Source organism: Adiantum capillus-veneris, chromosome 3 (genome assembly GCF_014529385.1).
Source record: "Adiantum capillus-veneris isolate H3 chromosome 3, ASM1452938v2, whole genome shotgun sequence".
Classification (NCBI taxonomy): domain Eukaryota; kingdom Viridiplantae; phylum Streptophyta; class Polypodiopsida; order Polypodiales; family Pteridaceae; genus Adiantum; species Adiantum capillus-veneris.
The window spans coordinates 13,029,000-13,101,088 of record NC_140933.1 but is presented as its reverse complement, the minus strand read 5'-3'; the positions used below and the strand labels follow the sequence as shown (position 1 = coordinate 13,101,088).

Below are 72,089 nucleotides of genomic sequence, written 5' to 3'. Positions count from 1 at the left end.
GGTGTCTAGAATCTTATGTAGGGCATTGATGCACATATGCCTTCTGTGGATACATGCTCTCTTGAGGATGTTGTAGGTTCTAGTAGGTATGTTGCTGTTAGAGTTTTTTTTCCTATAGATGAGCAATCTTGTTGGGGTGTTAGAGATGTGCAAGCTTATGCAATGATTGCATTATCTGTGAAGCACACTATTACTTCTCACGTTCGCTCATCAAAATCAACTAAACAGGCTTGGAATACTCTTGCTAGTCTTTATGCAAGTCACAATAAGGCAAAAAATTACATCGTTGCATAAAGAGCTCGATTAAGAGGAAGATGACATGGACACTTTTCTTAATGGTATCAAGGATATCAATGAGAAAATCATTTTTGAAGGCACTAAATGATCACTTTGCATCTACATCAACATTCCAATCTAGATTAACAGAAGATTCTACAATAGTTGCATTGGTGGTAGATCCACCTTGCCTTTAGCTTAGGGCATTGCTTTATCAAGTTATAATTAGTCTTGCAATAATGTCAACACATCTTCTTCTTGCCTTTTCACGAGAATTCTAAGACAAGTTGCTATCAATAGAAGCATTGAACACATGTGATTTTCTAAAAACCGAAGAACCATGAGAAGTGGTTGCATTGCTATTACCACCTTTTCTTTCAGCAACTACAGAATCCTATTCTATTGCATGTTATTTATCCCTGTTCTTTCTTGAAAGTGTTTCTTGTAATAACAATGTGCATAATGCATGTATGTTAGTCGGTGCAGAGTCACATGTTTGGTACTTTGATAGTGGTGCTACAAAGCACATTACTTTGTGTCACGGTTTGTTTGCCTCTCTCAAGGTTGTCCCTCATCGGAATACGATCACTTGTGCCAACAATGCCTCTTGGCTAAGGGATTTGGAAAGATTATGCTAAGTGCTATGATTGATAGTTATTTCACACTTATTGATGCACTCTATGTACTAGGAATCAAAAGGAAGCTTTTATCTATATGTGCACTTGTAAGACTTTCTATTTTTGTCAAATTTGTGGATGAAAGATGTCAACTTCATTATCTCAATTTTGTTGATGAAATTGTTGCATTTAGCAATTTGTTTTGTGGGCTATATAAGCTCAATTTGTATGACAAGTGTGGGGAAAATTTTGCAAATACAATTGTGGATTCAAAGGTTGTTTCAGATGCCAAACTTTGGCATGCACATTTTGGACATTTGATTTTTTGAGTTTGCTACGTTTGCAAAAAAATCTACTATGGTTGCTTCTTTTCCACCTCTTGAAGCACCTTCTAAGCTTATTTGTGAAGGTTGTATTTTGGGTAAGATCCAACGTTCAAAGTTTCTAAAGGATGGTTTAGTAAGGGCTACATACAGGTTTCAACTGGTGCATAGTGATGTTTAAGGGCCTATGCAAACTCCATCCTTGCGTAATTACCTGTACTTTGTGACTTTTATTGATGATTACTCTAAGTATACATGGGTGTATCCCCTTAAAGCTAAGTCCGAAGTGTTTCAAGCATTTTTTGCTTATGGATGAGAATGTCTCTATATGTACTATGGGCACCCTCCACTAAGATTGAGAGGGGGAGTATATGTCTCATGAATATAATGCATTTATGGCCAGTCGTGGGATAAAACACCAATATATAGTTCCGTATACACCACAACAAAATGGTGTTCCTATAAGAAAAAATAGTACGCTTATGAAAATGGAAGGATGTATGGTCAAGAGTCAAGATTTACCACATTTGTTTTGCTTGTGGTTGTCATGTGTGCTACTCATGTACTTAATAGGTGTCATACCAAAGCCTTGCAGTCCTATAACTTCTTATGAAGCATGGCATGATAAGAAGCCATCTATTGATCACATGCGCGTTTTTGGTTGTATAGCTTATGCTTTGGTTCCACAAACACAACACAAAAAATTGGATGATAAGGCTATCAAATGCATTTTTGTTGGTTACAGTCCTAAAAGCAAAGGTTATAGATTATACCATCCGCAAAAAAAAAAAAGTATCTTGGTTTCACAAGATGTTGTAGTTGTGGAAGATTCTATTCACCCTTTGTTGTCATGTAGTAGAGACAATAGTGTAAGCTCACAAAACATTTATGACAATTTGTTGCCTCTTCTCAATGGTCAAAACTTTAAAGAAAAATTCTTCACTACCTACATAGTGCAAAAACACTCTAAAGAGAAGAAAACATTGAAGGGAAAATAAAAGAGAGGAGAAACACATATATACCAATCACCTCTCTTTATATGGACACAAAAAGTCTCTTGACTTTCCACCTTCATGGGTCTTTTTATTTGCTAAACGCACCTTCACTTATGCCCTTAAGATGTTTTGAAAATATTTTTATTTGATTGATATTGGGAGCCGGCCCCTAACGGTGGAAACTTGAATGTAAGTTCCAATGACGCAAATGTATAGCCTATGGGGGCTTCTAAAAATGTTCTGGACCACCCTATTACTGATGCAGATGTACTTGATGTGGAAAGGGCTAACAATGAAGAGACTAGAGGTATGCCAAAATGGCTGGTGCATACTTTTTGTGATAGTAAATTGGATGCACCTATGTTTAGGTGTACTTGTTCAAATTATTGCCATGCATCAGATTGTTATGCCTTGGCTGTTTCTAGTTTATGTGATGTAGAGGAACCCCTTTCTTTTAATGAAAGCACACAATTCCAAAAATTGGATGGCTCCAATGCAATCAAACTATGATGCACTTATAGAGAATTAAACATGGACTTTATGTAATTTTCCTCTTGGAAAAAAGGCCATTGATACAAAGTGGGTTTACAAGTTGAAACGTAATCTGGATGATGGTGAGATAGATTGCTACAAGGCTAGACCTATTGCAAAAGTTATCCACAATAGATAGGCATTGACTATGGAGACATTTTTCTCCAACTTGTCGTATTACTACTATTCATTTTCTATATGCTTTGACAACTCATTTTTTATGGATTATACATCAACCAAACATTGTTATTGCTTTCTTGGATAATGATATATTTGAGCAAGTAAATGTAGCACATCCTCATGATCTTGTCAAGATAGAACAAGAAACAAACATGTGCAAATGCAAGAAATCTATGTATAGTTTGAAGCAGTCTCCTCGTGCTTGTTATGAGAAAGATGACACTTATTTGCTTGAACAAGCTTTTTGAAACAGTCCAGCTGAAATAACTTTGTATGTCAAATATGACTGATGTATATCTCATCATCATTTTGAGCTGCATACAATTTAAGCGGTGTGATGGAGGTATTGCTTTGTGTTAATCAAGATACATAGAGCCATTACTATGTAAATTTGGATTGAGGATTGCAAACCCAAGATCTAAGCATTGGTAATTCCTTGATCAACATGTATGCCAAATATGCTCGAGGAGCACTCTATGCGGGATGTCGTCACTTGGAATGCACTCATGAATCCTACTTTCAAGATGAAAGACTTGCAATTTTTGCATCTTTTCTTGGGGATACAATTTAAGGAGCGTGATGGAGGTATTTCTCTGTGTCAAGCAAGATACATAGAGACATTACCATGTAAGTTTGGATTTGAGGATTGCAAACCTAGGGTCTAAGCATTGGCAATGCCTTGGTCAACATGTATGCCAAAGATGGTTGAGGAGCACCCTGTGCAGGATGTCGACTCTTGGAGTGCACTGATGAATGCTACTTTCAAGATGAAAGACTTGCAATTTTTGCATCATGACTTGGGCATACAATGTAAGCAGTGTGATGGAGGTATTCCTTTGCGTCAAGCAAGATACATAGAGACAGTACTATGTAAGTTTAGATTTGAGGATTGCAAACCCAAGGTCTAAGCATTGACATGCTATTTAAAGGAACTTTTGCTACTTGAGTGCCACTTTACATCTTGGGTTTTTATCCCAAGGGGGTATCATTACGGCTAGATTTGCATGCTTTTTTGGACTCAAATTGGGCTGGTTGTTATGAGTGTCCACAAATTTTTTTTGCTTCATGCTTGGCAGTTTATACATATCATGGTTGAGAAAGAAGAAACCTATTCTGACCACTTCTATTTATGAAGCTGAGTACATCGTAGTCTTGAAAACTATGGTTGAGTGTGTATGGCTCAAATGCATTATGGCTGATTTGACAAGACATTGCCAGCATCATCTACACTAGCAGTCAGAACACATTGACATTATCACTATGTCATGATTGCACAAAGCACATTGAGATGAGTTATCACTTTGTCAAGGAGAGACTCTTAGTAGGAGAGCTCAGCTTGGCTTATGTACCAACACGGGATAACTTTGCATATCTATTCACAAAGGCTTCTCCTCGTGAGAAGTTCAAAGCTTTCCACAAAGCTTTGGGCTTGCTTCCCTTTGTGGAGTGATCATTTCCTTAGGGCGTGGCACTTCTTATATGGAAGGTCTTGTTCACCGCCTCACAGATTTGCTAGCCTATATTTGGTAGTGATGTGTGTGAACACACTTCGGACCCCCAAGGGATTTTTCCCTCACTAGGAGGTTTCAACCCCCGTGCATTGTATATTCACCCATCACACTAGGGGCTAACTTATATTTCTATTTGAGCACTAGGAAATATACTCTTTGTTTTGTGCCTTTAGTTTCTTCATCTACTTTGAGTTGTGTGTGCATCCTTGCAACCCTAATTCCAACGAAACATTTCTTTACACATCAATCAAAGATCCACTAGTTTCAGTGCTCAATTCCTTGGCAATGGTAGCAAAAAAATTATGCGATCGTAGTAAACCACACAAAATCAACAACAACCTCAAATTCTCAATCCAAGGAAGGAAATTTGGCTAGGGATTTGAGGCATCTCACTGTTAATTATGGAGCTTGATTTACCCTTGTGATTTTCTGTGGTAAAAGCGCACATTTGTAAGGCCCCCATTATGAGGAGAAGCCATCGTGCGTGAAGGAAAATCACTCACCAGAAACCAAAATTTTCACGGACAAGAATCAGAGGCAACTTTAAAGGCCTCGGGGGCCTCCGCCACCCAGACTTTTTTTTTTCGCCGAAATATTCTTTTTCGCCGGAATATTATGGTCGGACAGCGGCCTGAAAGTGGTCGGAAAACAACCGGTCGGTTGGCCTGTGGCCGGTAGTCAATGGCCGATGGCCGGTGGTCGGAAGTCAATGGCCGGTGGCCGGTGGCCGAATTCAAAAGCGGATTTGTCTTCTCAAGGGCAGCCACACATGGGCGGATTGGAGGGTCCGATTTGGACTTATTCGCACAAGGGCGGCTACACATGGCTGTCTCTCATAAGAGAGGGCAGCCCTTTTGGCCTAACCATTAAGGGTATAATCCCTTTGTAAACTACTTCTTGTTTTGAAGTACTAAAACCATTGAGTGGCTGCTTTCCCGTGGACGTAGCCCAAATTGGGTGAACCACGTATATCGTGTGTACTCTCTCTCTCTCTCTCTCTCTCTCTCTCTCTCTCTCTCTCTACTCTATAATCTCGTGTATATAAATCTGTCTCTCTCCATTAAGTAATCTACTCAATTATCTATTTAGCTACGTCTTATTTCCTAACACTCACAATAGTGAGAGAGAGCTCTCTAACCTTGGTGATAGAAGAAGAGACCCTAGTAAAATAGTAGAAGCTCACAAGGAGAAGCCATGGAAGGGCCATTGTCTTGCCTCTTTTCCTATGCCCCTCTCAAATACACACACGCTCATATATGAATATGCATTTCTCCTACCATTGCTACTACACACACCTCTCTAAACAAGCATACTATAATGTACTAGGTATTGGCATGCTAAAAAACCTCCCAACTATCCACTCTTATAGTGGTCTCTGTGCATGCATATTATACATGTGATAGAGCCTTGCCCTAGAGTCCTTACCCACACGGTCACCGTAAGACCCTAGTTGTGATACTACTCCCCCTTGGAGAAGTGTTTTTATCCTCGAAACAAAAGTGTAAACATCATAAAAGTAACCACGATGATTGAGGAGATGCAAAAGGGAAATAATAACTCTTGTAGCATAAACACCTCATACCTAGAATATTTTGATGCACGTCTAAAAGAGAACAGTAGTTCAAGATTGAGCTAAAGGGATCAATTTAGGAGATCAAATAGGAAATACAAGTGCCTACGTCTACATCCGTAGAAGGTGCATGCAAAGCATGCAGATATAGGATATCGTATATCTAAATCCACACAAGAAGGCTTGGTTACTCTTCCACTATGATGCACAACACTTTGGTAAGGACATATCTAGTTAGATTATTGTTAATTCTACTAAAGGTATGCAAGAGATATGCAAGGGTTCATCAAAACACAAGTTTTTTTGCTAAGACTTTCACGAGGGTGCTTATGAATTTATGAACAAGGGTGCATGTATTTTACAAGTTTATTTTTTTACTAATATTTATTATGCCTTAATCACATTTTATGCTTTATGAATATCTTTTTCTACACATTCATTTTATGGACGAACAATGACTCGTTCATAATCAAGCCTTCTCATTCAAACATACACACAATCGACGGCATGAACCATAGCAAATCCATCAAGTGGCATATATTTTGCCTATTCTTTATCATTTTACAATTAAACATTCCATTGATATGTTCCATGTTACATGCATGGCATGTACTTCATTAAATTATCCATGCAATGACATACCAAATGTTAAGATATACATGATGAGTTATGTTGGGAACAAGGATCTTGCATTGTCCAATCCTTCAATTACATGAAAAAATATTCCAAGTTGTTAAGAAAATAAAACATGTGGACAAAGGTCCTAGATTTTGGCTCCAAGTTTTTGCTTCAAGGGAGCTTTTTCATTTATGACAAAGATAGGCATAGCTACCAAGGTAGCGACCAAGGGAGCAATTATTTCTATACTAAATGTTCTCCAAAATCTTAAAAGCAAGATTGGATTATGAAGATCCCATGACTACAAGGATAGAGATTTACTCTATGCTACTTGTTATCAGTCACAAGGGTGGATGATATGGTCTAAGAGCTCAGGGAGTTCGGTTTAGCCGCATATATACAAACTACCACAAATGCTTGATGTATCAACATTAATATATTAGACATATTCCACATCTGGAGAGTATGAGTTTTCGTGGACTATGATACTAGTGTCATATTTTTACATGTGTCACGATGGGTCCTACAGTGCCAATGTAGCAACCATTTATGTCACTAGCATGAGACTTGCAGTTACCATTGATCTTGGGTTCACACTGAGTGGACTCTTGTCTGAGCAGTGATACGGGTGATGGTCTAGTGGACACCGTGGCCAATTGACCACCACCACAGTTTGGAGATAAAGGTAGTTGATTATCAGAGATATTTTGTTGGCCATCAGTTTCTCTTTATGATTGTATGTATGTGTAGTTGGTTCCAGTCATCGTATGCTTCATCTACTTTCTATGATCTAGTGTCTGGAGTCTTATGTCTTGTGTCCAAGACTATGTGGTGTGGATTCTTACTCCTAGATTCCCCATGAAACCATTCACCTTGAAGGAGGGATGGATCTAGTGGCGTATAATAGTCCTTTTTTTTGTGGAATCCAACCCCGAACTGGAACACCCTACTCCACATGACGAGCCAAAGGAAGACCTACTGGAGTGGTTGGAAGCTACCAAGTTTATGCCTTGCTATGGGGTCACTTCTATGCGTGTGCAACACAAGCATGTTATTAAACCACTATGCATCCATTCTCAAGACCTCGACATCCGCTTAAACAAAGATAATGCCATAAGTTGAGAATCTAGCAAAACATGGAGAATCCTTTGGGTTTATGCCATGCAAATGCACACATTGGATAATGAAAAAACAATACAATTGGAGTAGGTATTTATCTAAAAGCTCATTAAAAAAATTAATGAAAGTTCATTCTAAAAGAAAGGAAAAGAGTCCCCAAAGAGTTGGTCAAACGGTAAGGCTTCAAATCCCCATTGGGTCACCTCTAGAGGGACACCTTGTGCTCACCTGGTGTTCCTGTTGCTAGGGCTCTTACCCTTGGACACTCGAGTGCATCCTCCTCTTGGGGTGGGTCACCCAAGGAGGAGGTTTCTAGCTAGTTGCTATGAGTTCTTTCTGTTGCTCCAAGTATGTGGTGCATCAATTAGGTGGCCATGGTGATGCCTACGTGTGGCTCTTGCTCGATGGTACGCGGCCCTTGCCCGACCATGTTTCATGGCTAATATTTGGAAGGGATAAGCACCTCCCCCTGTGGGCCCTCTACAGAGGCCCTCTGGTGTGTCAAAAGAAAAGGAAGGAAAAGAAACGAAAGGAAGCGTTAGATTACACACACACACACACACACACACACACACACACACACATGTTTGTGAACACTAGACCATGTGGCCTTTTTTCTGAAGAAATCTTGGTTACATGAGTAGCTACCTTCTAAGTTATTTCAACATAAGTGAACTTTGCAATGTCAAAGTTTGTAATTGTAAACAATCTACTACATATGGGTAATTATTCTCCAACATAGTAATAAAAAATTCAATGATTTCTATCTTTTTCTATCAAACCGAAAAACACATAAGCGTAAGCTTGGGCCAACTCTCGTTCTTACAGGTCAACTATTCTTATGTCTTTGTGGTTTGCATTAACATATGCTTGAGCATGCCTACTCTTTCTACGCATTCCATGGTCACTTTTTTCAAGCGTGCACGTGTGTGTGTGTGTGTGTGTGTGTGTGTGTGTGTGTGTGTGTGTGTAGGCACGCACACTTAGGAGTGTCTGCATTGTGAGACCATGCCTGTGCATGCTTCTTAGTGAGCTCCATGTGTGTGTGTGTGTGTGTGTGTGTGTGTGTTAGGATTGGGGTCCTAGGGTGGCCGAGTGGCCCCCACAGGACTTTAATCCTGAAATGTGCATTACTACCATACTTTCCGTCATAAGGTTGTTGTATTTTCTTACTTTGCCACTTTTGCAACCAAAATCGTGATCATATCTAAAGAGAAAAATTTGGCATGTAATTGTCTAAAGAGAGAGTGCCATCATGATCCTCATAGAACATGAGTGATCAGTCGTAGGAAAAAAATTGTGTCATGCTCTGTACTGTGGGTGCGAGTACTCCTCAATGCAATATGCGTGAAACCTCATATCAACAAAAAGAACACAATAGAGAAACAGAAGAACAACTAAAAGGCACAACAACAAACTTAGAACTCAATGGAACTCGACAAACTCATGGACCAATATAGACTCTAAGTGGCAGCACACTCGGCTCCAAGCCTAGGACTCACAGGTACAATGGAGGTGTCAAGGCTTCAATGTGTAGGGAATGTTCATATGTGCGATGTTGGACACAGGACACAAGACTCAAGATGCTAGACCATAGAAAGTAGATAAAGCATATGGCGACTAGAACCAACTACACATATATACAATCATAAAGAGCAACCAAAAGCTAGCAAAATATCCTTGATAGTCTAGCTACGTCTATCTTCAAATTGTGGTGATGGTGAACTAGCCACGGTGTCCACTAGACCACCACCTGTGTCTCTGCCATGTGTCACTACCCAGGCAAGAGTCCACCCAATGTGAACCCAAGACCAACTGTAAATGCAAGTCCATTCCCATTGACATTGTAGTCCTACAGGTTACCCGCCACAAGATCACACACCAGTCTTGATGAAGAAAATACAGGAAAAACTATGAAAATATATTAACATCTAGAGTCCATAATTGGGAAGAAACTACTACATACACCAAGACAATTGAAAGGAGCTACATATATACAACACAATGTTGAGCCTGAGCCAAACTTTCATGGTCGGTGGGTGGTGATTTTGGTAATGTTTGTTTGTGGGAAGGAGACCATGGTCTGTCCTTTCTTTTTTTCCATTCAGCTGCTACACTCGTGCAATTGTGCGTTTGTAAAGCTCACTATCTGAGACCGCAGAGTCCCCCGCGTAATTTCTACTAGACTGACCTGGAAGGTCTACATAGCTTTGACTATCAATTGCACTTGCGATGACAGGTGAAGTCACATACTCTGTATCTTATCAAAGTACTCATTGGTCTACACAAGCCTTATCCTTGTACAAACACCCTCTGTCTCACCTTTCTTGGACATGGCATCAGAATATGCTCCACCTTCTGGTAGATATTGGGGCCGACCTCCACGTGCCTTCCATGATATATCAACATAGAGTAGAGTGGGTAGGTAGAGGAGCCAGATGGGACTGGGGATAGAGGGGCCATCTGAGGACACTGACTAGGGAGGTGAGTAGGAGTAAGAGAGAGAGAGAGAGAGAGAGAGAGAGAGAGAGAGGGTAGGGGTGAGGGGAGAGAGGGTAGAGACTAGGGGATAGAGGTCTAGCATCGTTTGGTTGAGAGATAATAGAAGAATCTTCACAACTATACACAAACATCATCAAGTGGATGAAGCTTAAACTGACCTACTCCGCAATTTGAAAGAAACATGCCCTTTGTGGCACTTACAAGCAATCTCTAATAAGATTCCAGATAATAGGATATGTGAGCCGTACAATCACTAGTTTTGCTAGAAGTTTTACAAGCCAATCTTTTGCAAAATTAAGAGTGCTCGACTCTTCTATCATTTTGAAAGATTGAAATCTTCTCTTCTGGAACATAGGACACAAAAAATATGACTATCTGCTCAACATCTTTTAGGAAGTGGTAGGAAGGTAGTCTAGTAGCACTGGATGATCCCACCTCCATAGAGTGGAAAGAACGGGCTTGACCTTGTCAGAGTTGCCCCATTTGACTTCTCTAGAGAGGGAAATGCTGAAGATTTCTCTAGAGGTGGAGAGGTTATCTCTTTTTGGAGCATAGAGATATGATGAGCTAGTGTTTGATCAATACTGAAATCAGCATATTCTTCTTGTAACCGTCCTTGTGGAAACTCACCTAAGGATAGCTCATCGAACACAAAGGAGAGCTTTGGATTGGTCGAAGAGTCAGATACAGAGGAGGCAGAGGGGGATGTTGAGGATTGGGTGGAATCCTATAAAGGACATTTCTTTCCCCTTCTATCTTCCTATATAGGCTCATCAAGTCTCAAGCCTTTCTCTAAAGGAGCAACTGAGGCATCAGCCTCTCTGACCACACCGACCCACCCATCTTGGCTAGGCGACACACTGAAGTCAGCTATGGTAAGGACTCTAGAAGATGGGGTATCAGACGTTTGAGAGGGCGTTGTGCATGTGGAATCATGACTTCCTTGACATCTAAACTCAAATGGATGATGCAATAAAAAATGAACAGCAAATGAGAATTATTTTATATTAAAAAAAGACCGTCTTCTCAAACGCCTAGCGAAGAGAGCTTAAAATTGTTAGTTCCTGCTATTTCAGGGAACTTTAAGCAAGCTTGGCAAGACCTAGAGAGAGCTTGCTGCTCAAGTCATGATGTATGATTGTAGCTCCTTACAAAGACCCTTGAATTAGGTGCTTGTTAAAGGGGGCAAGTGTGAGGAGAGTGGACATGATGTTCCATGACTACTAATTAGCATATATCTAACCCTACACCGAGAAAAGAAAGATGTTAATGTCATGATAGGGTTGTGGAATTGTAATGTTTCAGCTAGTTTATATTGCATCATCTGTAAGCTTGACATGACAGCGTAACATATCGCAACCCATATGGTCATTCAACCCACAGCTTCAGGTCCATGACATCATTAACAAGTGATTTTGGCTGCTATTGAGTCAGTGTTCTAAGACTTGAAGAGCACGTATACAGATTTGACTAGGTTATATTACAAGAGAACATAAGCCTGTACAAGGTCTTGTTTGTGATCCCAAGGTGTAGGCTCAGAAAGCACTTCTCCTCCACCCTTCAACCATTCTAGCTCTACTTGAACCACTTTCGTATGCACATTGATGTAAGAGACAACTCTTCGATGGGGCTAGCTTACCACTATAAAACCACCCCGGCATGAAAGCCACGTTTCCCAATAAAATTTGGCTCAATGATCTCCCAGCCATTATCCACACGGTACTGTTCGACCTGCATTTTGCCAAGGAGCAGAAAATTTATGTGACCTACTTGATAAGATAAAGTCAGACATGTCAAACTAACTCTTGACTTACTGTTTGTAAGTACTGTTTTCCAGTATAGCCTCCCAATACATATATGTTGTGCCCAACGGTCACAGCTGATGCATAAGATCTCTTGCAATTCATTCCAGCTTCCTGAAGCATATTCAAGAGTTCAGTAAAATGGATTTTCCAGAAATCAAATTATTTGATAGTGTTTCATAAGGCAAGGACTACCATCTCAATCCAACATTCTTTGCGGGACTCGTAGACCTCAACAGAACTTAGAATATTAGCACCATCATAACCACCAATCGCATAGCTGCAAGTGCATGTTTCCATTGGTATTGTTTGCAGAGCGTTGCAATGTAAGAGAGATGACAGTTCTATTGCTCACATTTTATCATCCAGCACTGTTGCAGAAAGACTCCCTCTTTTCTGATGTAAAGAAGCAACTGAACTCCACAATGCTTCTCGAGGATCGTACCTCTCTACAGACCTGATTATAGAGAAGAAGCCCCAATACAAATCCATATGTTATTCTTGAGACAACATGCTATAACACTTGAATGATTCTGCAAAAGCATCAGGTGACTAACAGCAATGCAATACCAAAATAGCCCCTCTAGACTGTAAGAGACGCTCAGCTCTTTAAATCACCAGGCTTTCAAACCATTTACTTGAAAATGGGCATTTGCTTAAACCACCAAATGTCAATTGTTGATTTGTTTGGAAAACATGTACAGTCACATCATATACTCACACCACATGCTCACGACATTCCTATCTATGTGTAACAATCATTCCCTTTCCAATCAACCTCTTTATATTCACCACATGCTCACGACAGTTCTTAGATATGTGTACCACTCACTTCCTTTCTCACATATTAATCTCTAAGGAAACATGTCACCTCAATTTTTTTTGTAAAGTCAAGCTGCTGGAAGAAGTCAATTTTTTTTATTAAGTCAAGCTGCTGGAAGAAGCTTTACCTCAAATATCGCCTGTCATTGTAGCCTCCCATAGCATAAATAGCCCCTTCCAATTCTACAGCCGCAACGCCAAAGCGCTGTGAATGAAATCAATATCCAATTTCAAAATAATAATCTAAGACTTAATCTGGCCACACCACCCACACCCTACCCCCCCTCCCCCCCCCAAAAAAAAACCTAACGAACAATGGACAACAATCTTATTGCAGATAAGTGTGTGCTTTTATCCTCTGTACAACATAACAGAATGTGGCATTCACATACATATCGTCCCAAGTGTGAAACGTGACAAGGGGTGAAACTGTGAGGAACCATGTTGCATAAGACTAATAACTTTAAGGGACAGCCCTTGCTCCACGTTCGTAAACGTTTGTTTAAGCACAGAAGGGATTTGATCCCAATGGTTTCCTTTATCAATGCCATACCACACAACAATTTAGGGTAAATTGACCTCCAAGTCTTCGTCACAAGAACTTATACTAAGTTGATTTCTGCTATAATTCGGACAAGCCCATGCAAGTGTCACCTATGCACTTGCACATGCACGTGCGCGAACATAGCACACACGATGGCAACCCCATGATGGTCTGGTAGCAGAGCACTTTATCCATGCCAGAGATATGCTTGCAGAACCTCTTGCTATGATATTTAATAGAGCCATGTATGAGGGTTTCCCTGAGACTTGGAGTATGTCCACTATTGTGCCTATCTTCAAGTCGGGAAATCCTATGCTTCCTGGGAATTACCGAACCATCATGGTTGGTCACACTCTGGCTAGGCTATATGCATCAATTCTTGAGCATGAGTTGAGTGGATGGGCAGAGAGAGAGGGCATACGGGCAGCAGGACAGGCACAGTTCAAAAGAGGTTTCTCCACTCTTGACTAGATATGATGTGCTATTGGTCAGATACGCACATCCTCACATCAACTAGAGATCAAGACAGGCAGATTTAGAGTACCCGCTGAGTCAAGGATTTGTCAGGTGTGCCAAATAGAGCCAGAGACAGGGCTATATTACATATGTCACTGCCCAGTATACTATGAGATACGAGGCCGCTTTCACTATCTGTTAAGATACTGGCGCGACATAGGAGCTGTCCGGACAGAGTGCCTACCTTGGAGGACATTGAATCTCTATAGCCTTTTGGATACTATATATGATGCCTCGATTGTCATAGAGCTCCATTGTATCAGCTCACCCTTTGTATCAGCTTTCACCCCACCCCTACCCACTATTTTCTTTTCAGTTCTTTGTACTTTTTGTACCCAGACCTCGTATTAGAATTCACCACATGTAACCTTTTGGTCTCATAGGTCAATTTGGCCTTTTGAAGACATTAATATTACATTTCATTTCATTTCATCTCTCTCTCTCTCTCTCTCTCTCTCTCTCTCTCTCTCTCTCTCCTTCCTGCACCTGTTGTTGCTGCCGCACCGCCCTACTCTGTAGTGCTACGCTGCTACTGTTACACCTGCATGCCACCACCCCCCTGCTGCCCTACTGCATCAGCAAACACCCCCCCCAAAAACACACACACACACACACACATATTCACAGACAAAATTGCAGGAAGCATTTCAGATTGCAGAAACATTTGAGAATTGCAAGAAGCATTTGAGAGAGAGTGCAAAGAATATCCAAAAAAATTCAGAATTGCAGGAACTATATCTAGGTGTGGAATTACCATGTGTGCTTGATGTGGGATGCGCAGAAACATGTATGCATAATGTGGAAACACCTATATACATAGTGTTCTCTCGCAAGGACCAACGGGCTGCCCTCAGAGGCCTACGTGTCCATGGTCTTGCTGGATATTGCTTCACCCTCACATAAAAAACATCTCCCCTGCTCCTCCTTCACAGGACACAAAAGCCATGAATGTTTCACCTACTTGCTCACGAACAAGCGGATGACGCAAATGGAAAGGGAAATGAAGGAATGGAAAACAGAGATGCAAGGATGGTGGAAGGAGAAGGCCAACCTCCTTCAGATGGTCTTCAACGAAGGCACACAATGGAAGAAGGAGAAAGAGAACCTAAAGGCAATTATACAAGCACTTAAGGCACTCACAAACACTCAAAGAAGAAGTCTCAGCCCTCAAACGGGAGCTTATTGACAGAGCAAGCGGTGGACTAGAGGAAGGTGAATTTCAGCCCTCTGTGATAGAGGAAATCAAGGTAATCAAGGAACAGGTAAGGATGATCAAAGAGGAAGAGAAATTGAATGTGGCAAAGACGTCTTCATGGGCGGATATGATAACGAAGACACAGAAGAAGGCAAACGAGGCTGAACAATGGATTGAGGTCGCCAAGAAAGGGAAAAGTAAGGAAGCTCCTTGTACACCGACGCTTATCAACATGACCCTCGAAGAGAAGAAGGTGGATGCGGGCTCTACATGTGAGAGTGACCGGCCTCAAGGACATAAACATTGTGGAGAAAGAGGTCACAAGCCTCACATCCATGATGGGGGTGGAGAAGCCTTTGCACACAAAGGCATGGAGAGTAGGCAAGAAAAGTGATGGTCCGGGAGAGTCTTCAAGGGAGAGAGTTCTCACACTACGCTTCCCCTCCTTGGAAGAGAAGAAGGAATTCTTGAGGAAAAGGCCTACTCTCAAGAAGACAGGTATTTTCCTCGGCGATGACCTTACTCTTTCACAACTGGCACATATGAGAGAGGTAATGCCAGAGATTACAACGGCAAGGGAGAAGGGAAAGATAGCCTTCTACAGTGATGGTCGGGTGGTGATTGTAGAGCGGCGCGTTCCATGACGGTGCGAAACCCATGGGACCACACTGAAGATTGCTACTTGGAATTGTAATGGGTCTATGAGGTTGGAAGTTGGTGCATTTGAGGACAGGCCCTCGACAAGTGATGCCACATGTGGTGGGATATAGATGGGAGACAGCCCACATGACAGCTACGAGATCTGAGCATGGGAGTAGAGGTTTAGAAGGAGTAGCAGTGCTATTTAGAGAGGAGCTACAACCTCTACTACATATTGTACGGAGAGATGAGCATGCTAGATACATGAGGAAAGGTTTCTCACTCTTGATCATATTCTGACACTCAGAGCCATCATTGAGGAGGGCAGGTCGCATGGGAGACAGATTTATTGTAGCTTTGTGGATTTCCGCAAAGCATTTGACATGGTACCAAGAGCTCGATTGATTCGCAAATTACAGGAGATGAGGGTGCCCATAGAGTTGCTTTGAGGGATTATGGCTTTGTACAAATCAGTGATGGGACATGTACGCACTCCGAAGGAAGTATCTGATTTAATTCACTCTACTATTACGGTGAAACATGGCTGCCCATTGTATCCTTTCCTATTTGGTATGTATGTTGATGAGGTGTCTGATTACATTGACAGAGAGGGTGACAGAGGTGCCCAGTTGGCAAGGAGGTGGATCTCATTGTTGTTATATGCTGATGATATTGTGTTGATATCTCACTCACCAGAGGGTATGCAACGACGTTTGGATGCGCTACACAGTTTTGCAGAGGATAGTGGATTGTATGTGAACCTTGGTAAAACTAAGTTTCACACCACACCCCAGTGGATCACGAGATCAGCACCTACTTTCACACATGGTCAAGAGATTGTGGAGTATACAGATCCATACACTTACCTAGGGGTAGTCTTTACTGGGCCGAGTTTTTCTTTAAGAAGAGCAATAGAGACTAGACTGACTAGAGCTTATGCGGCTTTGGGAGCAGAAGATCATGATGGTATGGTAGCAGAGCACTTTATCCATGCCAGAGATATGCTTGCAGAGCCTCTTGCTATAATTTTTAATAGAGCCACGTATGAGGGTTTCCGTGAGACTTGGAGTATGAACACTATTGTGCCTATCTTTAAGTCCGGAGATCCTATGCTTCCCGGGAATTATCAAACCATCATGGTTGGTCACACTCTGGCTAGGCTATATGCATCAATGCTTGAGCATGACTTGAGTGGATGGGCAGAGAGAGAGAGGGCATACGGGCAGCAAGATAGGCAGGGTTCAGGAGAGGTTTCTCCACTATTGACCAGATTTTGACACTCAAGAGCCATTATTGAGGAGGGTAGACACCATGGCAGGAGGATATATTGTAGCTTTGTGGATTTCTGCAAAGCCTTTGATACAATGCCACGAGCCAAACTCATACGTAGATTGCAAGACATGGGCGTGCCCACAGAGCTGATATGGGGGATCTTAGCTTTCTACACGTGAATGGTAGGACAGGTACGCACTACTCAAGGCATGTCCGACATGGTTCACTCCACCATTGGGGTGAAGCAAGGTTGTCCCCTATCTGCGACTCTCTTCGGGGTATATCTAGATGAGTTTTCAGATTATGTAGAGGCAGAGGGTGATAGAGGTGCTCAACTTGCAGGGACATGGATTCCGTTGCTATTATATGCTGATGATATTGTGTTGATCTCAGATTCTCCTGAGCGGATGCTGCGTCATTTGTTTAAAACCACGGCGCAGTGGGTAAGCAGGTCCGCCCCCACTTTTACATATGGTCGAGAGACTATGGAGTATGCACATACATACACTTATCTTGGGGCGGTTTTTAGTGGTCAAGTGTTTTCCTTGAGGCATGCAACAGATACACGCTTGACCAGAGCCTACGCCGCATTGGGGAGACTTGAGAGGATATGTTCGCAGGTTCAATTCCAGGAACCTTGGACAAAGCTTTGGCTCTTTGACACTTTGGTCACTTCGGCCATGTTGTACGGAGTGGAGATATAGGGCCCCTCAGTTGATCATCATAGCAGAGCGGACAATACTGATGGATAGAGATGTATGGAGAAGCCCTTGGCGTCTATGATTTCTCGCATGATTAGGGCCAAGGCCTCAGTACCACATGACATTATTAAGGCGAAGCTCCCTGCTCCTCCATTGGTAGTGGAGGCACTCACTCGATCAGTTTCATTTATGCATAGCACTTGGGCTCTCCCTAGAGACAGATATGCTCGATTAGCACTAGACTCTTCGCGAGAGCTGGCATTCCAGGGAGATAGATCATGCTGGTATGCAGAGATGGCATCTTGGTTTTAGTTACATGGCTTTAGTATGGACCAGCTACCCCCATTTCAATACTCTCTGGATGCACCCTCCATCTCCCTCGCTAGGGCAGAGATTACCAAGCTCATCAAAAAGGACTTGATTCAGTTGGATACGAAGAGGACATGGATACAACCTACACATGAGCTAGGTACGAAGATGACTTTCTATAGAGAGCATCTTCTCCAACTCACAGAGGATGGGTTTGATCAGAACAAGATACATGGATACTCATCTATCCCACGGAAACGATGTGCTACTGGTCAGATACGCACATCCTCACATCAGCTAGAGATTGAGACAGGCAAATTTAGAGGAGTACCCGTTGACTCCAGGATTTGTCAGGTGTGTCAAATAGAGCCAGAGACAGAGCTACATTACAGATGTCATTGCCCAATATACTATTGACATACGAGGCCGCTTTCACTGTCTATTTGGAGAGGGTTTTGGGCCACTTTCTAGAGTCATGAGATACCAAGATCAGAGATGCCTAGGATTATACTTACTAGAGATTCGCAAACACGGAGAGGAGCTCTTGAAGAGGGGCACAATGAGAGAGATCCAGTGACAACAGAAGATTACAGATTTCTTTCAGTCACAGACAAAGGAGTTCGAGCAGCCTCCACAACATACCAACACCAGAGCCACCAGAGGCATACTGCTTGATCGTGCGATAGAGTTGGGACGGTCTCGTCGCCCACAGATGAGGGGGCCCTCTCGATATCGATGCATAAGGCGACACAGGATCCATACCATATTGGCGCAACATAGGAGCCGTCCCGGATACTGATGTATATGTATATGATGCCTCGATTGTCAGAGAGCTCCATTGTATTAGCTCACCCTTTGTATTTACTATTCCGTTTGTATCAGCTTTCACCCCATCCCTACCCACTATATTCTTTTCAGTTCTTTGTACTTTTTGTACCCAAACCTGGTATTAGATTCACCATATGGTAGGTCACACTTTGACCCGACTGTACGCATCCATTCTTGAACAAAAATTGAGTAGATGGGCAGAGAATGAGGGCCTAAGGGCAACAGGACAAGCTGGATTCAGAAGGGGTTATTCCACTTTAGATCATATTCTTACACTCAGAGCCATTATTGAGGAAGGAAGAGCAAACGGGAGAAGGATGTATTGTTGCTTTGTGGATTTTCGGAAAGCTTTTGATATAGTACCAAGGGCCAGACTGATGCGTAGGATGCAAGAGTTAGGGGTCCCCAAAGAGATTATTTGGGGGATCATGGCCTTATACGGATCAGTAACTGGTTATGTACGTACTCCAGAAGGGGATTCCGACGTTGTTCATTCCACCGTTGGAGTAAAGCAAGGATGCCCACTGTCCCCTACTTTATTTGGTATGTACATAGATGAGGTATCAGACTACATTGAGAGAGAAGGTGACAGAGGTGCTCAACTTGCAGGGTCATGGATCCCTTTGCTGTTGTATGCAGATGATATTGTATTGATAGCAGAATCACCAGATGGAATGCAAAGGCAGCAAGATGCTTTAGATAAATTCGCGGAGGACAATGGACTGTCGGTAAACTTGGGTAAAACCAAAGTTATGGTGTTTAACACCACACCGCAATGGATTAGAAGATCGGCACCTACATTTGCATATGGCCCGGATACAGTAGAGTACACAGATGCATACACATACCTTGGGGTGGTATTTGCAGGACCGAAGTTTACTCTTAAGAAAGCAGCGGATGCTAGATTATCTAGAGCCTCTGCGGCCTTGGGAGGGTTGGAGAGGATGTGTTCACAAGTGCAGTTTCAAGAACCATGAACAAAACTGTGGCTCTTTGATACTGTGGTGGCTTCGGCTATGCTTTATGGGGTCAAAATTTGGGGACCATCTGTGGATCAGGATAATTGGAAGTCAATGGAGAGACCTTTGGTATCTATGATTTCCCGATTGATTAGATCCAAGGCCTCCGTACCACACGCGATTACCCGAGCGGAACTAGCGGCCCCTCCGATAGAAATTGAAGCTCTTACCAGATCAGTGTCCTTTATGCAAGGTTTGTGGGATACAAATAACTGCCGCTATACTAGATTGGACCTCGAATCCTCTCGACAATTGGCAATGAAAGGGGATACATCATGCTGGTATGAGCAACTGTCATCGTGGTTTCAGAGACATGGGTTCAGTATGGAAAGATTACCCCCCTTCCAATACTCACTTGAGGCTCCATCACTGGCAATTACACGAACGGAGATTAATAAAATCATCCGACAGGATCTTATACAGTTGGATACTAAGAGGACATGGGTAGACCCTACACAAGAACTGGGCACGAAGACGGCCGACTACAAAGAAAACTTCCTACAACTATCTGAAGATGGATTTGTGATTCACCCGAGTTACATGGATACCCACCTGTCTCATGGTTTGAGATGTGCTATTGGTCAGATTCGTACATCCTCACACCAGTTGGAAATTGAATTTGGCAGATTTAGGGGAATCCCACCTGAAAGCAGAATTTGCAAGTTATGCGGAATGGAGCCGGAGACAGAATTACACTACATATGCCACTGCACAGTATACTACGAGATACGTGGGCATTTTCACTGCCTCTTTAAAGAAGGCTTTGGACCTCTAGATAGAATCATGCAATACCAAGATCAAAGATGCTTAGGCTTGTACCTACTGGAACTACATCGGCACAGGGATAATCTAATGAGAAGACAAAGAGCACTACAGCCTCAGAGGCAGATCACAGATTTCTTCGGATCGAGTGAAGCAGGAGTGGAAGGGCAAGCAAGAGGCCAACAGCCAACACAAAGGAGTACCCACATTCATACCAAAGGCACCCTAATTGACAGAGCGATTGAGCTTAGGAAATCGAGACGACCAAGACCAAGAGGCAGAAGCACACTTCACCGGAGGCGATTACAACAAAGGATTAAAAGCATTCTAGCCAGACACCCAGAATGCTCCTAAGAAGTTTATTTAATACTTTGTATTTAGTTTTCACATTCACTTTCACACTTTTCACACCTAGTACTTTAGTACTAAGGTACCCAGACATTGTAACAGATTCACCACTTTGTATCAATTTGGTCTCATAGGTCATTCTGGCCTTTTGAAGACGTTAATATAACATTTCATTTCTCTCTCTCTCTCTCTCTCTCTCTCTCTCTCTCTCTCTCTCTCTCTCTCTCTCTCTCTCTCTCTCAGGTCAGAGCATGGTTTGAGGGACACGGTCTTGACATGGAGAGCCTACCACCATTCCAGTACGACCCCCACTCACCATATGTTCACCTCTCTCGCAGTGAGAGGAACTTGGTATTGAGACAGGATCTGTGGCAGCTATACACTAGGAGAGTGTGGGAGGCACCTAGCTTGGGGACGAGGATGTCAGATTACAGAGACCAGTTTCTCACCATATTGTCTGGGGGTTCATACAGAGACCACGCTACATGGACACATATATGCCACATAGCTCACGGGTGGCGATTGGTCAGCTGAGAGTGGCTTCACACAGGTTAGAGATTGAGATCGGGAGACATACTGGTGTTCCCAGGGGGGAGCGAATCTGCAGAGCCTGCACAGAGGAGGTGGAGAGTGAGGAGCACTTTGTATGTAGATGCAGAGCATACACTGAGATCAGAGGCAGGTATGAGGCCCTATTTAGAGGACAGCCCACTCTCCGAGAGATCATGGAATCTCGAGATCAGAGACAGCTCGGACGTTTCTTACTAGAGATACAAAGCCATCGGGACACACTACTACAGCCACACACAGCTACACAGACAGAGGGGAGACAGTCGCAGCTCACAGACTTCTTTCAGAGGATTTCCGCCCCCCCCTCACCAGACACTCAGAGGGGAGTGACACTCCCACAGGCGGAGGTGAACCGAGCTAGACGACGACCACGAGTCACAGGCTACAGGGGCGCGAGCTCCCACCACCGACAGATCGAGGAGATCCGAGCCCGGGAGCGCTGTGCCACTGAGGAGCGAGTGGCTCAGATGAGGGCTGACCCGACAGCTTTCATCCGGGTAGCCTTGGCACCAGACCCACCCATGTACCACATCTTACATCCCCCCATTAGTACAGGATGGAGCTAGATAGCTTGATGCATTCTCATGATTGTACTACCTTGAGCATACAGACATGCATATACCCCTAGAGATAGAGCTCCATCCCTCCTCAGATACTCCACTACCTACATTCACTTCAGTTTTGTATCAATTTTGTTTCATTTGTCTTTCCGATAGACGGATGACATACACACAATGTACATTTGATTTGTCTCATAGGCCGATTTCGGCTTGACATAGACGTTAAAAATCTTTCTCTCTCTCTCTCTCTCTCTCTCTCTCTCTCTCTCTCTCTCTCTCTCTCTCTCTCTCTCTCTCTCTCTCTCTCTCTCTCTCTCTCTCTCTCTCTCTCTCTCTCTCTCTCTCTCTCTCTCTCTCTCTCTCTCTCTCTCCGCATACGATCATGATGGTTTAGTGGCTGAGCATTTCACGCATGCCAGAGATCTACTAGCAGAGCTTCTAGCAGTGATGTTTAATTGTGCCATGTGTGGGGGCTTGCCTGATACTTGGAGCCTATCTACTATTGTACCTATCTTCAAGTCGGGAGACCCTATGGAGCCTGGGAATTATAGCACTATGATGATTGGACACACACTGGCACGGTTGTACGCATCTATTCATGAGCAGCAACTGAGTAGATGGGCAAAGAGGGAGGGCATACGCACAGCCGGGCAGGCAGGGTTCAGGAGGGGTTTTTCTACTCTTGACCATATCTTGACACTTAGAAGCATCATTGAGGAGGGTAGATCGCGTGGGAGACGGATCTATTGTAGCTTTGTGGATTTCCGCAAAGCATTTGACACAGTGCCTAGAGCTAGATTGATGCGCAGATTACAGCAGATGGGAGTACCCACAAAGCTCATTTGGTGGGTCATGGCATTATACAGGTCAATAGTGGGGCAGGTACGCACCTCAGAGGGTCTATCCACACCGATTCACTCCACTATTGGGGTAAAGCAGGGCTGCCCGCTCTCTCCTACTCTATTTGGTATGTATGTAGATGAGGTTTCTGACTACATTGAGAGAGATGGTGATAGAGGTGCACAACTGGCAGGGACATGGATTCCATTATTGTTATATGCTGATGATATTGTATTGATCTCCGACTCTCCGGAGGGGATGCAACGCCACTTGGATGCTTTGAATAGGTTTGCTCAGGAAAGTGGTCTGTCCGTCAACCTTGGTAGAACCAAGGTCATGGTTTTTAATACCACCCCACAATGGATCAGGAGGTCAACGCCAACATTCACATACGGCCAGGAGACAGTGGAGTATACAGATGCTTACACTTACCTCGGAGTGGTTTTTAGTGGGCCAACATTTTCATTGAGGAGGGCAGCAGAGACTAGACTGACCAGAGCCCATGCAGCATTGGGTAGATTGGAAAGGATGTGTTCACAGGTTTAGTTTCAGGAGCCTCGGACAAAGCTCTGGCTCTTTGATACTCTGGTGGCTTCTGCATTGCTTTATGGACATGGAGAAGCATCTGGTCTCTATGATCTCGCGGCTCATTAGAGCCAAGGCTTCAGTACCACGTGCTATTGTCCGAGCAGAGCTAGCTGCCCCCCCCACTAGTGGTTGAGGCGCTCACCAGATCTGTCTCCTTCATACACCGCATATGGGAACTTCCGGGAGACAGATATGCTCGCCTTGCACTTGAGTCCTCTCGACAGTTAGCCACGCAGGGAGATACAGCATGCTGGTATGGGGAAATGACATCATGGTTTCAGGCGCATGGGTTCAGCATAGACAGATTGCCTCCCTTCCAGTACTCACTGGATGCACGCTCTCTGACTCTTACACAGTCTGAGATCACCAAGCTCATCCGCCAAGACTTGACTCAGCTAGACACCAGGAGGACATGGATACAACCAGCACAGGAGCTGGACACGAAGATGGCTTTCTACAGAGAGCATCTCCTCCAGCTTACGGTTGATGGTTTTGTGACGAGGCCTAGATACATGGACACCCACTTGTCTCATGGGATACGATGTGCTATCGGCCAGATCCGAACATCTTCACACCAACTGCGGATCGAGACTAGGAGATACAACGGAGTACCAGCAAAGGCCAAGATATGCCCCCTGTGTGACATCGAGCCAGAGACAAAGTTGCACTACACATGCCACTGCCCCGTCTACTACGAGATACGAGGCCGCTTCCATTGCTTGTTCAGAGAGGGCTTTGGACCATTCTCCAGAGTCATGGAGTACGAGGATCAGATATGCTTGGGTTTGTTTTTACTCGAGCTACGCAGACACAGAGAGAGCCTGATGAGAGGAGAGGCTAGCCAGCCTCAGAGACAGATCACAAATTTCTTTAGAGCTGCCACTGGACACCCGGAGGAGTTACTACCACAGAGCTCGTCGCCTCACACCAGAGGCACACTGATCGACCGAGCCACTGAGCTGGGGAGATCCAAACGCCCACGACTGCGGAGGACTACACAGCATCGACGGAGGCTGCATCAAAGGATTCGGATCACTTTGGCTCGACATGCACTACGTCCGGTCAGACTACTGACCATGGAGGAGATTGATGAGATCCGCCAGCAACCAATGCTGGATCTCTTGTGATCTAGCTATCCCAGCTAGCTGCTTAGTTCACACCTAGCAGTTTAGGATTCCATAATAGTATTTTATCTTGACATTTGTCATTTCATTTTTGTCATCTTGTTACTCTGACTTTGTATCAGATCCACCACATTGTAACTTTCTAGCCTCATAGGTCACTTTGGCCTTTTGAAGACATTAATATAACATTTCATTTCATTTCATTTCTCTCTCTCTCTCTCTCTCTCTCTCTCTCTCTCTCTCTCTCTCTCTCTCTCTCTCTCTCTCTCTCTCTCTCTCTCTCTCTCTCTCTCTCTCTCTCTCTCTCTCTCTCTCTCTCTCTCTCTCTCTCTAAGATGGAATGAAATGAAATGAAATGATACAGGAGTTGGGCACATAGATGGCTTTCTACAAAGAGCACCTTCTCCAACTTTCAGGGGATGGGTTTGTGATTCGTCCGAACTACATGGACACTCATTTGTCTCATGGTCTGCGATGTGCTATTGGTTAGATTCGCACATCCTCACACCAGCTGGAGATTGAGACGGGTAGATTCAGAGGGATACCACCAGAGTCTAGGATATGTCAACTAAGGGTAGAGAGCCAGAGACAGAGCTACACTACATATGCCACTGCATTGTGTATTATGAGATACGAGGGCGCTTCCATTGCTTATTCAGGGAGGGTTTTGGACCCCTAGATAGAGTCATGAGGTATCAGGACCAGAGATGCCTTGGCTTATATCTACTTGAGCTACACCGACATAGAGACAGTTTGTTGGGGAGACATGGAGTACGACAGTCGCAGAGACAGATCACAGATTTCTTTGGATCGAGGGAGCCAAGAGACCAACCACCAGCACAAGGTTGTACCCGCATTCATACCAGAGGCACCCTCATTGACAGGGCGATTGAGCTCGGGAGATCGAGACGACCACGACTGAGACACAGGAGCACACTACATCGACGGAGACTCCAGCAAAGGATCAGAGGCATTCTAGCACGACACCCAGATTGTCATTGAGGGCCTATTCTACATTTTCACATTTCACATTTCACACTTCATTTCAGTTTTCATTTTTACTTTCAATACTTTTTGTACTTGTACTTCAGACATTGTATTAGATTCACCACTTTGTATCTGATGGTCTCATAGGTCATTTTAGCCCTTTGAAGACGTTAATATATCATTTCATTTCTCTCTCTCTCTCTCTCTCTCTCTCTCTCTCTCTCTCTCTCTCTCTCTCTCTCTCTCTCTCTCTCTCTCTCTCTCTCTCTCTCTCTCTCTCAGTGTCACGTGACACATCCAACCCTATGTGTCCGTGGACAAGCTACAGCATGATCAAGGTTCAGTCAGTCTAGATTAGAAGTGATCTGGCACTTTTGTGAGTCTATTTGTAGACCGTGCATGCCCAGTCACTTAGTGTAGATGCATATCCTCTAGTTGCACATAGCATGATCATAAGCATTCCCATCAAAATCCATCAGAATCCTTCAAGGGAATTTTCCAATCCATTTTACCTATCTTCCCTATTTTTGACATTTTTCGCTTATTATTTTTAAGTAACTTTTGTTGGAAAGTAGGTAGGGCAAATTGAGTAAGTTTGTATATAAGCAAACCTAGACTCGCACTTTCTGGCAGAAGAGGCAACAGGAGCACCTTGCTCAACAAGCAACTTCTCAACAGAACCCATCAGAAGGCCTAGCGTTTTGCAGATTGCATGACCTAGTGTTTTTTCATCAAGACTAGCCTGGCGTTTTGCTCAACAGATCAGCCTCGGCTACCGCAAGACAGCAAGAGCCTCAACGTTTTTGCAATAGAACAGCAGATCAGCCTAGAGTTTTGCATTTTGCAGAGCAACCGACGACAATAGTAGAATTTCAGCCCTAGCGTTTTTGGTTTGCAGATCAGCCCCGGCGTTTTGCAAATTCACCGCGACAGAACACCAAGTAGCATCAGCGTTTTCAGTTTTCAGCCTTAGACATCGCAGATCAAGTCCCGAACCTCGCAGATCTCACCTTCCCGCAACAGTTCCTCGCTGCACGGTCAATTTCCGCAAGGTCTACAGTTTCAGCCCGGAAAACGCAGATTTCAGCATCTGCGTTTTCAGCGCGTCGTCGCCGCATCGTCGCCATCGACATAGAGTCAGAATTCAACAGATACAAGATTTGCAGATTTTAACCCATAGCGTTTTTTGACAGCAGATAAAAGATTGCAGATTTCAGCCCTAGAGTCGGTGTCGTCATCCCCATTGTCGTCGTCGACATAGCCTAGACTTGCATCAGTCACATGCATTCCATTTGTACCAGATTGTGCAATCAATAGTAGACCACTCTCGCCGACGAGAGTGGGGCCTTCGGAGGAGGGTTTTACAACGTCTCTGGTGTCGTATCTCTCCTCTCTCTCTATCTCTCAGTCTCATACACTTGCACGCACAGTGTCCATTCACTTTGTTTGTGATCGTAGCATTATCTCATTAAGAACGGAAGGCTCTCCCTTCCATAAGAACAAAAGGAACCTTGAGCACAGTTCGGAGCACTCATCTTGAGCAAAGCGCAAACATTCATTCTGTTGCACCTAACACTCTCTCTCTCTCTCTCTCTCTCTCTCTCTCTCTCTCTCTCTCTCTCTCTCTCTCTCTCTCTCTCTCTCTCTCTCTCTCTCTCTCTCTATCTATCTATCTATCTATCTATCTATATATATATATATATATATATATATATATATATATATGGCTGACTTCTATCACTTGAGAAATTCCTCAAAACACCCAAATGGTGCCAACTCTGAGGGCTAGTACATCACTAATTACAAAGCGGGCCCAAAGCAGACAATCTGGAGATTGTAAAACTGAAAACAACTAACCACGTTGAAAACTGTAGGAAAATGAAAGCCACATGAAAAGATCTCTCCTAAAGAGAGTAATAAGTGCCCTAGTAAGCTAAGGTGGAGAGAGCACTGGAGCTACGGAAATTCAAATGGCCACGATTGAGGAGAGGGGCTACACAACATCAACGTAGACTATAGCAGAAGATTCGAGCCATAGATGACATGTACATGTATGTGGAACAACTATATGTGCATAATAATGCAGAAGAAATGCCACACATGCAAACCGATCTCCATGCCCAAGACCACTTTGATTTCGAAACGGTTAAAAAAGGCATACAGAAACTTGCAAATGGGGAAGCTCCGAACATACTACACTTGAACTCAGAAATGCTTAAATGGTCAGGTATGAGAGCCAAAGAGTGGATACATAGAATGCTAAACCAAGCCATTGTTCAAGGGCTACCCAAGGATTCTACCTGAGGATTGGCAAAAGAACTGGATCAAAGCACTTTACAAAAAAGGAGATGTAAATCAGCCTACCAACTACCGTACCATTATGGTAGGATCTTGCATGGCAAAGCTTTTGGGAAGCATCTTAGAACAAAGCATAAGCACATGGGCGGAGATAAATGGAAAACGAGCAAAAGAACAAGCAGGTTTCCGACCAACATAGCACCATTGATCACCTTGTTTCACTCAGGGTATTAATGGAAGAGAGTCGGCTAAAGGGAAAAACATTAGCCTGTTGCTTTGTAGATTTCACCAAAGCCTTTGACACGGTCCCGAGAATGGGTATATGGAAAAGGATGGAATGCATAAAAGTACCGATGCATCTCAGGAGTGCGGTAGCACGTCTCTATGACAGAGTCATATGTCAACTTAAAACACACGAAGGGCTGTCCAAAGCTTTCTCGAGCAACATGGGGTTCAAACAAGGATGCCCTCTCTCCCCTACTCTTTTTGGATTGTGCATTGATCAAATAGAAAGCTTCCTCCCTCAACTAGAAGGGGATGAACCAGCCATCAGGATGCTTACACTTCTCATGCTCATCTATGCAAACGATGTGGCTCTTTTCGCCCATGACATTACAGCTCTACAAAAATTGGTCGATGCGTTACATGCTTTTTTGTGAAAATGTGGGTCTATCAATCAATGTAGACAAAACAAACTTCGTGATTGTAAAGACTCGTAAGATGGATATCCACGCCCCCCTCATGTACCAAGGGAAACAAATTGAGAAAGTCGACAGTTTCAAGTACTTGGGGATTGACATCCCGTGCAACTATGCTTGGGGACAATGCGCACATAATAGAATTGACATCGGCCATGCCAAGTGCTATCAATTTGAAAACATGTGCACACAAAGGAGCATAAAAAGATGGGAGATAAAAGCGACCATTTTTGGACATGCGTGGTGCAAGCCATCTTCTACGGAGTGGAAATCTAGGGAGCAAAGCATTTCAGCCCACACATGGAATGAAATTGAAAAAATTCAGAAAAAGTTTCTATGTCGACACATGGGGGTCAAAAAGACGACACCATACTCCGTGCTACTCTTGGAGACCGACAAGAGATCACTAGAAATGAAAGCATTGCAAACAATGTACACGTATATCATGAAGGTCAAAGCGATGCCTACTACTCGAATCCCCCGCATTGCATGGGAAACGGGATGTGCGCCACAAAAGACAAACAAAAAAAAGCAAATTTCTATCATCGAGCCTCATACAGGACATTGAGAAATGGTTCGCTAAATGGAATGTAGAGGCATATGTGGACATGCTTGTTGAGGAGGGCAAGGAGGGAGAACACATGCTAAATTTTGACATTGCATTACTAAATAGCCTCCACACCAAGTGGAAAACAACGCAACACCGCTCGAAATTTGAATACTATTGCAAGCATGTCAACACAGTATTGGGAAGGCTATAGCACAAACCCAATGGAAGCCCAGGCCCACATACGAACACCCATGCCCCACATGGCACGAAGAGCCATCTCTTTGATGCGCATAAGGTCACATATGCTCAAAATAGAAACAGAGGGCTGGCTGAAAATTGATGCTTCTAAACGGATATGCACATCATGTACAATGCAAGCTCTCGAAGATGAAGCACATGTGACACTGGAATGCCCAAAATACGCTCACATCCAGGCTAATTTTCAACCACTTCTAAGCGGTTGTTCTACCTTTGCGGACCTATTATCCAAGACAGACCCCTCCCCTACAGCTCTCGGAACATACCTCACCCACATACTTGAGCATCAAAAGACACTCATAGGAACACAAAAAGAGAATAACACACACCACACCATACACCCCCGTGAGGGGAGACTATGTATCACTTTGAGGTTCCATGGGTCATTTCTGGGCCCCCGCGGACGTTAATACCAAATCAAATCAAATCAAATCTCTCTCTCTCTCTCTCTCTCTCTCTCTCTCTCTCTCTCTCTCTCTCTCTCTCTCTCTCTCTCTCTCTCTCTCTCTCTCTCTCCAAGCTCGCGCGCTCTGCACCCCCTCGCGCCCGTTGGCTACCTCTGTTCCCGCTGCAGGCTCGCTGCCTTTGCTCGCGCGCTCTGCACCCCTCGCCCCCGCCCGTTGCCTCTGCACCCCCTCACGCCTGCTGCGCCCTAAAGCTCCTGCGCGCTGCTCTCATCTGAAGCTCCCGCGCTGCCGTGCCCTTCGCGCGCTGCTGTGCCAGGTGGCCCCCACTCGCTCCGCCTGCAGCCCCGTCGGATGTCCCCCCACCCCATCTTCTACGCGTAGCATGTCTCCCCGTCTACTACACGTAGCATATCGCCTTTTTTCTTTTAAGCATAGGATGTCCTTCTTCTACACGTAGGAAGTCATTTAAATTTTTTATTTTATTTTATTTTATTTTATTTTTTTTGCCCCGCCTCCCCCTCCCCCTCCCCCACTCTCTCTACCATACTTTACTCCCCCTCCACCCCGCCCCCCCCCCCCCCCCCCCCCCCCCCCCTCCCTCTCTCTCTCCCTCTCTCTTGTCTGTAACTACCACTATCCCTCCTTGGCCATACCGCCTCACGCTCCACCACCCGCCGCGCTCGCCGCTAGTGTGGGTGCACACGTACACCTAGTGACTCCCTTGCGGACGGCCCCCCCCCACTCGCCCAACTGCCACGTCCACTGCTAGGGTGGGTGCACACGTACATCTAACTCCCTTGCGGACGACGATCAAGCATGAGGAAGATGAACGATAAAGCCGACCCCCCTGGAGGATGCCATTCAAAAATGCAAACAGGAAATGACGGAGATCATTACCAAGATGAACCGCAATCTCTGGGGCACAATAAACATGCTCGAAGGACGCGTGCTGATCCAAGAGAGCAAGATAGGCACGCTGGAAGACCGAGCGACGACCCAAGAGGAAGAGATCGCGTCACTCAAGAAAGATCTCGCCGAAGCACGATCAAGAAACACACTAGAAGAGGGCGAACTGCAACCCTCGAAGCCGAGAAATGGATCAAGGTGGCCAAGAAAGGAAAAGGCAAGGAGATAACGCCCACGTCCACACCCAACAACATCATTAATCAGACACTAGAGGAGGAGCAGAGGAGAAGGGTGCGCGCTTTACATGTGAGAATTTGCAATCTTAAAGACAAAGGCAATGTGGACGAAGAAGTAAAAGAACTCACAGCCTTGATGGGGATTCATGAGCCAACGCACACCAGGGCATGGAGAGTGGGCAACATAAAGAAAAATGGAAGCAATGGAGAAACCTCAAAAGAAAGAGCACTCATCCTCCGTTTTCCCTCCATGGAAGCAAAGAAGTCATTCTTGAAAAAAAGACAAACTCTTAAAGAGACTGGCATCTTTCTCGGGGATGATCTCACCCTCTCGCAGATCGCTCATATGCAAGAAGTAATGCCGGAGATTAGAGCGGCAAGGGGAAAGGCAAGATCGCTTTTTACCGAGACGGAAAAGTGGTGATACTAGAGCGACGCTCCACATGACAGTGCAAGACTTACGGGACCACACTCAAAGTAGCTGCCTGGAACTGCAATGGATCTATGCATCTTGATGTGGGTACTTTTGAGGATAGCTTTACTGGAAGAGACATCATCTTTTACTCTGAGACACACCAAGCCCCTGGGCAATCCATGCCTCACATCAGCCGATACAAGTGGGAGAAAGCCTATACACAGGAGACACGCTCAGAGCACAGAGGGCGGGGCTCGGGAGGAGTGGCAGTGTTATTTAGAGAGGATCTGCAGTCACTGATACATATAGCCCGCAGGGACGAGCAGGCTAGGTACATGTGGATGAGACTGAAAGCAGAGACAGGCAGATACCTCTATCTAGCTATTTGCTACTTTCCCCCGAGTACATCAGTTTATGCATCACCCAGAGGACAATCCCCTTTCTCTATTTTGGATGATGACATATGGGAGTTCTCTAGGGACGGTGACATTATCATCCTAGGGGACTTCAATGCTAGGACTGCCCATCACCAAGCAGTGTTTTATGACACTTCAGAGGAGATGCTAAGAGAGCTAGATGTTGTAGCGACGGGCCTTTCCAGACTATCACACGATATGGAATATACTGAATATGGGCGACACCTGATAGACATGGGCACTGCACATGGATTGGCCATCTTGAACAACCTACAGAGATTTCCTGATGCGGGAGGATTTACATGCTTCCCACACAGACATGGAGCCAACATAGTGGACTATGTCATGGCACAGCCGAATCTCATCTCCAGTATCCAAGATCTCACAGTTGGGCCCAGACCGGTCGAGGTGGTTGTGGATCATGCTCTGGTGTCAATGACCATCTCCTTCCAGTTCAGTGTAGCACACAGGCCACGAGTAGCAGCCCCTACTCCCTACACATCCACACGAGAGACGGATTCTGTATACATGGACGGAATCTACAGACGCCTATGCACTGAGGACCCGAGGCGACCTCTAGAGGAGCTAACTACTATACTGACACAGACATTACATGAGGCAGCAGCAGAAGCATACCCACACACCTAACCTGAGCAGAGCCGTCGATCAGGGAGCATGCCTCAGAACAGCTGGTACGATGAGGAGTGCCGCCAAACTAGAGCCAAACTTCAGAGGGAGGTGCTGTTGGGGGACGTCACTCACAGACAGTCACAAATTGACTTCCGACGCTTGGTGCGGCGAAAGAAGAGGGCGTTTTTGGCTCGACTCGAGCAGGATCTATATCAGCTATTCTTGAGTCAGGACTCGCGTGAGGCATGGCGGCTCTTTCATGAGCAGCCCCCCCCGGCTATTTCCTCCACAGAGACATGGGGTCAGTACGCATCATCTTTGTACACAGTACCTGGATAGCCGGCCCTCGCCAACCCCCCCGATCCATGCCCACACGCATGTGTATTTTTCACCGCTGAGATGGTGAAGAAAGCTATTGACAAGATGAAGACTGGGAGAGCATATGATCATGATGGCCTAGTCGCTGAGCATTTCATGCATGCCAAAGACCTACTAGCAGAGCTTCTAGCAGTTATGTTTAACCGGGCCATGTGTGAGGGCCTACCGGACACTTGGAGCCTATCTACGATCGTACCTATCTTCAAATCAGGAGACCCCATGGAGCCTGGGAATTATCGCACTATTATGATTGGGCAAACACTCGCACAGTTGTATGCCTCCATTCTTGAGCAACAACTGAGTAGATGGGCAGAGAGGGAAGGAATACGTGCAATTGGGCAGGCAGGATTCAGGAGAGGCTTCTCTACTCTTGACCATATCCTAACACTCAGGGCCATCATCGAGGAAGGCAGATCTCATAGGAGACGGATCTATTGTAGCTTTGTGGACTTCCGCAAAGCTTTCAACACGATACCCAGAGCTAGACTGATGCGCAGATTACAGGAAATGGGAGTACCCACAAAACTCATTTGGGGGAACATGACATTGTACAGATCAGTAGTAGGGCATGTACGCACCCCGGAGGGACTTTCTACACCGGTTCACTCCACTATTGGGGTGAAGCAGGGCTGCCCGCTCTCTCCTACTCTTTTCGGTATGTATGTGGATGAGGTTTATGACTACATTGACAGAGATGGAGATAAAGGTGCTCAGTTGGCAGGGACATGGATTCCACTTTTGTTATATGCTGATGACATAGTGTTGATCTCCGAATCCCCAGAGGGAATGCAACGTCAATTGGATGATTTGCATACGTTTGCCCACGAAAGTGGTTTGTCTGTCAACATGGGTAAAACCAAGGTTATGGTGTTTAATACCACCCCACAGTGGATCAGCAAGTCAGCACCTGCATTCACATACGGCCAGGAGACTGTGGAGTACACAGACGCTTACACTTACCTTGGAGTGGTTTTTAGCGAACCTACATCCTCACTCAGAAGAGCAGCAGAGACCAGACTTACTAGAGCCCACGCAACATTGGGTAGATTGGAGAGAATGTGTTCACAGGTTCAATTTCAAGAGCCCCGGACGAAGCTCTGGCTCTTTAACACCTTGGTGGCTTCAGCACTGCTCTATGGAACCGAGATATAGGGACCGTCACTGGATCACCACGGGAGGCCGGGTCGCTCAGACGGATGGGGGAACATGGAGAAACCTCTCATCTCTATGATCTCGCGGCTCATTACAGCCAAGGCGTCAGTACCACGGGCCATTATCCGAGCAGAGCTAGCGGCCCCCCCACTTGTGGTGGAGGCGCTCACCAGATCAGTCTCCTTCATAAACCGCACATGGGAACTTCCTAGAGACAGATATGCGCACATAGCACTTGAATCCTCTCGACAATTAGCCATACAAGGAGATACAACATGCTGGTATGGGGAGATGACATCATGGTTTCAGGCACATGGGTTCAGCATAGACAAGCTGCCACCATTCCATTACTCATTGGATGCACGATCTCTCACTCTTACACAGTCAAAGATCACCAAGCTTATCCGCCAAGACCTGACCTAGCTAGACACCAAGAGGACATGGATACACCCAGCACAGGAATTGGGCATGAAGATGGCTTTCTACAGAGACCACCTTCTCCAGCTTACGGAAGATGGTTTTGTGGCGAGACCCAGATACATGGATACCCACTTGTCTCATGGGATACAATGTGCTATTGGCCAGTTACGCACATCTTCTCACCAGTTGCGGATTGAGATTGGGAGGTACAGTGGAGTACCAGCAGAGGACAGGACATGCCCCTTGTGTAACACGAAACCTGAGACAAAGCTACACTATACATGCCGCTGCCCCGTCTACTACGAGATACGAGGCCGCTTCCACTGCCTGTTCAGAGAGGGTTTTGGACCACTCTCAAGAGTCATGGGATACGAAGATCAGAGATGTCTGGGTTTGTTCTTGCTCGAGTTGCGCAGACTTAGAGATAGCCTGATGAATGGCGAGGCTAGCCAGTCTCAAAGACGGATCATAGACTTCTTCAGAGCAGACACGGGACAGCCGCAAGAGCCACTCCCACAGCAGAGCTCCCCCTCGTCTCACACCAGAGGCAAATTGATTGACCGAGCGATTGAACTAGGGAAATCCAGGCACCCGCGACTGCGAAGAACTACACAGCATCGACGGCTCCTACGACAGAAAATTCGGAGCACGTTGGCCAGGCATGCACGACGCCCGGTCAAACTACTAACCATGGAGGAAATTGATGAGATTCGCCAACAACCGATGCTAGATCTCCTGTGATTCAGCCAGCCCAACAAGCCGCCCAATTTTTGAAGACCCCATAGTATATATCTTTGTTTTGTACTGTTGTTAGGTTATTTTGTTACTCTGACTTTGTATCAAATTCACCACTTTGTAACTTTCGGGTCTCATAGGTCATTATGGCCTTTTGAAGACGTTAATATAACATTTCATTTCATTTCATTTCTCTCTCTCTCTCTCTGGTAAAAAAAGAGGCTGACTTCTATCACTTGAGAAATTCCTCAAAACACCCAAATGGTGCCAACTCTGAGGGCTAGTACATCACTGATTACAAAGCCGGTCAAAGCCGACAATCTGGAGACTGTAAAACTAGCCACATTGCAAACTGTAGGAAACTGAAAGCCACATGAAAAGATCTCTCCTAAAGAGAGTAAAAAGTGCCCTAGCAAGCTAAGGTGGATAGAGGATGACAACAGCCTCTGAAAGATAGGCACTTCCACTAAAAGCAAACTCGGCTACTGTATACCAAAAACCTGAACCACCATCTGTGATTGAGTGCCTATTCCCACTTCTTTTTCTCAATTCTTCGTTTTGTTGGCTGATATTATCATGCATGGCCCTCTGATTTGATTCTAAGCAAGCACAAACTTCAAGAAAATTTCTGAAACTTCACCGTCTTAATGCTATAGATGCACCTTATTTATCATTGAAGTAGACGCCATCCATATTCCAAGGTGGAAATCGTAGCACTCCACTTCTGAAAAGTTGAGTTGGCCATCACCACCTCCAATTGCATAAATTCGATCTCCCAATGTGACACCAGCTAGACTGCCACGCTTTATGCCCATGGAGGGGCACATTAGCCATTCATTCTTCTCATTGTCATAGTATTCAGCTGCAAGAAAAACAGGCTTCATTAAGTGTTCCAAATTTTGATGCCGCCAAGTAAAAACTACTAATCACACCTGTTTTGAACCACGATTCTCCATTGCCGCCCCCAAAAATATAAATTTGTCCCATGAGCACTGTAGCAGCAGCATATGAACGAGGAAATAACATTGTAGCTAAAGGTGTCACCTCATAAGTAACTGGATTTATAGCATCAGCAGTTTGAAGCCATGAATTTCCATTGTTGCCTCCGAGCATATAGATATTCTGGCCAGGTCCTGTGTGTAGCTGCTCGTCAAGAACTTCCTTCACTATCCATGCATCATTTGAAGTCCACTCATCAGTGCACATGCCTCTGTGTTGTAATGAGTTCAACTGATTATTTAATTCATTGATCTTGAGCTTCAGAAACTCAATTTCAGAAGCCATCTGCCCCTGGCAAACAGAACAGTGTACAAATAGAATGTTGTTACTTCCAATTATGAACCTTTGATACGAAAAACATCACAAACTATATCAGGAATTCGATAAATATTTTAGCTCTTTGGTCTGCAATGACTACCTGGATTTTTCGAAGCTCTTCAACCTCATTTGGTCCTGTCGATGTTTTTTGCACTTGAACCTCTAGATCTGAATTTTCTCTTCTAATCTGCATGCCAAACTTATAAAAAATTTAGCAAGAAATTTAACTTCAAGGTCAAACAGTGTAGGAGAAAATAAAGAGGCAAACATACCGAAGTTCCAGTGGGAGGCAAATTGGTATCAATTTTTGCTGCATCTTCAATGACGATGAACCTCTCAGACTCGTTCTTGAGAGACTCATCCTCTCCCTGCTTGTGAAATATACACCAATCATTCCTCTCAGCCTTTGTATCTGTTTTTACTGGTTTCTCAGGAAAGATATACCTCTCAAGAGACTCGTCCTGTCCCTGCTGGAAAGCCACATGCCAAGCATTCCTCTCATCATTTGTATCTAATTTTACTGCATTCTCAGGTAGGATATATCTCTCCTCACGAAACTCATCCTGTCCCTGCTGGAAAGCCGTACACCAAGCATTCCTCTCATACTTAATATCTGGTTCCTCAAGTTCAATAAACCTCCCTTCAAACTGATCCTGAGGCTCATCCCACACATTGCTTTTAGATCTTTCCTCCAGAGACTCATCCGTTTCCTGCTTGAGATCCATGTGCCAAGCACTCCTCTCCAACTTTGTCCCTGTTTTAACTGCATCAGGTACAGTGGAAATCTCCTTAAGGGACTCGTCATGTCCCAGCTGTACAGCCTCATGCCTAGCATTTCTCTTTGACTTTAAGGTCTTCTTCGGCTTGATCCAACCATCATTATCATCCTCTTCCTCCTGTTGTACGGTCTGTGAAGGTAACATTGTTTGGGTACGCTTCTGAATACCCGCTGATAATTTACTGGAGACTTTAGCGAATAGGGTTATCAGCAATCCAGCCTGAGACTTGTCCAGCTCATTGCTGAAATGAGTTTCAGAGTGATAATTTCCACTGATTGCATGTTTATAAACTGATTCCGAAAGAGGTGGGCAGCTCTTTTTGATCCTGACTCTAACCTGAAAGACAAAAGCAACATGATGCTCAGCATAAAAATTCCCAATGCGTATCCAAGCGACAACCTTTTGTGCCTAAAAAGTTTAGTAACGGTAGCATACACTGCCACTAACATCGGTACCTTTTAGGACCCACTAAACCTGCCTCCCAGTCACAATTTATGGACAACAGATGTGATTATCGTTATAACCCCAATATGAGAGTGAAATATTGATGGTTAGGAGTTTTGAGGTTTTGAAGCATTCGGTTCATAGAAAGAAAAAATTGAAACAGGTTTCATAAATGTGCGTTGTGTAGGGGTGGGGTGGGGTGGGGTGGGGTGGGGGGGATGTTGTAGGAAGATTGAGAGAAATGAAATGTTATATTAAACGTCTTCAAATGGCCAAAACAACCTATGAGACTTGTCAGGTGCACCGGAAGTGGATTTAGCTTGGATCTAGTACTCCGCACACAAACACAAGGTTACTTTACTTCACCTGAAAGAACTGAATTGAACTCTATCGAAGAGAGAGAAAAGAAACGACACGGCATGTCGGGTCCCAAACCCTCAAGGGCCCTCTTGCTCTGTTGCCAGAGCAAGTACTTTCTTTATTTCTTGCACAATGCTAATACAATGACTAAATGTTGAGATGCTGATGCTAATGGGTACTGATGCTACTGATTTTGGGTACTACTGAGATACTGAAGGGTACTGCGAGTGCTAAGGGCTACTGCGGGGTGTTGAAGGTATTGATGGGTTCTATGTCGACAACGATGATGACGATGACGACGAGGTACTTATGGGTTCTATGTCGACGACGACAACGAGGTACTGATGGGTTCTATGTCGACAACGATGACGACGACGACGAGGTATGAATGGGTTCTATGTTGACGAGATGACGACAACGACGAGGTACTGATGGGTTCTATGTCGACAACGATGACGACGACAACGAGGTACTGATGGGTTTTATGTCTACGATGATGACGAGGACGACTAGGTACTAAGGGGTTTTGTGGGTGCTGAGGATTCCTATGTTGAGCTAGGCAGGAGCCAAGCCGAACGCAAGGGGTACTAGATGCTTGGGTATTGCGTCGACGACCACGACGATGAGGAGTACTTGTATTTCGGTGTTGCTAAGGTGCTAATGGGTACTATTGGAGATGCTAGGTACTGCGAATCGCGATGATTACGGTGACGACGACAAGGCTATGTACTGATCTGCTATCACCGGGGACAGCGATGGGCTGAAAACTGAAAACGCTGGTGATGTTGTGGCGAGGACTGCGACCACGACAAGGCTAGGGCGGTATGCTGAAAACGCTGAGGGTGATGGCTGAAAAACACCAGATCTACTAGGTATTGCTGAGAAGAGGTTGTTGTCGATACTACTTTGTCTTCTGCCTTCTCTAGCGCCCAAAGGGCTTCTTTAATAGGTCTTTTAGCCATTTGCCCTACCTACTTCTAATAAATGTCATGTCAAAGTCACTTATTAATAAATGACTTCAGTGATTGTTCATATGTCTATATGCTTAAGCGACTTAACTATGACCAGCCTAGACATGCACGTCCTGCTAGAGGCTCACAAGGGTGCCAAGCTAGGTCCTAAGCTAAGACTGATGCTGGAGTGTAGCAGAATGTCAGGTGCAACGGAAGCGTTTATGGATTTAGCTCGGATCTAGTACTCCGCACAAACACAAGGGACACTTTACTTCAATTGAAGAAACTGAACTGAACTGAAAGAAAGAGAGAGACAAAAGAGAGAAAAGAGACGACATAGGGATGTCGGGTCCCAAGCCTCAAGGGCCCCCTTGCTCTGTTGCCAAAGCAAGTACTTTCTTTATTCTTGCACAAATGCCCATACAATGACTGGATGTTGAGATGCTGATGCTAATGGGAACTGATGATGTGGTACTTGATGACGACGATGTCGACGACGCGATGGTGACCACGACAACGATGATGATGATGATGTCGACGACGACAATGATGGTGACGGCGATGAAGCTATTATGGCTGAATGCCAAATTGCTAAGTGTGTCGATGGCAAGGGGACTGCTACCACAACAAGGTTAATGCGGGAATCTACCAACGCTCCAAAGCTGAAAACGCTGCTGTTTTAGGCTGAAAACGCTGGCTTCCTCGTGCTCGAAACACTGGTCATGGGAGGCTGAAAACGCTGAGAAGACCCTGAAGGAAACGCTGACTTGCTCCTCTTCTGCCTCCTGCTCTACAAGCGCTGCCCCCTGGCTGCCTATGTACCCACCAAAAGCTGGGTCGAGTAGGGTCTGATTCAGCCCACGATTCCATTAAATCGCCAAAAGTCACTTGTTAGTTAAGTGTCCACATAAGAGGTGCTTCACGCAACACAAAATGCCTACATGCTGAAAATGACCGTTTTGTGCAAGAGAGGATAATGCAACTGTGACCAGCCTAGACATGCACGTCCTGCTAGAGGCTTACAAAAGTGCCCAGCTCAGTCCTAAGCTATTGGATCATGCTAGACTGTGGCGGAACATATCCACGTAGCGCAAGTGAAGTGCGCACGTGACACAGAAGCTTGTCGACGTGGCACAAGTGCAGTGCGCACGTGACATCTCCCCCTATTAAAGGTGAGGCACAACTGCCGCAGTTCTATCTATACTTCTGATGTTGAATGCTTCTAATACTTATGGATGCATAAGCCGATGAAATCTTCTGCAAACTTGTGGATATTGCGGATGTAGGTACTGTTGCGATGTAAACACCGACCATACAAGTTACTAGGTAGCCTTACTACTGTCGTAGAATACCAGCCTTGGTGCTGACTCTGCCTTGCGAGCAAGTATTACCACTCGAATAGTGCAGTCGTGAAAACATTAAGGGTGAAGATGAAAGGTAAGGGTGCTCGGAGGTATTTCCAAGGGTTGCTTGTCAACGGAAGTGGATGCACGCTACATGCGAATGCGCATGCAAAAGAGGGTTAGGGATCCTTCCATATCCACATAGGAGGCAAGTAGACCTTGGTATTCAAGATCTGGATTATCGTGTATCCGATATCGATCTTCGTTCAAAGATATAGCGATGAAGACGGGAGCGCGCCCGATGCGCGATTAACTAAGGGTGGGAGTCGCTATTAAGTCCTGGATCCGGACACGACGATTCTTGCAAGAAGAAAAACTGAGAGAGGTTCTTTGGGTTCTTCATTCTTCTTGGGTTCTTGATGGTTCTTCCCTTGAGTTTGCAAATCCGAAGCACGTATAGAGCTCTGATACCAATCTTAGGTGAGACTGAGAGGGTTGACGGTCTTCTCCTCCTTCTCCTTCCTGCCTTCCAAGCGCTAACTACTTGCTACTTATATAGGTGCAAATTGTTGGGTCGAGCAAGCTCCAATTCAGCCCCCACGACCAAGGAATATGAAGGGTCATTTTAATCATAAAATGCGCACACAAGAGGCAGTTCACATGCGGTAATGTCAGGTGCAACGGAAGTGTTTAAGGATTCACCTCGGATCTAGTACTCCGCACACAAACATAAGGTTACTTTACTTCACTTTAAAGAACTGAACTGAACTCAATGAAAGAGAGACGCAAAGAAAGAGAGAAAAGAGACGACACGGCATGTCGAGTCCTAAACCCTCAAGGGCCCCCTTGCTCTGTTGCCAAAGCAAGTACTTTCTTTATTTCTTGCACAATGTTGATACAATGACTAAATGTTGAGATGGTAATGCTAATGGGTACTACTCTAATACTGAAGGGTATTGCAGGTACTAGGGTACTGTGGGTACAGAGGGGTATTGCAAGGTGCTGAAGGTACTGATGGATACTGAGGGAGATCAAGCATTGTACTCAACCTCACGACCAAAGGTGACCATTGTAAATTGCTTCTTGTCAACCATGATGTGCATGAGTTGTGGAGCATGAAGCCGTCACCGCCCTTCGCAACAAGGGTTCAAAAGGTTGTATAGTTGGCAGTGAGCATACTTTAGTAGTAGGGGTCGAGCTGCTCAAAAGCTTGAAGAGTAAAAGTCTAGCTATGTACTCGAGAGAGACCTCTCAACCGGCTACGATGAGATGATCCCAAATATCCCACATCTTGCAAGTCAACCCTCAACGTTGTAAAGGTCACAATCTAGTCGAACTATTCAAGCAAAATACTTCTCCTCGTTCGCCTCAAGTATCCTTCGCCAAAGGCCATGTGCATGCTCCTCTTTGTTGAATATCCTAATGACTTTGTTGGATAGGTTGAGCATAAGGAAGGTGAAGACTCGAAGGCATTCATTATCCTCCCACTTGGCAATCTTGCATCATCATTCTTGGGTTTTTGGAACCGATGCTAAAAATCACAAAGCCATAGCCAAAGGAGACTTTGGTTTTCCATACTCTATAGTTGGTCTCCTCTCACTGCTCCATAGCCAAAAAGTAGGCAAGTTAGCCTATGTGGAAAACGATGCCATTCTCCTTTCATTGTATAGTGTGTCAGAAGGTAAAGTTTGTCACACACAAATCAGCAAGACTCCTACAGCCATTACCGATTCTAGATCGACCTTGGTAAAGTATAGCAATGAGTTTATCTTAGATTTTCCAAGGACTTAGTGGGACTCAGAGTGGGCATGATGGTACTTGCACCATAATCGACACATTCAACAAGCAAGCTCACTTCATACCACTAAAGAAGACAATAAAGGCCGACCACTTGACTAAATTGTTTGAAATGCATATTTTCAGATTCCATTCCATGCCTAAATGTGTAGTGTCAGATTTGGGACCCTAGATTCACAAGCTTGTTCAGTGTGCAAGAATATACACACAGCTTTTTTCATCTCATCTACAGTTCTGATAGTTCCTCTTCCTCTAGTTCCAATGAGGATGAGAAAAGCGAAAGAAGCGGAGATAGACCAAGAAAAGCAAGAAAAGCAAGAAAAGCAAATACAAGAAAAAGTATAGAAAGCACACAAAGCAATCCTACAATTAAGAGGAGGAGACCTCTTCCTCTTCTGATAGTTCAGACAGTGAAAAAAAGAGTAAGAAGGCCAAGGAGTTTAAAGATGGGGATCAAGCAATGAAGTTTGACAAGTTTTCACGCTTCAAGGATGTCCACCGAGCCCTTGCATTTATACAACAATTTGACATCGTCTTTTCGAAGGTCGTTTCTTAGAAGCCACTGAGGTACAGAGGGCGGCATCTTATCTGACAAGTAACACCCAGACACGGTGGTCTAATCTGTCGTTGCACAAAGAAGCACCTAGAAAGTGGATTAAATTCAAAAGAATCTACACTTCAACATGGTTAACAGAAGAAGATGTCATCAGGGCATGGCATTATCTAAGAAAGAAAAAGGAAGACACTTTGGTTGCCTATTGCTAGAGGTTTTGGGATACCTTTTTGCCAGTCTCCTCTTTTCGGAGGATCACCTTGAAGGAGCTGATTGAGGAGTTTTGTTCCAGACTACCAAAAGAGATTCGACGGTATTACCTGAAGCAAAAGTCGAAATCCATTCAGAGGCTTACGAGACATGCCAAGGAAGGTTTTGGTATGCATACGGACAAGCCACTATAAACCTCAAAATGACGAGAGTCTTCCTAGAGAAAGAAAAATCAAAAGAAGATATCCACGAGGTCCAAATTGACACAAGAGCAGTGTGAAGAGTACTTCAAAGAGAGAAAGTGTTACAGCCATGGTGAACAAAGGCACGTCTTCGCGAAGTTTCCAAAGAAAGAGGAACCAGTTGATAGTTCATTAGAGAGTTCCGACAATTCCAAATGATAGGCCGGTGGCCAAGAGAGGACAAAGCAGCAACCTACAGGTCCCAGGGCACAAGTAACAAAACACAATGGTAAGCTAGGTCCACCCATAATTTGGTCAACACAAGTAAGAGAACACAATGGTAAGCTAGGTCCACCCATAATTTGGTCAAGAGCAAGCTTTTCCTGCTCTGGATGCAAAGTGGATGGGGGAGGAGAACTCTCGCAGATTCTCTTAAATTTTCAGCCATATCTTTAGGCTTTTGGATTTTTAGCAGTGTCCATTCCTTAAGTACACGTTGAATCAGCGGGTTGAATCTGGTGCAATGTGTGTTGCACAAGAGGGGAGCCACTCCACTCCCTTGTCACAGGTTGCCTAGGTTAAATAAAGTCACTAATTTTTCCTTGAGATTTTAGGACTAACAATCTGACAATAATCTGCAGAATGACTTTATGAAAATATGTACATAGAATTGAAAATTTCCTTGATTGAACTAATTACGTGTGCTCTTTCATGTGTGAATTGTTACGAGTATGTGTAAATAAGGATGAAATGTCGGTAGCATTTTGTCTAATGAATGATTTGATAAACTTAGTGCATCTAGACATCTGTTAGAGATCAACAAGATCTTGATGTGATGGCTAAGTGAATGTGATTCTAGTACATCAAGATTTCTATTTGGATAAGATGACTGGATTTTGTTGCGAGTGCATCAAGAGTTCCAGAAGGATGAGATGGCTACACACAGATCTAGGTGTATCAAGAGCTCTGCATTAGATGAGATGACTAGATGGAAAATTTACACCTCCATGTTCAGTATAAACTAAGTGTTTGTTTGTGAAGTGCATCCTCTGTGCAGGTATTGTCTTGTGGGGATGGTCATGGGCATGGTTTGCTTGAAATGTGAAAAAGGATATGAATCTAATTTTGACAAGATTTACTAGATCAAGGCATCCATGAAAAGATCGGCATGATCCGGATGTGATTGCTAAATATTTTACAATGATCATGATTTGTATCTCGGACCCTCGACGAAAATGTGATTGATCAACGACAAATGTCTTTTTTTGCCACTTTCCCCCTATCGCTATTTTTTCCCTTTTATCATGGTCGTGGGGGTTGAGGGCTGGGTCGGGCAGCCAAGAGTTGGCCCTAGATAGGCAGAGGGGGGTCACATCGGTCATGCATTGGAGTTGTGACCGGAGGTGGCGCCCCTCCCTTGGGTGCCCCACAGGGGCTTAGTGCAAGGGCAGAGCAGCTAGCTTTTTCCTCCAGATCAGCTAGCGTTTTGGCCTATGATCAGCCAGCGTTTTCTTGCTCAGTGATCAGCCCCAATGTTTTTCATGGGCAGCACATGCAATGCTCAAAGATCGTCTCCACGGTGCCGTACCTCCTCGGGGCAGCCCTTCACAAGCTTTGTGCCCATGCAATAGTTCGTTTCCTTGACCGAGATCTAGATCTACATCTAGATCTAGACAAGAGGAGATGCACTGGACCTATGCTCTCAGAGCATGTCGGAGGTGATGCACATGTGGAGACCGCGTCAGTGATCTCGTGTGCAGGAGCAATTGGCAATGTCAGTTACGATCGCAATTGTGTGCACCTCGGGTCCATACGTTGAGCATGTCAATTCTATGTCGGACCACCCTTGGTCACTTGTATGAACAGATTGTTATCAGCATAGAAAGCCTCTCTCTCTCTCTCTCTCTCTCTCTCTCTCTCTCTCTCTCTCTCTCTCTCTCTCTCTCTCTCTCGCACACACACATTCATTCGCAGATGTCCTGTCTCTTTCTACCTCAATGATCTCTCTTCTCCACAGGTGTGCCTTGTTCATGTGTTTCGCATTGCAGGTGTTCTAAATTGGAGTCGAGGTACCCACCGGGTCAGGCCTGGATGCTCACATGTGGCTGATCCGGTGTGGTTTTGGACATGGTTGAGAAAGAAGAAGCTTGCTGTTTTCTTCTGATTTTCTCCAAGTTTGGGGAAGATTTGGGTATGTGAAGGCCTTGGATCCTCGTCTACAATTTCCCCGTCTTTACCCTTGATTACCCTGACCTCTCTTCACCGAGGGGAACCCGATGGAGGCTTTTCAGGATGAGTAGCAATCTTGGATTGCTTTAATTTCTTCCCAAATGGAATCATGTTACCGTGCCTTCCTGCAAGGAGAGCAAGCATGCGGTTGTTGGATCCAGAGGGAGAGCTATTCATTTCTAGCTTCTTCTTCAAAGAGAGGTGTTTGGACAGCAGCAGGATCTTCTTCCTCACTTGTGGAGGAGGTTTCTATGGCTGTATTTTCTTCGAGATGGATTGGCAGATTTGTTGTGCCTTTTGCAAATGCACATCTTTCTTGGTAATTGTCGACACAGCTACCTATCCAATGGGTAGCAGGTTGATGATTCGGTTGCACTCTTGTACCAGATTGTGGATTATGGATGACAGAGGGGGATCACTTCCCTTCTTGAAGCAGAGGATCTTCCATGATTTTCATTTTCCATCCAAGGATGGAAGTTCCAATTCCGGCTTTAGTTGACTCTTGTTCTTCCAGTATGCAACAGTTCAAGTGCATGTCACAGTGTGTGTGTTGGGAGTTGGCTTTGACAGGCAGAGGAGGATACTTTATCTCCAAAACCACTTCTTGTTTGATCATTCGACTTCCATGGATGAGGTTTAGAGGTGGAGCATGTGGTGCCAAACCCTTAGCCAACAATGAACACAGTTAGAGGAGGTTTTGTTGGTGTGCGGACTTTTCCTTTCTCCATGTTCTCTCCTTCCCCGGTGGTAGTGTGGCCCTACAGATTTGGTCACTTCTTTGCCCTTTTGTGTGCTTGTCAGTACCAGTAGTGGGACAATTTACAACTTCTGTGAGCTTGTCAGTACCAGTTGTGGGACAATTTACGACTTCTCGTGAGCTTGTCAGCACCAGTTTCGAGATAGGTTTGCAACCTTCTATGGCAATTTTCTTGACGATCGACAACAGATTTGTCGAGATCCTTTGGATGATAGGTTTGCAAGTAGAGTCGACAATTGGTGGGGACATCTACTTCCTACTCCCGCAGTCAATAACATTTGGATGCTTCTTCCATACATCCCTTGGAGAGTTCCAACCTTGGGGACAGCCCTTCTTTAGGTGTGCAGATGGTTGGCTAGTATAGCAGGTTCTTCCCTTGCAGTCTTTTGCCCAACTTTCTAGCATGTTACAAATCAGTCCCAGTGTAGGGGTGGCAGCTAGCTCGGCTCGAATAATCTTATGTGGCATTGATGCCTTAGCCCGAAACAACCGAGAGATCATAGAGACTAGAGGCATCGAAATGACGCTGCATCCCCTCCAAAGAGTCAGAAATCATCACAATATCATCAGCATATAGCAATAGTGGCATCCATGTCCCTGCCAAATGTGCTCCTCTATCACCATCGCTCTCAATGTAGTCAGCAACCTCATCCACATACATGCCAAATAGTGTAGGAGATAGCGGGCAGCCCTCTTTCACCCCAATAGTGGAGTGAACCAAATCAGAAATCCCCTCTAAAGTGCGTACATGCCCCACTACTGACTCGTAAAGAGCCATGATCCCCCAAATCAACTCTTTGGGTACCCCCCATCTCCTGCAATCTGCGCATCAAGCTAACTTTGGGCACTATATCGAAGGCTTTGCAGAAATCCACAAAGCAACAATAGAGTTGTCTCCGACGTAATCTCCCCTCCTCAATAATGGCTCTGATTGTCAAAATATGATCAAGAGTAGAGAAACCTCTCCTGAAACCTGCCTGTCTTGAGAAAGGCTCTTGAGGCTGATAACAAACTGCCCATACACATGACTAAGCGTGGTTTGGCATAGATCTGACATGCCCCAATGGATAGATCGAGGTACATACAACTACGATTGCCATTGCCATCTTCTCTTGCACACGAGACCACTGGCACGGCCTCAACATGTGCAAGCCAAACTACATCTCCTCCTCGCAACAAGATGGATCTACAGAGAGAGGAAACAAGACTCAAGGCTGCCGTCGTATGGCTGGCCTATAGAGAAAAAGGATTCCTCTGTTCTCCTAGGTCTGCATCAAAGCTGCTCTGCCTCTCCATGTGATCGTCCACACGTAGGCTGTCCTTAGGAGAAAAACACAAGGTATCCTTGCTGCCCATGGCCTGATTGTGGTACTGCTCTGCTGCTAGGAGGAGGAAAATGCCAAGGATGAAGAAAACGCTAGGCTAAGCAAAAACGCCAACAAGCTCAACTGCTCTCTGCCCATTGCTCACCCTAGGGCTGCCCTCTAGGGGCACCCTACACCCCAAAGCATAGTTACTCGGAACAGGGAGTGGGGAATGGCAACGGGCATCAAATGACATTCCCTATTACACATACTCATCTCTCAAACTCGGAACAAGGGTTCGGAAGAGAAAGTTGGAATGGGAACGGGGAATGGAGGCCTAAAATGGCCATTCCATGTAACTACGCCCCAAAGGCACTATGCACACACTACTCCCTCTAGTGCCCCTGCCCACAGATTTATACTCCCAAGCATGTTGGGCATGCCAACTGTCCAACAATCCCACGACCTCGTAAACTAGGAGACAAAGCGAGTACACACACCAAATGGCCTGTACAAGAACCAAGCCAAAATTGTAAGAGGACAGCACCACGTGCCAATTTGAAAAACAACAAACTGAACAGACCTTTAGGCAATTCAAAACATCTAAATTGAAAGAGAGACTTTACACGAGACACGCAGTGGCGTAGTTCCACTCCCAGAGTGCACTCGCCCAAAACTCCGGCGCCCCTTTGGGTATTTCTTTATATTGCTTCAACGAGGTACAACTTCTGTGGCTCTACTCTGCATCTCCCGTGCGTAGAATGCCAGAGAGTGAGCCCTTAGTACATATTTAAAGGCCCTTGGCCATTCAAAAGCAGTTACCTGAAAACCATCAAGTCTAAAAGCATCTACTCCCAAAAGCTAGCGTCCAAAGGGTTGTCCGTACAACATTGCCACGTTGATAGCAACCAACACAATTGGCGGAAGGTCCGTACAACTGCCACGTCATCATCTCTACGCAAGTTGATGTGTGTGTGTGTGTGTGTGTGTGCTCTGCTTTACTTAGGTTTTAGGCCCCTCGACCAATGTTCCTAAGTTGTTGGGGATTAGGATTTTTAATCCTAACCCAATTTGTTATTTGGGCCACTCAACGAGAATCTGTAAGTTGGTAAATCCTTCAACTTCTTTTGCTTCTGCTAGGGTGTAGGTTGTCACGTGCACATCTAACACTATCTACGTGTTGTCAGGTGCAACGCATAGTGCAAAATCACAAAGCTCTGATCCCAATGTCAGGTGCAACAGAATTGAAATGGTGTAGATCTAGGTTTTACATTTCCACAAATCCTTTTCTTTCATTCCTTGCATTAGTGATTCCTTTTAGCTTGAATGATGGTTCCTTTAACTTTTCCCTGAAGACAAGGAATGAGAGAGAGCGAACCAACCCTCTCAAGGACCCCCACACAGTTGCCAATGTGGTATTTGCTTTTGATTATGTAAATGGAAAGTATACACATGCAATACCTTAAGTGCAAACTCTATGACTCGAATGGTGAATGTCACCACGATAACTCCTCAAGACAAGGGACCTCTGGGTCTGATTTGATGCACCTTTGGATCCTTCTCGATGTGGGATTTCCAATGGCCAACAAGGGGTAGATATGGGGCTGAATTGCTCTCCTAATGTGATACGAATGAAGGGCTGAAAACACAGATCTTGACAATGCCAATAATGGACAACAAAGGAGCAATTGATGACGGTGAGGGAATGGCCGAGGGGAGGCTCGATGGGCTATCAAAGTACTGGGCCGCAACGAGGATGGCTAGCGATCGAAGATCCAAGCCAATCCAACGAGGGAAGGGCTGAAAATTGTAAACGTTGGCTGATCTGCAGGCTGGAAGGGAACGTTGGACTGAAATCTGAAAACGCATGCAGATCTCTGTAAAAAAGCCAGGCTGATCTAGGAACTCGAAAAACGATGGGGCTGAAGTGCAACTCCTAGCGCTTTTTGAACTTATGTGAAAACGCAAGACCTATTGCTCCCTTTATAGGAAAAGTTTGAGGCTTATGAACTCCTTTAGGCTTAGGTAGGGCAAACTATCCACGAAACCCAACAAATAAATCATAAAAATGATTTATTAATAAATTTGACCAAGGGGTCAGTTCCTAGGTGAAACTGTCACACATCTGTCCACCCAAGAATCCAATCGACGTGGGGAATGGCTCGTTGGGTTCCTCTAGCCTAAAACTACATGCACGTCATGCCAGATGTCCACCATAGTGTAATACCATCTGTCAAAACGCGTGTACAAACCATTTATGCAAGAGGGTTCCAAAAAACCTAATCTGATGGACTCGTCCAAACATGCAGGTCTTGTGAACAAGCTCGCAATATTGTCGATACCAATCCTCCTAGGATTCTAGACACTCCTATCTAGGAAGAAGGGGAAAACTCGCTCTCGAAGTCGATGAAGCATGTCACGTGGCACACAAAGCCATGTGCACGTGACATCCCCTCTTGCTTAAGGTGAGATACAAGTACCGAACTCTATGCACGCCATAAGATGGTTTCGGATGAAGTTTCTCCTAGATGATGTCCTCCACGGCGACGTTTGAGAGAGAAGCTCCCCTGAATGATGTGGAGATGACCAAAACACAAGGATGGTGATGAGGCATCTACTCGCAAACAATGGACTGCCACTTGCATCAATGATGCCCTTGTTGGTTAACGGCAAACAATAACCTTTGCTGCCCCAACTCGATGTGTGAGCCAAATTGCAAACCGAATGGATGCTCATCATTGAATATGCTGACGCCGAAGTCCATGAAGGTTACCGGCCTGCTTGTGCTGCCCCTACGCTGGAAGATTGGCGAAAGCAACGCCAAATGGGAGATGAAGATGGATATGTCCTTTGGAATGTCCACAAACCATGGCAAGTCCTTTGTATGATGTCTCATGAGACCGCCAAAGAAGTCCTCCAAGATAGAGACTCCTTTTGCGGCTTTGACTAGATTGCCGTATGATGGAAGCTCTAGATGTGTCCTTGCCTATGCAACGGATGTGGCTGCGAATGTAGGCTCACGATGCCTGCGAACTCCAGTAGAGGTTGCCTCGGACGGGAACCCTTTGGCTCTGGATTGATGGCTACCGATTGCTAAGAAGATGCAGATAGTGTGGATCGCCTATTTTGGAATCATGCAATTCTTCAAGCAGATCAAAGAGATGGTTCTTCAAACAATGCCAAGACTACGAAGCTAATAGGTTGATCTGGATGGCGCCTCCTTTGTCGTCATAGGTCGCTAACAATTCCTAATACTCGCAATCAACATCTTCATTTTCCAATGTATGTCGTCAATGATGCAATCTGTCATGGCGAAGAAGTTATGACTACAAACATCTATGTTGAGGTGTTCGAGCGCGCACACCAAGTCAACTACCCTCTCGCACGCGCACCACAACTGTAACCCATGGTATACAGTATTTGCATTTCCTATGCCCAAGGCACACGGTCCTACGCGCAATGGCAGGTCCTACAGTTCCTGAGTGAGAAGTGTCCTAGGGCGAAACGCTACAACACAAACACTCAAGAGAAAAAAAATATATATAAAGGTTAGCAAATTAGTGCAAAATATTCAAAGCTCTGAAACCAATGTCAGGTGCAGCGGATTAGTGCAAAATCACAAAGCTTTGATACCAATGTCAAGTGCAGCGGAATTGATACGGTGAAGATTTAGGTTTTCTTTCTTTCCTTGCGTTAGTAATTTCTTTCAGCTTGAATTATGGTTCCTTTTACTTTTCCCTCAAGAGAGGGAATGAGAGAGAGCGGTAGAGATGTGGAGGGTGAGAAAGAGAGAGAGAAGAGGAGAATGACACCCGATGGGGTCTCAACCAACCCTCTCAAGGGCCCCCCACACCGTTGCCAATGTGGTATTTGTTTTTGATTGCATGAATGGAATGTACACACATGTAATATCTCGGTTGCAAACTCTACTGACTCGAATGGTGAATGTCACCGCGGTAACTCCTCAAGGCGAGGCACCTCCGGGGCTAATTTGATGCATCGTTGGATCCTTCTCGATGTGGGATTGCAGATGGCCGCCAAAGGGGGTGGATCCGGGGCTGAATTGCATTGCGCTCCAGTTGTGAGAGGAATGAAGGTTTGAAAATGCAGATCTTGACGATGCCAATGATGGACAGTAATGGAGCACTGATGTTGGCGGTGGAATGGCCGAGGGGAGGCTCGATGGGCTGCGGAGGTACCCCGACTGCAACGAGGATGGCTAGCGATCGCAATCCGAGCCAATCTAGCGAGGCAAGGGCTGAAGATTGAAAACACTAGCTGATTTGTAGGTTGGAAGGGGAGCACTGGGCTGAAATCTAGAAACGCTAGTAGATCACTACAAAAATGCCACGCTGATCTGGGACCTGTAAAAACGTTGGGGCTGAATTGCAACTCCTAGCGCTTGTTGAACTGATCTCATGGATACTTGAGAGTCAGTTGCTTATGACATCACTTGCATCATCGCGGATGTCATCGATTGCATCGTCACTAGAAGACTCTAGAAGAATCTAGAAGGATCTAGAAGATTCTATAAGGTTCTAAAAGTATCAAGGAGATTCTAAAAGTTTCTAGAAGCTTGGAGAAGATTCTGAAAGAATCTAGAAGTTTCTGGAAAGCAATAGAAAGTTGAAGAAGGATCTAAAAATTTCTAAAAGAACTAGAAGGATCAAGTCTAGAAGATTCTAACCTCCTCAAGAAGAACCTAGAAAGTTCTAACCTTCTCAAGTAACCTCCTCAAGCACTAGTATAAATAGGGGTCTTGGGCCACAAGCCCCTCAATCTTACCAACACCAGTTGTGAGGCTCCTATGAGGAAAGCCCTGTTCTAGTTCAAGTCTTATGTTCAAGTCTTGTCCTTGCAATCAAGCCTTGTCTTGTACTCAAGTCATGTAATCTAAGTCTTGTATCTAGCTCTCTTAATAAAGTATTAAGTCTTGTAATCAAGATTAAGCTTATCATCAAGTCCCAAGTTCTTGTACATTGTGAGCGCATCCTCTTGCTCTCTTCTAGCTCTATACACGCTCATAAAAGTTTGGCAAGACTACCATGTTGTGATCTTTTCAAGCCATCATGGAGCCGACCATGGAAGGTGTCATCCAAGGTCAATTACAAGAACTTCACAAGAACGCTCAACTTCAAGCAGGGCAACCCCTAATCTTGGGACCGGCATTGCAAGATCTTCACATCAAATTCAAGAGCTTCAAGAGACAAGCACACATCAAGCACAAGCTGCAAGATCTAGCGATTCTCAACAACATAAGAAGGAGCCGAGGTCAGCACGCCTGAAAATTTTGATGTGACTAGATCAAAGTTTAAAGGTTTTCTCCAACAAGTGCGTCTCTTCATTCAAATGCAACGAGAGCATTATCCAGATGACACCTTTCAAGTAGGCCTTATTGGGACCCTCATCTTGGGTACGGCTCTCCCTTGGTTTGCTCCCTTATTTGAAAGAGAATCTCCTCTTCTCCATGCCTTTGAAGCTTTTTTGCGGGAGTTCTGTCCAACCTTTGGGGATATTGATAGAGCAAGGGTTGCCGAAACCAAACTTTGAAATCTGAGCCAAGGGTCAAGACCTACATCCGTCTATGCATCCGAATTTCAACAACTCACTTGTGATTTAACTTGCATGAACAATATTTCATTACCCAATTTCGGTGGGGATTACAGGATGATGTAAAAGATCTTTCATTGACTATACCAAACGTTCACACACTAAGCGAATTCATCTCTCAAGCAATAGAATGTGATAACCGACTATTTGAGAGACAATAGGAGAGGCGTCTTGGGGTACCATTGCGGTCTGAAACAAAAGTGACACATGAAAGCTATACACCTAAAAAGGGCCATGAATCAAGCAATGAGCCCATACAAATTGATTCAGTACGGTTTCAACCTCTCTCAATCCGAGAAAAGCAAAGGCGACACATTAATGGCTTATGTATGTGTCACGTGACACATCCAACCCTATGTGTCCGTGGACAAGCTACAGCATAATCAGGGTTCAGTCAGTCTAGATTAAAAGTGATCTGGCACTTTTGTGAGTCTATTCGTAGACCGTGCATGACCAATCACTTAGATTAAATGCATATCCTCTAGTTGCACACAGCATGATCATAAGCATTCCCATCAGAAGCCATTAGAATCCTTCAAGGGAATTTTCCAATGCATTTAGCCTATTTCACCTATTTTTCACTTTTTATTTTTAAGTGACTTTTGTTGGAAAGTAGGTAGGGCAAATTGAGTAAGTTTGTATATAAGCAAACCTAGACTAGCACTAAATGGCAGAAGAGGCAACAAGAGCCAAGCTCAGCAAGCAACTTCTCCAACAAGACCTTGGTGGACTTGCCTTCAAGCAAGACCCAAATCTAGCGTTTTCTTCATCAAGTACCATCGCCACCCACAACATCAGCCTGGCGTTTCTCCATCAGATGATCATCGCCACAAACCCCCATTAGCTAGCGTTTTTGGAAACCCTTGCCCTAGCGTTTTGGAGACCCAACAACCTAGCGTTTTTACAGACACATCAACCTAGCGTTTTTGCAGATTTGCAGCGTTTTCAGCCACAACAATGCAGCGTTTGTAGCAATGAAGTACCTGCAAGTTCAGCCCCTAAAAGAGTAGCAGATTCAACCCGGAAAGACCATCAGTTTTCAGCCTTTAAGAACCTCAGTTTTCAGCCCTAAAACCTGCAGATTTTCAGCGTCAAAGACCCACAGAAACAACCCCCAGAATCAACGTTTTTGGACTAGTCGCAGATTTCAACCCATAGCGTTTTTGGACAACAGATACACGATTGCAGATTTCAGCCCTTAGGTCGGTCTCGTCATCCCCGTCGTCATCGCCGACATAGCCTAGACTTGCATCAGTCACATGCACTCAGTTTGTACCAGTTTGTGCAATCATAAGTAGACCACTCTCGCCGACGAGAGTGGGGCCTTCGGAGGAGGGTTTTACAACGTCTCTGGTGTCGTATCTCTCTTCTCTCTATATGTCTCAATCTCACACACTTGCACGCACAGTGTCCATTCACTTTGTTTGTGATCATAGCACTCTCTCATTAAGAACGGAAGGCTCTACCTTCCATAACAACAAAAGGGACCTTGAGCACAGTTCAGAGCACTCATCTTGAGCAAAGCGCAAACATTCATTCCGCTGCACCTAACATTGGTATTTGAGCTTTGGCAGTGTTCTATATCAAAAAGGAAAGAACCACAAGAATCACAAGAATTTTTTTTTGCTTGTTGAGGTCGCACGAACCCAAGTTCCTTTGGGCGTGTCGATTCCTAATCGTGTTTTTGAAGAGTGACAGGAATCCCAAGAAACAAGGGCTTGTCAAGCCTCCCCTTGTGTCTCTTTTCACTCATTGAGAGCGGACCGTGCACTTAGCGGCCGGCCAATCGACATGAGGTGGGAAAAAGAAACCTTGGTGTGAGCGCAAGGCCGCCTAGGGGTGCGCCCGCGGAAAGGAGTAGAACTCGGGTGAAGAGAAGATCCTTCTCAAACACAGTTTGCAAGCGAAAGAAAACCTCAAGAACCCAATACCCCCAAGAACCCAAGTTTCTCGTGAACTTAAAAACCCAAGACCACAAGAATCCACAAGAACCAAAGGCTTCAGTGGATGGTCATCACTCGAAGCGGAATGGATACTTCGCTTGGAGGTGATGAGCATGAGAGAGGCGAAGAAAAATTTTCCCCACCAGGAGGTTTTTCCGACCCTCCCCCTTCCCCATCTACATCAAGGATTGCGCTAACTCCTATGGAGGAGTTGGACTAAGAAACAGAAGCAGACAGAAAGGCCTACGAAGAAGAAATGGCAGCCATAGATCGTGACTACGAAGAAGAAATGGCAGCCATAGAGCGTGAGTACGACTTGGAAGAAAAAGAAAGACTAGCAAGATTTGATCGTGAGAACAAAGCAAGAATGCAAGAGATGTTGCGACTCTTTTCTCAACTTCAGGCACAGATGCAAGAGATTCGAGAAAAGGAGACTCTCTCAGTCTCTTCTTCTCCAAAGCATGACACACAGGATTTGCATGATGATTTGATTGACAATGATAAGCATGATGATTTGGATGACAATGACAAGCATGATGATTTGCATGATCAAGATGTGATTGCCCACAAGCATGATGATTTGCATAATCAAGATGTGATTTCTCACAAGCATGATGAGTTGCATGAAGATGATGTGATTGTTCACAAGGATGATGTGTTAGTGGATACTTTTTCTAGTGAAGCTAACCTCATTGCAGATTCGATCAATCACGAAGGATCGATCTTGGCTCTCGAGCCTAGGTCAAAAGAACCCCCTCAGAAAGAACCCACTCAAGAAGAACCCCTTCAGGAAGCACCGATCTTGGCTCTCAAGCCTAGGTCCAAAGCACCCTCACAGGAAGTATTATGTGTTCGCATGATTGATACGCACGCATTGTTCGAGTGTTTCATTCGTGATCGTTTCCTGTATTTTAGTCAGCGTCTTTATGTAATCCCTTTTCCTAGTATTGTACGTTGAGCACGTTTCACTCATGGATGAGCACAAATGTATGCGGATTTTTCATGAAAAGCTGAAAAGTATGCATTCAAGGAAGTCACATTTCATGTCTCTTCCTTGGCATGACACTGTAGAAAGAGCACATGAAAGTATGAGCACCAAGTATGGGCATTTCCGTTGTGAATTGCCAGACTTGATTGATTTAGATCAGCACAACAAGATTCGATCTCATTGTTTGTGTGTGTGTGTGTGGTGAACGGTTTAGCACTCCGTCTCTTTGTTCATCTACATTGCATGCACAGTCTTTGAGGAAGACAAGATTGTTTCCACTCACTTTACATGGAATAGGTATGTTCATGGTTTTGTGTTGGAAATGGTTTCAAGAATTTTCAGCCATGGAGATTCTTGAAGAAGAAAGAAGCATGACTCTCGACAAAGTTGAAGCATTGAAGAAGCCACAAAAGACTGTCGCTTTCGGCGTGGCCAAAAGAAGCAAGCTTTGCAAACCTTTATGAAGTTCAAGTACCGCACGACCCACACATCAGGGTGGGCTGGCGAAGAGTCCCTTCCAAGATTCCGGATGCTATTGGCGATCTCCCTCGACGCCATACAGTTCGGTACTACTACCTCACTTTGAAAAGGAGGGGATGTCACGTGACACATCCAACTCTATGTGTCCGTGGACAAGCTACAACATGATCAGGGTTCAGTCAGTCCAATCAGTCTAGATTAAAAGTGATCTGGCACTTTTGTGAGTCTATTCGTAGATCGTGCATGACCAGTCACTTAGATTAAATGCATATCCTCTAGTTGCACACAGCATGATCATAAGCATTCCCATCAAAAGCCATTAGAATCCTTCAGGGGAATTTTCTAGTGCATTTAGCCTATTTTACCTATTTTTGACATTTTTCACTTATTATTTTTAAGTGACTTATGTTGAAAAGTAGGTAGGGCAAATTGAGTAAGTTTGTATATAAGCAAACCTAGAGTAGCACCAAATGGCAGAAGAGGCAACAGGAGCCAAGCTCAGCAAGTAACTTCTCCAACAAGACCTTGGTAGACTTCCCTCCAAGCAAGACCCAAATCTAGCGTTTTCTTCATCAAGCACCATCACCACCCACAGCATCAGCCTGACGTTTCTTCATCAGAAGATCATCGCCACAGACCCCCATTAGCAAGCGTTTTTGGAAACCCTTGCCCTAGCGTTTTGGAGACCCAGCAACCTAGTGTTTTTGACAGACACATCAACCTAGCGTTTTTGTAGATTTGCAGCGTTTTCAGCCACAGCAATGCAACGTTTGTAGCAATGAAGTACCTGCAAGTTCAGCCCCTAAAAGAGTAGCAAATTCAGCCCGGAAAGAACATCAATTTTCAGCCTTTAAGAACCTCGGTTTTCAGCTCTAAAACCTGTAGATTTTCAGCGTCAAAGACCCACAGAAACAACCCCCAGAATTGGCGTTTTTGGACTAGTCGCAGATTTCAACCCGTTTTTGCAAATTTGCAACATTTTCAGCCACAACAATGCAGCGTTTGTAGCAATGAAGTACCTGCAAGTTCAGCCCCTAAAAGAGTAGCAAATTCAGCCCGGAAAGACCATCAATTTTCAGCCTTTAAGAACCTCGGTTTTCAGCTCTAAAACCTGCAGATTTTCAACGTCAAAGACCCACAAAAACAACCCCTAGAATCGGCATTTTTGGACTAGTCGCAGATTTCAACCCATAGCGTTTTTGGACAGCAGATACAAGATTGCAGATTTCAGCCCTTAGGCCGGTCTCGTCATCCCCGTCGTCATCGCCAACATAGCCTAGACTTGCATCAGTCACATGCACTCAGTTTGTGCAATCATAAGTAGACCACTCTCGCCGACGAGAGTGGGGCCTTCGGAGGAGGGTTTTACGTCTCCGGTGTCGTATCTCTCTTCTCTCTCTATCTCTCAGTCTCATACACTTGCACGCACAGTGTTCATTCGCTTTGTTTGTGATCATAGCACTCTCTCATTAAGAACGGAAGGCTCTACCTACCATAAGAACAAAAGGAACCTTGAGCACAGTTCGGAGCACTCATCTTGAGCAAAGCGCAAACATTCATTCTGTTGCACCTAACAGTATGTATTGCGGGGAGCAAGGGCACATTGCTCAACGGTGTCAAAGGAAGAGAAGGATGAAGGTTCATGGTGCAACAGCCTCAACGTGTTTGGAAAACATGGACGTCCAACCTTAATAGAGACCACACAAGTGGGCAAAAGACAGGCAAAAGAAGGTTGTTTCTTCCTGTTGATTTCACTTCAACTTTTATGCTACCAGTCAAGATCCATATGCCGAGTAGGCACATGGATTGTGAAGCATTACTGTCACAAACTATTGACGTGGTGGGCCCCTAATGTACGGGAGTCTAGGTTGACACGTATGGTCACGTACGACGGGTACACGTACGAAGACTTGCGGTACTAAAGGAACTAAGAAAAATTAGACGTACGGTTGACGTAACGTACGATGCAAAAAAAAAAAATTCATGCGTCTTACACACTACAAGAGAGACTAAACCAAGAAGTTTTCAAACTCAGAAGTTAGAACATGATAGATCATATGAGTCATGACATAGACCTTAGTACTTAGTACTAAATACTTGTAACTTAAGTCTTACAAGTTAGAACATGAAAGATCTGTCCATGGACATTGGAAACGGCAATGTCCGAAGAAAGAAGAATCATGATCGCCAAAGTGGTGGCGGCCATAGTAGATCCGCTACCCGAGCCTCGTCGCACATAGGTCATGGTTGTTTGAGCCAATGCAACCATTGGGCTCTTGGTCAAATGTAGTCAATGCAAAACAATCCCACACCACAAATCACCCCCGCAAAAAAAACCACCAAAAAAAAAAAACGAGTCATGTACGGGTTGTACGAGTCGTACGGTTCCGTTCCGAAACGTCCCGTACGTCGAACGAGGACAACCCTGACGGGGGTGAGATGCGTCGACATGTTGACGTGACAACCAGCCGCAATTCGAGCTGACATGCTGACGTGGCAAGCCCTATGGACAATTGTACAGACATTCCACTTTCATGCTAACAGCCATACGGATTTTCGAAAATTGCACTGAGATGCTTTTTGGGCCCTATGCTTTAATTTGTGAGAAACTTCTAAAGTTTCTAAAGCTTTTGATTTTGAGATTTTTGGGGCTGTGCTTTTGGGCATCTCTTGTACCAATAAATAAGTTGGTTGGGCCTCATTACTCAGAGCATCTGGACGTAGAGTCTGAGTGTGGAGACATGAAAGTCTTTCTTTAAGAAAAAGATTGTCGCTCGCTACTGCTGCCCCCCCCCCCCCTTGCTGCGCCATCGCGAGCCTCCCTCCCCCCCCCGCTGCCACTGCGTTGTCCCCCGCCAGCCCTTGCACGCTGCCCCACAGCCCGCGCACCCTCTCCCCCCCCCCCCCCCCCTTCCTTTTTCGTGCTGTCGTTGCCTTCCTACACGTTGCCATCCTCCCCCCCACCCCACTTGCGCACCCACACATCACCCGACTGCTCCGCACCCCCCCCCCCCCCCCCCTTCCTGCATATTGGCTCGTGTAGCACTGTCTCTTTGGGCAAGTGCTCGACACTCGTCTGCAGTTTCTCTCCACCGCCCGTTCATTTCGCCACAGCAATAGACAGAGATGGAGGCTCCAGCACCGCCACAGAGGGACTCGTCCAAAGCCCCCTCGCCCGACCCCGCTGAGCCCACCATTCGACTTGCTCTTTCGTCGACAGAGCAAGCGAGCCTTGCCGTAGAGGTAGAGCGATTGCAGGCGATTTCTATCATCTGCAAGATTCTCGACACCCGACCTAGCAGAGGAGAGCTACGTGACCTTCTCCAGGCTCGCCTTCTCGTAGAGGTGGGCAAGATCTTGGACGTGCAGATACTCGGACGAGGTTACTACCAGATCGAGTTTGAGACCTCCGAGATGGCATCCAAGGTCTCGCCATGAGTCCACTGACCATCCGAGCAACACGTGCCCACTTTTGACAGTGGAGACATGGTTTTGACCCTGCTTCGGATGTTCTAGTAGAGGAGGCAAACATCCCCATCTCTGTTTGCTTTCCGGGTTTGCGGAGGGAGTACTTACTACTTTTGTTCAGGATCGGCTCAACCATTGGGCCTGTCCTGGAGACACCTCGCACTGCATCCTCAGTAGCTGCCAAGGCGGTTGGCATTCCCTCAGTTCGCGTTTTGGCCAAAGACACTCACACACTCCCGAAGGTTATTCTTCTGCCTCGGGTGAGTGGGGGTTGGTTTAGACAAAGTGTGGAGTATTCGGGCCTCCTGAACCAGTGCTTCATTTGTCGACAGATGGGCCATCTAGCGAAGGCCTATCCACGGAGGAGGCCTCGACCTACACCACAACCTCAGCCCCAGCCTGCAAGGGCTGGCCAGCAGACACAGACAGAGACACAACGCACACATGCAGAGCCACCCTCTGAGCCTGGGGCTCCAGCAGAGGAGGGATGGCAGGCAGGCCCGTGGTAGACGACGACAGGGGCCACAGGGTTATTTGGGTCGTCAGTCGACATTTGAATCGGCAAGAAAGCAGAAGAAGCGTGTTCGGTTTGAAGGAGTACCCAATTCTTCTTCTTCTTCTTCTGACAGTTCTTCTAGCTCTTCTGACTCGAGCGAAGAAGACCGAAAAGGCAAAAAGCGAAGCAAAAAGCAAAGCTTCGAAAAGACCAAGAAAAAGGCAAAGAAGCCTAAATCTCGCCCCGTGGTTGACAGTTCTACAAAGGAATCGTCTTCAGATAATTCGGACTCTGACGACATCAGCTTTTACGCAAAGAAGAAGAATTTTATAAAGCCAACCGGTATGACTTTTTGGAAGACAAAAGCAAGAAAGTCCGAGAATTTAAGGAAGGTGGACAGTCAATTAAATTTGACACATTTTCTGGTTATAGAGATGCTTCGAAGGCTTTGTCTTATGTACAGCAGTTTGACATAGCCTTCTCTGGAGGGCGTTACTCAGAGCACTCTAAGATTCGGAGAGTTGCCTCTTACTTTAAGGGGAATGCTCGAACTTGGTGGTCCACGCTTCTATTAAACAAGACAATGCCAGTTAAATGGCTGAAATTCAAGCTTTTTATTTCTTCATGGCTGACTCGAGAGTATGAACGCGACATAAGGACTACTTGGAACCATCTTTGGATGACCAAGAAGGATACAGTGAACGCATATTGCGAGAGATTTTGGAGCTCTTTTCTACCCACCTCTTCATTTAAGAAGATCTCGTTCAAAGAACAGATTGAGCGGTTTACATTGGATCTTCCTACAGAGATCCGAGATCACTGCTTAGAACAAAAGTCAGCTTCCATTCAAGAGCAGATGAGTCATGCGAAACGGGGTTTTGCCATTCACTCAAGAAGTTTGACCTACCCCACGGATGAGATCATGACACAAAGAACTAAACAGACCTCGGGAAATGAGAGTAGCAAGAAGAAGAGCACCCCAGAAATGAAAGGAAAGGATGCACGACCCCAGCTCACTCGTCGAGAGAGGATCGGCTATATCAAAGAGGGGAAGTGTTTTGAATGCAGGGAAAGTACAAACTTTGCCGCTTTTAGGGCAAAGGGAAAGATAAGGAAGCTCTTTTGAAGGAGCCAAGGCCAACTTCTTTTCACTTGAATTGGCAGCTCTATTTGGAATTACGCTCGACAGACTAAGGGCACAGGCGGAGGTAGTTCTAGCGGCACCCGAAAGGGATGTTGCCATTACACTGATCATTGGCAAACTTCGTTTGCAATGTCAGGGGTGTTTAGGGCACAAGGACTTCTACGTAATTCCCTTGGGAGGTTGAGATGTCCTTCTCGAAATCCCTTGGTACCACGAACTACACCGTGGTTGACTACGGGGCCGAGAAAGCGACATTGACAAATGAAGGGCTCAGAGATTGTACTTGATGAACTTCAATTTCTTTACTAACTTTTCTGGAAAGAATTGACTTATGATTGAAGGTCGAATATGTTTTGACCTGAATGAAAAACGCCACGATTTTTCTCCACTCATGCCGATTGCTTTTCAGAGGGCCTGTCAGGCGAGTTGTCACCAGCTCATCCTGAGGATCATACCATTGATTTGTTACCTGGAACCACACCACCGAACCGGCCACCTTACCGTGTGAGTCGAGCCCAGAGACACTTGTTTGGGACACTGTCTCAACAGTAGGAGTGCAGATGCACCCGGCCAAGATAGAGACTATCCGTGATTGGCCCGATTTGAAGAATGTCCATCGAGTTGAAAGCTTCTTGGGCTTATGTTCTTACTACAGGCGGTTCATCAAAAAGTTTGCAAAGGTTGCTTACCCCTTTGCATTTGTCGATATAGAAAGGAGTCCTTTTCTCGTGGGGATCCACAGAAGTGACTATCCTTCAGGAATTGAAACAGAACTAGACTACAGAACCAGTTGTTGACTTTGCCGGATTCGCAGAAGTCGTTTGCAGTATATTGTGATACTCGTGGTCATAGTCTGGATACGGTCTTAGTGCAAGAAGACCAATGTCATTGCTTACAAAAGCCGATTGTTTTCAAGGCCGGAATTGACAATACAGTTATGTGAGAAAGAGCTTTTGGCGGTTATCCACGCTCTTCCTCAGTGGCGACATTACCTACTCGGAGCCGATTTTACGGTTTTTCACAGATGGCTGGAGTTTACGCTACTTCTTGTCACAGAAGCAGCTATCGGAAAAAGCAAATTCGGTGGGCAAACATCTTGTCACAGTTTTTACTTCCGGATAGTCCATGTGCAGGGACAGAAGTAATTGGTAGCAGATACTTTACCCCGAAAGCCATTGGTTCTGGTTATTTCCGCAATACATCCTCGAAGCTTCGAGGATATGGTCGGTCAGTACGCCACAGATACAGATTTTGCAAACGTATTCAATTGAATACAAAATGGGGAAGTAGTAGCGGACTATTCCATTCCGGATGGCTACTTGGTGAAGAAAAGCATGTTGTGCGTTACACAGCCGTTGGGGGAAAAGGTTCTAACTATCCACTTTTTACGGGTCACCGCGGCATTGTTACCACCTTGAGAGGTGTGGAGAGATACTTCTTTTGGCCGAGACTCAAGAAGGATGTGGGCGAGTTTGTGCGCAGTTGCTTGGTATGCCTAAATCAAGTTATGACAGGCATAAAGCACAAGGATTGTTACAACCTTTACCCATACCCACCCGTCCCTGAAAAAGTATTACAATGGATTTCATTTTTTATCTCCCAAGAACACAAAGCGGTCACGATGGTATCTGAACTGTTATTGACAGATTTAGCAAGCAGGCTCATTTCATTCTACTGAAGAAAACGGTCAAGCCCGATCACTTAGCGAGACTGTTTGTGGCCCACATTTTCAAATTACATGGCATGCCCGATACAATTGTCTCCGACAGGGACCCCAGATTTACGAGTTTGTTTTGAAAGGCAATTTGGGAGAACATTGGCACGCCGTTGCAATTCTCGTCATCTTTCCACGCGCAGACTGACGGGCAATCTGAGATTGCCAATTCAGTGGTTTTAGATTTATTGAAGTCTTATATCTCGGATCAGAAGACTTAATGAGAAAAGTATCTACCTTTGGTGGAATTTGCCTACAACAACACGATACACTCTTTGACGAGGAAGGCACCATTTGAGATTGTTGAAGGTGTTGCAAAGATTCCACCCTTTCTAAGCATGAAAGATAAGATTTTTGAAGCCGATGAGTATACGCGCGAGTTAGACACGGCTTTTGCCAAGGTCCGAAAGGCTTTGCAGAAATCTCAAGAAAGACAAAAAAAGGCAGCCAATCGCTATCGTCGCGATTTGAAATTGAAGGAGGATGATTGGGTGCTCTTACGTTTTGAGAAGGCACGCCTGAGAAAGAAAAAGGGAAAGGAGAGGCTTTTTCCAAAGCTTAGTATACGATACTACAGACCTTTCCAGATCTCTGAAAATATAAATGATGTCTCTTTCCGACTAAAACTGTCTGACACTTGGAGGATTCACAATGCATTCCATGTGAGTCTCTTGAAACCTTTCAAAGGTGGTGTGTCTGAAGATGGGGAGCCAGATGTGCAACCCGAATTGGACAAAAACGAGCAGATACTCATTCCAGAACAAAAATTGACACAGAAAGAAAGAAAGAGGGTAAAGCAAAATGACGGTTCTTGGTTAAATTCAAGACCTACTTCGCATTGGATACGAAGCGAATGGAGGAGGAAGACCTAGCAGTTATTACTCAGATTGTAAAACTTTACCTTGAAGCTTTTGGTTTAGCATAGTCTACTCCAAATGGAACCCTGAATTCAGCTTGGCCGGAGATCTAGTACAGTGGGTTTGCACAAGAGGGGAGTTACTCCGCTCCTTTGTCAACAGATGCCTCGATTTTGATACTAGAGTCACTGATGTCTCTTTGAGCTTGAGGGATACTGAGAGCTGACAAGGCTGCAGTGTGCGGAAAGCTGACAAGGCAGCAACGTTCAAAAAAGGGGCTGTTTTTTTTTTGGCTACGCAATTTCCAGCTTTTGGCTTACGTAAAACTCTACACAAGGAGAGAGTTTTTATTAGTTGCTTTATTTTCACTTAGCCTATGAGAAAGAAACCTCTTCTGCTTTATTTTCCAGAAGAGCTTTTGATTTTCAGCTTTCGGGCTCTGCTTTTAGCATCTCTTGTAAATTCTTTAAATTAGTCTTTGGGCCCTCACTTTGCAGAGCATCTGGACGCACAGTCTGAGAGTGGGTCTTGAAGACTCGCTTGTATTTTGAGTTGCAGATTAATACAAAAAGAAATATCGAAAGGGGCGCCAGTCTTTGGGGCCAATACCTCTAGGCACGGAACTCGGCCGGGCCAATGTCGAATCAATTGTGAACTGTGAACTATTTTGAAGTGATTATTTATGGTGTCGTGGTAGATTCTAGACTTGGAGTCTCTAAGTCTGTTACAACTAGTTTTGGTGATATGGAGCAATACATTGACTTTGGAAGTTGACCGCCACCAAAAAGTGAGGAAGTTTGGATATACTTATAAGAAGTGATATTTCAGCTTCGAGCTCAAGCAAGGATTTCCAAAAATAACAAGTCTCGTAGAAGTATCAGATTTTTTTCAAAACCTTTCAAAAACACTTTCCTGTCATTTTAAGTTACCAATCTACTGTTAAGAAAATACATCTCCTCTGTTGAAATTTACATAAAGAACAACTTTATGAATCTAATCTTCCAAGAGTTGGACATAGTGCCAAAAGCCTAAAGATGTTAACAAAGGGTTGTAAGTGGTTGCTTTGAAGCATCGTCATATTGAGAGGAGCAATACACAACGAAGTCCATCCAATCATAGGCTTTTGTTTTTGAGCAAGTGATGCTAGACAGTCTCAACCTCATGCTCAATAATGTCAACCTCAAGTGATGCAAAGTTTCATTAGTGGCATCAACAATAAGCGTGGCACGAGTAGCACCTACCAAGGCCTTCAATAGCATCAATTGTTCACGGCACACATGCATTATGAACACCATATGGCATGCCATCCTCTACACATAAGTGCAAAAAATATTCTAGGTCTTACGGCCAAGATAGGGCAATATGACAATAAAATTATTGATGATTTGAGAAATATGGGCTTGAATATGGAGTGCTTTTAAAAGGAGTTATTGAGCTTCAAAGGAGCCTTTCCCAACAAAGTTTCAAATACATCCATAAGTTGTTGCAACATTTGAAATACCACCGGAAAGTGGTTTGAGAGAACATGTTGGCGTTTCACAATCATAATCAAAACCTCAAGTACGGAACAATCATCATGCATAACATACATCTTGTCCAATCTGCAGGGGGATACTGGGTCGATTGGAATGTGTACCAAAGTCATCATATTGTAACCAAGACCATTTAGGTCTTGCTTAAGCTCAAAGAACTGGAAGGTTGACCATGCCCTACACTCATGTCTGTCCGTCAAAGCAGGTGGGAAAGAAGATTGCAAACTTCAAAGACTAAGAACATGTACAATTCCAAAGCCAATGCATCAACAAGAGGAGCTTATAAAAAACGATCTCTCATAGACAACACCAGGTGCATGCAGCCCTACAAGCCAGAGAAGCTCCTCTCAACACTATTTTCAAGAAAATGTAGCACCCATGTGGATTGCAATTGGACGTTAACCATCAACCTTCTTCGTTCTAGCTTACCCTGATAGGAACCTCTCTCATTCTATTGAAAGTTTCCCTTCATGTATGTCTTAACAAAAGAATCACAGCAAATCTCTGCGCATGGCACTTCAAAAGATTAATTTAAGGAGTATTAAATTTTCTGTTGAATTTTTTAAATGTTTTTATGCAAGCACGTTCTTCAATGGAAGTAGCTCAATGTTTTTGTTTGATCCCATTTTGAGTAGAAAAATGTTTGTTATAGAATTTTCCATATCATTGATATTTAATTTTGATATTTAAAAAACGTCAGACATAAACATATAACTCTTCAATAAATATTTATTTATTTATTTATTTATTTATATAATGGTCAAAAGGAGAAACTGGTGATGTATGAATGGCATCCAAGAACCAATCTTTTGAAAACAGTGCAACCTCATAGCCAACCTGAGCAGGATACTGTGTCCTCGAAGAATTGGATGTCCAAGCATGTGGATTTATATCCAGCTCACCACAGCTTGCAGCCTCAAACACACCATGGAGCTTGCGGTCGTTGTAGTTAAACAGAAACAGTGGCATCCCTGGCTTTACATTGCGTACATATGCAAAATGGCGATATGGAAGACCTGGAAAGTTACAAACACAAGGAGAGGATTAGCAGGTGAAAGGGAAAGAAAAACAAAGCAATCGTGATTTACGAAGGCAAGAAAGCTGCTGTAGGCATGCAAATGGCGGAAAAAAGCAACGTTGTGGCTAAAATGGCTTACCAAATAAGAGCGTCTGTAGACATTCGTCGATGGTTGCATGGGTGCAACCAAAGATGACACCACCAAGGTTGGCAGGAGACAGATAAAGAAACCTTGCTTCCAAGTCGGGACAAAGAGCTGTAGGAGGATGCGTTCCCGTATATGATTCTGTGCGTCTGCCTGCTCCCATGAGTGCGGGGTGAGTGAGCGCGCACAAGCCTGCGCGTGTGTGAGAGCGCGCGCGCGTGCTTGCGTTGTTGTTGTGTGTGTGTGTGAGAGAGAGAGAGAGAGAGAGAGAGAGAGAGAGAGCTTCCTCAGCTTCGCCTTTCACTAGAGTTGAGCTCTGCGTTACTGGGGCTGCCTGCCCGGCCACCTCGTACTCTATTTTCCCTCCAGTTCTGATTAATAAGTACAAGTTACCATTTTAAATTCCTATGTACGGTTTGAAATTTCTCTTTCATTCTTAAGGATCCACCACCCGTGAAACGCCCCCCCGCCCCCGCCCCCCCCCCCCCCCCCCCCCCCCCCCCCCAATCAACACTACTTAGGACATGGTCACGCGAAGCTTAGTTTTCAGTAACTCGCGACAGAATCTGACCACAGCAGATACGGCAGATCAGAGGGTGACGGGGAGCAGCCAGTAGTGAGAGGGAGTGTGAGGCGCAGATAGGAGAGAGAAAAGGAGAAGTCACCGGCAGGCAACGGGCTTAGTTTGAAAACTAAACCAAAAAAGGCATAGTTACAAAATTTCACACCACTATGCCGGTGGAAAGCTGCACGCTGTCAAGCTTGGTCGAATGTTGTCTGTGGAAACTAAGCCTCGCGTGACCATAGCCTTACAGGGCACACCCTCTTAGCTGAAACCAAGGAGGGTGATCACTTCATACAACTAAAGCATGACATTATAGCATACGAGAAGCCTAGCTGGATCCCCCCCACATGGGGTGCTGTATTTTAATTTATCGGAGTTGCTTACACTGTATGCTCACAAAAGTACACGAGAGCACGATGATAGTACAGTAACTCTAAGGTTGGTTTTTTATTGCATCCTTGCCCTTCAAATTTCATAGATTTTACAAAATTTGGGCTAATTTGGTGTATTTATACCCAAAAACAGGGGAAATGGCCATCAAAAATCAATAGTACTCCCAAGTACGACTTGAGTACACGGTATCCACGCAAGCTTGCCGCTTTTCTAGCCCTAAAATAGCCTTGAGATTTGCAAGACATCTTCATGGTTATCGATCGCACCACTTATCTTTCATGTAATAACCACTAAGCTATAGTGTTGTGCCCCCTCCCTCCCCCCCCCCCCCCCCCCCCCCCCCCCCCCCCCCCAAAAAAAAAAATAAAAAATCACACACACTTTCTCACCTTGTTTTTTAATGCCAACTTGCCATCATTGCTCCAACTATTTGGCATGATTTAAGATGATGTGCACAAGAAATGTGTGGAAGAAGTTCTCACAAGGGACTTTCGTGTGTGTGTGTGTGTGTAGCTGTTTAAATCTTAACTAATAAGACATAATTGAATTTTTACATTCAAAAGACAGCTGGGCACTTTTTCATATTCCTTTTTAAATTATGGTGGAGTCCATCAAGGGTAAAACTAAGAGCCGCCGCTTAGTGACTATGTATAAAGAAGCAACTATATACTTACCTTTTAGTAGAACCCATGGTATCAAAGGTAAAAGAATGCGAGATCCGATATTTTTTGTTTAACCAAAGGTTATAGATGCCTCATTTTTTTACACCAACTAATAAGAAAAGATGAGAGTAGTAAAGAACTTTATCATTTTCTTGCCAGACAGCTCGGAGGCTCTACCCAAGCCAAAAAATATCCACTTACCTTCTTTACCCAAAGAGTCACCATCGATTATCTCGACCAATAGTGTCTGGTCATGCCAACCATGGCTTATTTCAAAAGTTTAGAAGAATGTGCTGCTATATACTTACCTTCGAAAAAGGATGTCAGGTTATTCCCATATGCAATGTCCGGCATATGAGTTCCAAAATATACTAAGCAACTAGTTAATCATGGAAGACAGGAAGAGAGAGCCCACTGATTTTGAGAACTATCAGATGGAAAAAACCAGTAATCACAGTGACAACAACCTGCTGCTTGTTTTCACCAAGTGGCCCATTGGCCATAATTCCTTGCAACAACCATTTACACAGTCGGTATACAGTAACAACCCGCCTTTTGCTTCTTACCCAAGCCTGAACGGCCATCAATCCAACCTTCACGCTTCATCACCACATACTCACCAACATCTACTGTCATTTATGCACACGCAGAAGTATTACGCCGCGAGGCCACCCCATAATGCAGACCATGATTATTTTTTATGCACAAGAGGCCCACAGCCCCTCATAGTGCCTAGGCTTTTAGCAAACAAAAAAACCAATCAAGTTTTGAAAGTTTTGAAAGTATATGCACCTGCAATAATTGACATAGCCTACAGTAAGCCAAAAAAGTCAGCCCAACAAGTTCTAGGTTAGGAGCCATTTCTTATGCATATGGCAAGGATGCTCCAATACTTTTTTCCTATATCTAGCCTTTTAAGACTATCAGTTGTTGGGGTATAGGCGCTTGTGCCTTGCCCGGCCGCCCAGAGTCTGGGCGCCCACTGACTTGTATACCTTATACATAGCATAAGTGTATAGGGGGCTGCTCACTCTTTAGAGTCTCCCCACCCACATCGTGTGTGTCTCCTTCTCTCTCTCTCACTCTCCGTCTGTGGTGCTCCCCGATCCCCTTCAATTGGTATCAGAGCGTAGGTGCGGAGGGAGCGCGTGTGTGCACAGTCACGACGACAGCAGAGAGCCAGTTTCATTCCCGAAATCACGTCCGCGCGCGCGCTTTTTCAAGAGTGCAAACAGGGTTTCAACTTCAGCATCAGCAAATTCAGCTTTCCGAGAGCGTTTCCAGCAGGTGTCTTGACGATTTACCCCCTTTTCGAAGCCATTCGAGCCATCAAATACTTCATTCGAGCTACGGTTGAGGAGCTGCATTTTTCAACCCTCTTTTGGCAGTTTATGCAGAGTTTTTGGCTCGAAACGGAGGTTTTTGGCATAGCTTTCACACCCGGACTCGGATACATGTGATCCAGGAGTCTACCTTGGGGTTTTGGCACGCTCCGGACGCGCTCGTCATATCAGAATTTTAAAATTCTGAACGCTGAATTTTCTGCAGCACCAGTTGTTTATTGTGTGTCGAGGATTCCACACATGGTTTGCTCTCAGATGTGAGAGTGATATTTGCTGCAAGTTTCCTCACAGGTGGGAGGATACAATGTATGCCTTATGTGGTTTGATGCTCAGGGAGACTAATGTGATTGCATTTTGAGCTCGGCAATGTATGCCTCGAGCATGTTTTTGGCAGTCACAGGTAGAGCAGATATTTGTGTACTAGATTTGCAGGTGTTTGCAATGATGTATGCAAAGTGTGGAGATTGGTGCATGCATTTGGAGTGCGGTTTGATGCTCTTTGGTTGCTCATGTTTTTTAGCGTGCAGTCACTTTGGTTACTGGTTTTGTGGCCGTTTTACTGACGAAACTCTAGCGAAAATTTCCCAGGAGTTTTATGCGCATCATTTTTATGCGATCTAGGTAGAGATTGCGGGTTGCACTCAGCATTTGCGTGCGGTGTTCTCTGCAGGTGGGAGATTTGTGCGTGTGTATGCATCGATACCGCACAGTGTGGGCTTGGTGATTAGCTCACAGATTGCAGTGTGATACTAGAGCAGGCGAGGCTTGTATTGACATTGCGGGAGCTCTATTTTGGAGTGTGTCTCACAGGTTTTACATTGTGTTTCTGGCCATATTGGTAGACAGTTTCCAGGTGTTTTTGGTGAGGTGGTTTTGCTTTCTAGCTTGCTACTTGTGCTCATGGCAGAGACAGGTGATCGATCAAATTGTGACCTCTCACAAATGCGCGTGTTTGATGGGTCAGACTTTGCGGCATGGAGAGAGTGTATGCTTGATGCATTGACATAGCGAGGGTTGCATCGACCATTGAGTGGTGATGTAGATAGACCTTCAAACATGTCTGACGATCAGTGGCAGGAGCTAGAGGAGATGGCACTATCTACGCTCTCTTTGCACCTTGCGGAATCTATATATGCTCTTGTTATGTATGAGACTACTTCGAGAGCACTTTGGCGCAGATTACATGATATGTATGATAGATCTGAGTCATCACGGACTCGTGTGAGACATGTACATTCACGAGCACGCCGACAGGTGACATGTTGGTATTGTGGTCATTCTGGACACGTTAGACGGCGCTGCTTTCGTCGTATGCGACATCGTAGGAGACATGGCAGTCTCAGAGACGTATGTAGTGATGCCATAGACTCAGTTGCTTTGATAGTTGAGGCAAATGCAGTGTCGGAGTATACTAGTGACGGGGATGTCACTTTTACCTCGAGCTATGCACGAGATGCTATACATGTGGATAGTGCACTCCCTTCGCAGTGGTTGCTAGACGCAGATGCTATGTTTCATGTCACGCCGCATCGTGCATGGTTTTGTAGCTATTCTAGCGGGATGCTTGGTAGTGTACATTTGACCGATGGATCGGTGCATGCGATAGCAGGTGCAGGAGATGTGAAACTGTCATAATTACCGAGTGGTGCATCTTACTTGTTACGACATGTGCGCTATGTACCAGATTTGATAGTGAGTTTGATCTCGATTGGTCAGCTTAGAGATTGTGGATGTCAGATTTCTCTACGAGAGCGAGATTTTGTGATGCATTTGGGTTCGCTAGTGATTGCGAGAGGTGCCAGGAGTGGTACAGGTTACCCATTGCATGTGGATCACGAGAGAGACAGTGTTGTCTCTGTGATCATGCAGCCAGGTAGAGAGCGAGAGAGCAGGCGAGTCTCTTTTGCTCATGGGTTGCAGAGTAGTGAGCTCGTTGTGCACACAGTTGGGGCACGACTTGAGCAGGCACACATAGAGGTGACAAAGTCAGACATGCATGCTTTGCTAGTGACTGAGCAAAGTAGAGAGTCAGTTGTGCGAGATACTTCTATACAGGATAGACAGGTAGAGCGGTCTTGCTCTAGTGAGTCACGACAGGAGGACGTTGTGCAAGAGTCTATGCATACGGAGTTAGAGCATGAGAGCTCTAGTGAGTCACAGCAGATTGAGTGGTCATGTTTGCAGTGGATGATTGCAGACGAGGCTGAGATGTCAGCGATTATGCAGTCATTCCTTTCTATGCTCGACTGTGAGCATGGGGATATAGTTGTGCAGGATATGTCTTCTAGCAGACACCTAGAGCAGCTGGTTTGCTCTGAGGTTGCACGACAATTTGA

At 44.9% G+C, this 72,089-nt stretch overlaps 1 protein-coding gene across 1 annotated transcript; it reads right to left on the bottom strand.

Annotated features, from left to right (window-relative positions):
* Nucleotides 1–11,525: 11,525 nt before the first annotated feature.
* On the bottom strand, nucleotides 11,526–67,160 carry LOC147460519 (uncharacterized). The gene is made up of 11 exons (XM_086507883.1): nucleotides 66,785–67,160; nucleotides 66,465–66,643; nucleotides 36,757–37,599; nucleotides 36,585–36,671; nucleotides 36,100–36,457; nucleotides 35,830–36,029; nucleotides 12,995–13,071; nucleotides 12,400–12,501; nucleotides 12,240–12,324; nucleotides 12,057–12,158; nucleotides 11,526–11,973 (listed from the first exon to the last, which is right to left on the bottom strand). The coding sequence occupies exons 1-11, from the start codon at nucleotides 66,951–66,953 to the stop codon at nucleotides 11,884–11,886; spliced, it is 2,292 nt and encodes a 763-aa protein (XP_086364009.1). The 5' UTR covers nucleotides 66,954–67,160; the 3' UTR covers nucleotides 11,526–11,883.
* Between the last annotated feature and the right edge of the window lie 4,929 nt (nucleotides 67,161–72,089).

Coding starts and splice junctions, on each gene's coding strand:
- LOC147460519 (XM_086507883.1), bottom strand. CDS start 66,953: ATGGGAGCAGGCAGACGCACAGAATCATATACGGGAACGCATCCTCCT. Junction 36,672..36,756: donor TGCCTCCCACTGGAACTTCG/GTATGTTTGCCT, acceptor TTTGGCATGCAG/ATTAGAAGAGAAAATTCAGA. Junction 12,325..12,399: donor ACAGTGCTGGATGATAAAAT/GTGAGCAATAGA, acceptor ATGCACTTGCAG/CTATGCGATTGGTGGTTATG.